This window comes from Beta vulgaris, chromosome 4, assembly GCF_026745355.1.
Source record: "Beta vulgaris subsp. vulgaris cultivar EL10 chromosome 4, EL10.2, whole genome shotgun sequence".
Lineage (NCBI taxonomy): Eukaryota > Viridiplantae > Streptophyta > Magnoliopsida > Caryophyllales > Amaranthaceae > Beta > Beta vulgaris.
In genome coordinates, this window is record NC_079205.1 from 16599423 (window position 1) to 16669215 (window position 69793).

General features: G+C 35.4%; 3 protein-coding genes, 1 long non-coding RNA gene and 1 other non-coding gene across 7 annotated transcripts in view; 3 read left to right on the forward strand and 2 right to left on the reverse strand.

Moving 5' to 3' along the window:
• The window catches only part of LOC104891352 (protection of telomeres protein 1b), a 14761-nt gene extending 2725 nt beyond the window's left edge, over window positions 1-12036 (forward strand). Inside the window, exons 3-10 of one of the 3 annotated variants that reach the window (XM_010677035.3) lie at window positions 1-63; window positions 1040-1104; window positions 4887-4975; window positions 8430-8711; window positions 9125-9201; window positions 9325-9389; window positions 11134-11286; window positions 11447-11595. The exon at window positions 1-63 is cut by the window's left edge and continues 127 nt beyond it. In XM_010677035.3, coding sequence (XP_010675337.2) covers window positions 1-63; window positions 1040-1104; window positions 4887-4975; window positions 8430-8711; window positions 9125-9201; window positions 9325-9389; window positions 11134-11286; window positions 11447-11461 — 809 coding nt within the window. In that variant the 3' untranslated portion in view covers window positions 11462-11595. Of the gene's footprint in view, window positions 64-1039; window positions 1105-4886; window positions 4976-8429; window positions 8712-9124; window positions 9202-9324; window positions 9390-11133; window positions 11287-11430 lie in introns of all 3 variants that reach the window. The other 2 variants (XM_010677034.4, XM_057394205.1) reach the window with 2 other exon arrangements.
• Window positions 12037-19211: 7175 nt separating this feature from the next.
• LOC104891351 (uncharacterized) lies at window positions 19212-20516 on the forward strand. The gene is made up of 2 exons (XR_789788.3): window positions 19212-19351; window positions 20072-20516. It is a non-coding gene; the product is annotated as an uncharacterized LOC104891351 (long non-coding RNA).
• A 714-nt stretch (window positions 20517-21230) lies between these two features.
• On the reverse strand, window positions 21231-25389 carry LOC104891384 (pathogen-related protein). The gene is made up of 4 exons (XM_010677069.3): window positions 24978-25389; window positions 23574-23706; window positions 22733-23034; window positions 21231-21801 (listed from the first exon to the last, which is right to left on the reverse strand). Exons 1-4 carry the CDS (start codon window positions 25140-25142, stop codon window positions 21634-21636), a joined length of 768 nt encoding a protein of 255 aa, XP_010675371.2. The 5' UTR covers window positions 25143-25389; the 3' UTR covers window positions 21231-21633.
• A 6918-nt stretch (window positions 25390-32307) lies between these two features.
• On the reverse strand, window positions 32308-56436 carry LOC104891350 (anaphase-promoting complex subunit 6). Its single transcript, XM_010677033.4, has 16 exons — window positions 56021-56436; window positions 53709-53843; window positions 50623-50696; window positions 48934-48973; window positions 48554-48599; window positions 48097-48176; window positions 47625-47806; window positions 47403-47528; window positions 46399-46473; window positions 45094-45219; window positions 44083-44152; window positions 40637-40719; window positions 37705-37818; window positions 33383-33482; window positions 32895-32930; window positions 32308-32694 (listed from the first exon to the last, which is right to left on the reverse strand). Exons 1-16 carry the CDS (start codon window positions 56264-56266, stop codon window positions 32587-32589), a joined length of 1641 nt encoding a protein of 546 aa, XP_010675335.1. The 5' UTR covers window positions 56267-56436; the 3' UTR covers window positions 32308-32586.
• A 49-nt stretch (window positions 56437-56485) lies between these two features.
• TRNAE-CUC (transfer RNA glutamic acid (anticodon CUC)) lies at window positions 56486-56558 on the forward strand. The gene has a single exon. It is a non-coding gene; the product is annotated as a tRNA-Glu (tRNA).
• Window positions 56559-69793: the final 13235 nt, after the last annotated feature.

Below are 69793 nucleotides of genomic sequence, written 5' to 3' on the forward strand. Positions count from 1 at the left end.
ACCAAGACATGAAGTTTGTATTTGGTTTACGAAAGTGGGTAGATGGTTTCCAGCTTGATACTGGTAATGTTATATACCAATAATATTAGTTCCAGTGTTGAAAGACTGCACTTTTTGGCTGTATGCTGCACTTTTTGGATATTCTCTTAGGTGTTTTGCTTCACTTTCAGGTTTTTTCTTTGTGGTCTTTGAATTTCATAACTCGAAGACAAAATGATTCCTTTAATAGTCAATGACTATTATCAGGTCACCTTATTCTAAGACCTTATTGCTTATTTTCAACTATATAAGTTCAATTAGTTTTAAATGAGTTACTTTAAAATCAAAAAAATTAGTTCTGTTCTAATAAGAAAAAAATAAGTTTAGATCTCATCATAAACTATGAGTTCATGTCAGAAGAGTTGCAGGCCTCTGTTTTAAAGTCCGTTTTAAATATTATTATTGTTTTTGCTGCTGTTCTTGACTTATTTCTAATAATTTGCGATGATAAGTTAGTAGACTAGTAAAAATATGAAGTAAAGATAGGCTAGAATGAGAAATTTTTAATGATTGTTTGCTTAAGAGAGTGATTGTTAGAAATTTACTTTGATCGAGAAAATGGCAGCATCGATCTTATTTTTTTCTATATTTTGTAAGGTCTTTAAGGTTCTATAGAAAGGCTTCCATGATGATGTTTAAGAAGGATTTCTTTTCCCTTTTCGGAGCTTATTTGTCCTCTTTTAGTCATGTATTATTTGTGTCAATTTTTCTACTCCCTTTCTTTTCTTCCCGTGACAATGAAGTTTCCTTGCTACTTGATGTTTTTTTAAAAGCAAACTTACCTGTCACTAATGTAGCCCATTTTTGAAGTCTATTTAAGAAGGGAAAAGAACTTGAAAATAGATGTGACACACGGATATGCATAGAAGATGTTAATTGAATCTCATAGAAGAACTTTTTTGTATGATCCACTTCTTTTATTAGGTTTATTACCTAACAATTAGTTGTGTTGATGGATTTTGTATAATACTGGTTTCGCTTGCACTGGTTTCGCTTGCAGTAGCAAAGGAATCTGTGTTGTTGAGACAAATCAAGGAAGGACAACATCATGACTTGGTTTGTAAGGTAATTTTGTTGTATTATGGTGATAGTCATAGAATTAAAACTCTCCCGTTCTGTTATAGAACGACAATCCTGTAATGGTTTTTTGATTTGCCGTTTCGCAAAATCTCGTTACGGAATGCCATGAAAAAATCACATACTTCTTGCCGCGTTATCCATTCTGTAACGTGAACTCACCACATTAGAACGCTTTTATCCTTGTTACAATCCATTCTTTTCAAATATTGGCCAAAAATATTTTACAATTTAATTGTATAGTTGATGAATCATGATATTCGGATAGATTTGATAATAAAATGTTCTAATAATGTTTCATAAACTAAAACAATGCAAATAAGGTTAGAACTTATTAATGTGATTTCTTTTTAAAAAATTTCACGTGGTGTCGGCCACGAAATGTTCTATTTGTCTGTTACAAGTCGTTACCGTGACATTGCGATCGTTTCCGCGACCGGTACCACGTTCTTTTTCCCATGTTGCTGTGGAAAACAGGGTGGATCTATGATTAATTTGATGATGATGTAATATCTAAAGTCGGATGATTTATGGAAGTTTTTAGGAGAGAGAGAAAGGAGGAGGCTGATGAGGGATAGCTGGAGTAGCTAAGGGGGACTAGTAGGGCTTTTGTTGTTCGGATTAAAAATATTTAATGCTCTTTAAATGCTTTAATGAATAATCTCATTCCTAAAGAAATTGTCCATGTTTACTTTTCACAAATATGGAGAAGTATTATAAATGAGTGTGCATTACCTCTATATCTTCCGTTATGGAATACTTGCCACACATTTATGTTTACGTTTGGCATAGCACAACTTTGTGGATAAATGTCTTTGATCATCAATTTGGAAAACTTTGTAAAAAATTGATATTTTGTAAATAGGCATTGAATCCCGTAACATTTGTTTATATATATATTATTATTAGCATGTGGTGAAGGTTACTATATGAATAGTGTAATATTCAAAATGATGCAAGTATCTTGAAACTTGAAAGAGAGGAAGTAGTATCTTACTAAACCGAAATTTAAGAAAGTTGATCGGGTAAATTTGGAAGTACAATCCAAAGAGGAAGATAACATAGGATCAATGGGAGTTGAAAGGCAGAACTGTCTTTGCGATGTAAGGAGTTTCTCTTTTTATTCTTTTTTTTTTTTTAATTTATTTTACTGCCATAGGAAACTTTGGGACATAATCATGAGTCTCCACGGATTTGGTAACATCAAAAGGTTTTGCATTGGTTGTAGAGTGTTCTTTTGTTGTTGTGTTTTATCTTTTTTATATGACAATGTTCACAAAAAAGCTAATGTTTGTTTAATATACATTGCCCCTACTTATTATGAATAAAATCAATTAATTTTCTCATGCAAAGTAAAGAAAGAAATATGCTCACTAGCTATACCCCATTTTAGAGCACCCATAACCATGAGCTTTCATCTCTTTTTTAAGTATGTTCTATTCAACTTGTATTAACTTATCTTAATTTACTTAAATTTTTAACGTATTGGATTTACTAGTACTTGTTTTTAACTTATTTGAACTTATCAACTCATTGAAGCACATTCTATTATGTGTTGGAACTTATTGGAACTTAATTGAATTTATCACGATCCATTGAAACTTATTAGAATTTATCTGAACTTATTTTAACCGATCTCATTTTTTTTCCGGTTTTTTCACCAAATACCCCCGACAAATTTAGAAATTCACCATATACCCTCAATGTTCCAAAAATTCACCATATACCCTTGAGTATTCTAAAACGTTCACCAAATGCCCTTTTTCTAACTTTCGTTAACTTACCGTTAGCGTTATTTACAATTTTGCCATCATTAAGCCCTACCCCTAACATGTAAATCCTAACCCACCCAAACCCTAACCCCCTGCCAGCCCAACCCCCACCCCACCCCAGTCTAGCCAGCCTCAAACCACCACCACCGCACTAGACCAAGCTGCCACCACCCTACGCCGCGTCGTAGCGCCCTGCTTCTCTCTCCTCCATTGCTATCCTCTTTGTTCCATCTACTCCGTTGTTTCTCCCTACTCTTTGCTGCACTAGCGCCGCTTCTGCCTCCAATACCGCCTGTGTGCTGTCCCTAGACGCCTCCCGCATCCCCACAACCTACCCCTCCCCCATTGTTGAAGTTCTAGCTTCGAGTTTGGGCTTGGAATTCTATTATTTGAGTATTATTTAAGATCTGAGTTAGATTACCCACCTCCCCTTCGATTATTTTTCATTTCGTGCGTTTGCCAGTGTTTGGTCTGCATTTTTCAGGTCTGCAATTTCGTGCGTTTGGTCTACAATTTCCGGCATCGAAGAGGAGGGGTGGGCGGCTGGGGAAATCTTAGGGGGGGAGGGGGAAATCTTAGGGGGGAGGGGGTTGGGCTGGCAGGGAAGAGGGGTGGGGGCGGTGGAGGGGAGGGAGAGTGGGTGGGGTTGCTCCGGCGGTGGCGTGGGGTGGGGTGGAGGGGAGGGGGTGGGGGCTGCCAAGGGGTTAGGGTTAGGGGTGGTGTTTGGGTTAGGGTAAAGTTTAGGATTAGGGTAAGGTTTAGGGTTAGATTAAGGTTAGATTAGAATTTGGGTTTAGGCTTAATGATGGCAAAGTCGTAAATAACGCTAATGGGGAGTTAACGGAAGTTAGAAAAAAGGCATTTGGTGAACGTTTTCGAATATTCGAGGGTATATGGTGAATTTTTAGAACATTGAGGGTATATGGTGAATTTGTAAATTTCTCGAGGGTATTTGGTGAAGAAACTTTTTTTTTTTTTTGTAAAATTAGTCGAAGTAAGTTGAATGAACACAATTTTAGTTTTTTCTCTCGTTAAAAGGTCAAACCCATAATTTGTGGAAACTGGTTTGACTTACGTTGAAGGAAGGGGAACTTAAAAGATTTTCCGTCATATTTTCTTCCTAAACCATTTGATTCCACAAATTTTAAATATCATCCATTTTTACCTAATAAAATGAGCTCAGTATTACCCTATTTTTACATACTAATAATATTGTAATTAACAGTTAGCAAATTTTCATACTAATCAACACTAGTAATCAACATATTTTTTTTCAACACTAATAGTAAACACATTTGAAAATTAATCTAAAGAAGTGAACTCAACATACGCGCATTAATTCCAAAATACTATATCAATTAATACTTACCCTTGTTTTTTAATGGTTGTACAAAAAGGACTTGCATGTTTGCCAATGCACAAGTTTTATATGAAAATACATTTTATGACGAATCTATCATGCTCCTACATGACTAGGGTTTTTTTTTTACTATATTATAGAAGAGGGGCAAATTAAAGAATGTGGATAGTGTCAAAAGTCAATATGGTACACAACTATTAAAAATGGAGAGTGACTATGGTGAGAGATTCACGAGGAAACCTCATGTTTTTGGGGAAAAAAAGAGGAAATTTTAAGGGAAGAGGGAAGATAGTGGAAAGTGAGGTGGAAGAAAGATAAATTGATTTGGTGGAAGGTGAGAAAATTCAAGGGGAATAAGGGTTCCCTATGGTTTACCATGCTCTTATAGTCAATCATCAGTATTTAACTAGGTTTAAACAAACATAATACAAATAGTTATGAGAAGATATTCCTCATTGTAGCGCCGTAGAGAATTGGCGCAAAGGCCCATGAATTATTAAATATTTCTCTGCTTTAATTCCAGTGAACCCTGTAATCAGTAATCAAATTACAAACATAACAAACTTTATGTCAGTTACTATACAAATGAACCTTCAAGAACTGATCTTTCTCTTATTGGGTGGGGGGGGGGGAGATAGATTCTGCATTTGCTTCAAGTTTGTCGAGATGAGTGGATGCTGTTTGTTTGGGATGGAACTGATGCTCCGCCGCTTCAACTTCAATCTGAGTAAGTGTGCTACAGTTCTTGTAAATGCTGCTTTCTTTGAGAGGGTCCTTGCGTTTTCATGTCTAAAACTATTTTCTCATTGTGATCAGACATCAAGGGTATGTAGAGGTTTTGGATTTATTTTGTAAAAACTCTCCATATTGTTTATCTTACTAAGTATTGCATAATCCTTTCCTTGTAGTGGTTACCTGAATGTAATTGACTGTTTAACTACATAATTTACTGTTCATAGAGAAGCAAATGAGCACGATCTAGTTGGATTCAAAGTCAATAGGAGATGATTTTGTTGGCTTAGGTTCTTGTGAGATAGAGTGGATACTGTGCTTCCTTTTGGTGCAGTGAGTGGACTATGGGGATTTTCTCGGGTCCTTTCTATGTTAAGCATTATTTGCACACTATTTCCCTTTAGAAGAGGACACTTTGTTCTCTATTGTTGACGCACCTTATTATTCCTCCTAAATAGGGGGAGCTCTACATGAGAAGGATATTAAGATGATTCAGCCATGCAGGGGTTTCTTATACTCCCTCCATCTTAGAAAGATGTGAACAATTGCTGGGAGTTGGGACACGTAGTTTAATGTGATAAGTTGTAGTGTAGTTATCAAATGTTATTTATTACAAAGTAGATTTGATAGGAGTTGGTGGGGTATTTTTTATTGAAGGAGAGAGAAAGTGGGGTAGTTTTTGTTTATAAAGTTAGAGTGTAGGCCAAAAGGTTGTAAAACTAATATGATAATAGTAGGGCCATGCCAAAAATAGAAGTGTTCAAACTAATTTGAGACAAACATAAAAGAAAAGTGTTTAGACTATTCCGATGAAGGAGGGAGTATATCATAAGGACGAAATGCAGGTGGGAGTTTGGTCACTTATATCAACTACCAAGATAAGCCTGTTAAGGGATCATGTGGTATGGAGGAAAATGTTGGGGACTGTAATGATTATTTATTATTGAAAGGTAAATGAGAGTGAAGGTTTGCTCTTGCACAAGCTTAAGATAGTGGAGGTCTCGAGTACATCTCAGCTACGTTACTCCGACACCCTATTCAACCTCGCGTGTCGCGTGTCGACTCGACACGACGCGCGACACGACGCGCGACACGCCTGGAAATAGGCGTCGATACCCGTATCGGCAAAGTGTCGCCTATCGGACACCCATTTGACAAAACTAAGAAAGAAACACAGAGAAAATGGTGAAAAATACCTACTTTGTTGAAATTAGGGTTTACAAACCCTAGATCTGCTAATTGAGGTCGAATTACACGAAATCTTCTCATAATTTGTTAGGGCTTTTACTCAGGAGATCAAGCCGTGATGGGCAAATCAAAGAAGAACGGCTCGCTGCCATTGTTGCACAGTGAGAAGAGAAAGAAGAACGAAAGGGTGGAAGTGGAAGAAGAGATTGAAAATTGAAAGAAAATACTCACTTTTACTCTACTTTCCAGTACTAAGAGTAATAGGCAAATTTAACACCACGTGGATTGTTGTTGCCTATAGCTGTATACCACCACTCTTTTCTTTTTCTTTTCTTTTTTTACTTTTTTACTGCCTTTACTAACTCACATTAATAGATACTATTCCCTTTTGACTTTTCAACTCTTTTGACTTTTCATCTCTTTTGACTTTTCAACTTCCAATATATTTTATCCTTTTTTCAAATCAAAGACCAAGTAAACACATTATAATACTAGTTCTTTTCTTTATAATTTTCTAAATATATTAGTATTGATTTATTTTAGTATTGATTTTATTTTTATTAAAATAAAGTGTCGGAAATTTTTTCCGACACTTTCAATCATTGACGTGTCTAGAATATTGGTCAAGACACTCTATTGACCGTGTCGGAGTATCGGCCGAATTTTCGGAATAGGGTGTCGGATCCTCCGATCCCTACTTGGATACGACACCCGTATCCGTGTCGGAGTAACATAGCATCTCAGAGTACCATATATGGACTTGGATGTCGTCAATATCTTTGATGAGGACCTGTTTCCCTCTATGTCTAACAAACCTTATTCGGACCCCTCTCTTCAGCTTTGGACTTTTTGAACTCAGACGTTCAACAATCTAAAAAAAACCAATGTCTTTGCGTAATCAGGCAAAGTGATGCTCTGTTGGTAATTGGTTTAGGAGAAGCAAAAGGGAATTGGATCTGGCGTATCCTGAATCAGTCTATCCAGCAGTCTGATACTATCTCCTTGGGAAGAAAAATGATTAAGCAGCAAAACTTTCGAATATGATGGAGGTCCAACTGGTTGATCATTGAGGAGCAGAGTTAGGATCTATTAGTCAAACTTCTTGGAAGAAAATCTTGGAGAGATATATAAGGAATCTGAAGTCAAATATGACTATAACTGTCAGAGTGTTGTAATAGGTTCGTTTAGGGGGAGGGCTAATATGGGTAGTACAGTATAATTAGGTTTTCTTGGGGAGTAAGTAAAGTAAGTAAATAGCTCAATAAATAGAGGATTAGTGTTAGGAGAGGATATGAAGAAAATTATTGAGGGTTCATTTAGTGGTTAGCTTTAGGAGTGCGTCAAGTTACTCTAAAACTTGATGATCTATCTTTATTTTCTGTTATTCCCGTTTATATCAATCAAAAATCATCCTGTTCTTCTTTATACTACTGTCCACATATCCAGTTTATTACAAGTGTCAGGTCCTTAAGAAGGCTTTCTCATTAGGACTTAATGTTTTATTAGGGTTTCATCCTTCCCTTAAATGAGCACAGCTTGTCCTCTCTTTTTTGTGATTTCTAATAAATCTATTTGTACTCTTCTGTTTTTGGCTTCTTTCGTTAATTCTTTTGGTTTTAATTTTGTTTTACAGAGATTATGTCCTTTTTGGCTATTGCAGCTCTTTACGTCTTTCTGTCTTTAAAGGAGACTTCATATTCATTCTACTCTTGACCTTAGGAGGTGATAAAATATTTCAACCTTTGCCTTCTGCCAGTGCCACTTTAAGGCAATAAATCTGCCCAAAAACTGTTTAACCAAGAGCCCAAGGAAGTTTTATAAAAATTATAACAACCTAAAAGAAAATTAACTGCAAACACAAATTTCAGGTCCTTACTTTAGTCTTTGAAGAGTTATACCTGTTCCATAGCGATGAAAACCAGGCACCATTTCTCTGTTTTTTCCTGTCCCCACATCTCCATATGCATGAGCGCTGTTCTTGGAAATCATGAGCAGAATTAACTTGTCATGGATGCATGCTATGTTCCATGTTTACATAGTTATATTGTTGCACTAGTAAACTATATCATATGTTTTCCTCTATTGGAAGTGTAGCACATTCTAGTTATACATCTGAAGTTCATTTGAAGGAAGGATTATTCCTTTTGAACTCTTAATCAATGATTATAGGCATGAGAAGCTGTATAATTTGCATATGTTTTTTTTTTTATATATAATTTTGTTAACTGAAATGAGATAAATGTTGCTTGTAACATGTGCAGGTTAGAGACTGAAATGGAAAGTCCACTTCCACTGCAATTGGAAACTCAGCCTTTGGCCAGGGATATCTTGTGTAGATTTCCTACTATAGGCACAATATTGAGAGTATCTGTTAGCCAAAGAAATGTCAAACTTAATATACCTTCATTGGCTGCTGGTAGATGGGTAAAATTTATCAACCTATTGTTTGAAGTAAATAAAGGATTGTGGCATGGTGTCATTACTTCATCAACTAAAGTTCGTTTCGTTCCAAATGAAGACCTCATTATATTAGAGCGCCAAAGGTTGGTAACTTGGTATTACTCTCTTCTCTCGTGGTTACATAGTTCACTTTTACGGTTTCACCTAAGACAAGATATTCTATCTAAGTTTTCTGGCAGTATATTGTTGTAATTTGTGTATTATTGCATGATTTATTGCTCTGAAGACCCTTTTGGTAGGGGGTTGTAATTTTAGTGTGGTTTTGTAAGAAAAACTCGTGTTAATGTCCATGCTAAAGTGAATTCATCCCTGAACATTTGTTTCTTCACAAAATTGCATTACCATCCATTACCACTACAGATATGGTATTGTGTGGGGAAGGAAAATTTTGAAAAAAATTACGAGTGATTGCATTGCGATTTCTGCCATCTAGTGTTGCCTATCAAACGGTACCGTTGCTGTTTCTTCTAACAGAAGGTTTTATATACTTCATTAGAGATTTTGAGAAGCGGTTAACTTCCAAGTTGGACCGGATGCCATTCTCAAGCTTTCCTTGGCCTTATCGCATTACAGGTTCAAATTGTTCTAATCTATCTGAACGTCATCATATCATGATAACTATTGATAATCGTACACAAGTCTTGATTGAATAATTATTCTTTTTGCTAATAGTCACCTGTAAAATATGTAAATCAGAAGTTGATGATGAAGCTGAGAAGGTACCCCTTGTCACACTAATGGACATTATGACATATTCACAGGTAATCTTTGTCCTCAAACGCTGCCACGCTCCTGTTTATGTAGGTAGGTCATAATTCAAAATATGTTCTCAATTGTCAAACTTATTTGGCATTACAGCTGGTTCTGAATTTCTTATATTTCTTTTTCCCTCTGTGTTGAGATAAAGAGGATGGAGAAGAGTGGAAGGAGAAATAATGATGGAAGTTGGCTGATTTTCCAAGTTTCCCCTCTTTCCATTGGTGCTGAGAAAAAAGATCATACGAAGTGACTCTTTTCTTTTGACCAAGATTGCATAATTACTGAACAAAATTAGCCAAGTGGCTAACTGGATCTCATAATTCTAGCCTGGACAGCTAACTTATAGGCATCCTGAATAGCTTGTCTAGGAAATACGTAAGCTTGCAATAATTAAATTTGTGATCAAGAGTTTTAAAGTCGTTAAAAATACTAAATAGGTTCATAGGTCTGCGTCTTAGCATGTATGCTCTTGTTCTGCTTCAATCGTTGAATGACACTCTTGCTGTGTGTCTGTATCTCTATGTCATTGATCAAGAGTTTGCAATAATTAAATTTGTGATCAAGAGTTTTAAAGTCGTTTAAAATACTAAATAGGTTCTTAGGTCTGCGTCTTAGCATCTATGCTCTTGTTCGGCTTCAATCGTTGAATGACACTCTTGCTGTGTGTCTGTATCTCTATGTCATTGATGCCTCTACTCTTTAATTATTGAAGAAGAATCATTCTTCTAAACATTGCTGAGTCTCACCTTAGGGGAGTATTCATTGGACGGTTGTACCTATGTTAGATTTTTCTCCAATCACTGCCAGAGAAATAATGAAAGGGTGCTTGTTCGACCTTTTTCATGTTCCTTCTATGTTCACCACAGGATTGGTGTCAGCATTACTTGTACCTCTGTGAAATCCATCTCCATCACATAAGTTTTCTACATTGTATTTCTTGATCCTCATGCTGACTTTTCCATTTAACAGCTTCCATGCACTTGTATGACTAGCATTTATGATTCTCGTCATCGCTAAAGGATTTGTTTTTGTTACTCCAAAGACAAAGTCATGTCTGTACCGCGAAGTAGCCCACAGTAAAAAGAAAAAATGCGAGTTATATAAAAATTTAAGTCTTCCTTGGTGAGGTTGGTAATCAAAGATTTAACCATCTTTGGGTTGGATTGAAGTATTGAACTATCTCTGAGAAATTTTTGCTCAAAGGACCAGATCTCCAAAAACAATCTGACCGAAGACAACGTCATGCCTGCACTGTGAAGTAGCCCACAGTCCTCGAGAAAATGCTAGTCTTTTTCGTAGAAATTCAATTCTTCCTTGGTGAGGCTGGTATCCAAGATATAACCATCTTTGGATTGAGATTGAACTATCTCTGTAGAAATTTGTGCTCAAAGGATCAGATAAAATGATCTGACCGTTAACAATCTGTATTCTCTGAATAGCAACTGGTGTTTTCTTGTTTTTTTTTTTTCCACAGAATGAGCAGGAGAATTTATGCTTAACTCCCTTTCTTTAAAATTTATTGTTGTGAAACAATCTTGGCAGATTGCCTGAATCTAGATATTGATCAGGAAATGTTTTGTTCTTTCTTTTTCGCCTCAAAAGCAGCCTATATTTAGTCACTGACTGTACTAAAGTCATTTGTCTTTCAAGTCGAAAAGTACCTGGGTATCTTTTTTGTTGTACCAACAGTTCCTAGAAGATTTTTGACGTCTAGAACTACAATAATCCATTGCTTCATTCATATAGGTTACGGCGAAGTTCAAGTGTATAGTTCGAGTTGTTGCAGCGCTTCCATGGGCAGTTGAGGACTTCCGCTCTCCAAATGGGACCTACCGGATCAGGCTTACCTTGGAGGATCCTACTACAAGAATTCATGCTTATTTGTATGCTGATGATGGGGTAGGGATTCTTTTGTGCCATGGTATATGTATTCATCTTTTTCCTGCAGTCTGCTGAGGCATCATCATAATACATAGATATCAATCTTGTGTTTTAACCCTCTGTTTCTTTAAACTCTACTCTTACTATTTTTTTTAATGACAGGAAGTGTTTTTTGAAGGAAATCCCCCTATAAATGCATTGATTCGGAAGTGGAATACATTGCTTGGAGTTGCTGAAATTGAAAGTGGTGGTGTAATAGAGAATGCTCCAAGAAATCCTCCATGGATCTTGTGCTGTATCAAATCATATTATGTTGACAAAAATGATGTCTGGGGAAGTAGGAAGTATCGGATTTTCGGTACCAAGCTCGTGTGCTGAACAAAGGTGGCCCACTTGGGCGATACTGTTTTTGGTTCCGCCGGTTCTGCCGGTTCTGCTCTGGCTTATCTCAATCGAAGCTTACATTTTCTACAGCATGTCTCTCCATAAGCTTGAAATGTCCGGTACTGATGCTTGTACATAGTGTATGTAAAATAGGTAGGTAGGTAGTTTTTTTTATAGCAAAAATGAGAGGAGGTTTGAATGGGTTTTTCTGAAGTCGAAAACTGCCAAGGGAAGGTTCATTTTGTATCATTGTCGACAGTTCACTGTATATTATCATATCTTGATAGACTAGTTATCTTAATTCAAGTAGGGAAATTTTGTTGATAAATAATACCTAGATGTCTGAAATTATATAAATATTAAGGTTGACTAATTTTTTTGAAATCACTACCCATTAATGAAATCTTGCAAAAAATGTTAGTTTTGCGCTATTAGTGGTGTGTGAAATTACGATTTTACCCTTTTCCCACTGCCACCACAACTGCCTCTACTACATGCAATAGCCATGCTTGTCATCGTGGTCGACACTACCACTCCCACACACCCAAAAATCGACCCACCTACAAAGTCGCAACGAAAAACAACTACAAAACCACCTGTTGACTTCCATCTTTTGTATAATGAGTTTTTGTATGATATAATCACCTTTTGAATAACTAGTTTTTTGTATGATATTATTGATTTTCTGATATAGTCAGTTTTTATTTGATAGTCTATATTTTTATATAGACAATTTTTTGTGTGATATACTTAGTTTGGGTTCAAAATAAATTATTATGAAGTCGGTCCACCTAAGACTTTCTAATGAGGAACTACTCCTTCCGTCCTAAAATTAGTTTGAACACTTTCCTTTTATGTTTGTCCTAAATTAGTTTGAACACTTCTATCTTTGGCATGATTATACGATTACTATATTATTTCTTTTACACTCCATTTGTCAGCAGTCTACCTTTGCCGATAAAAGTTATCTAATTTTCTCTCTCCTCCGATAAAAAAATATCCTACAACTCCTATCATATCTACTTTTCTAATAAAAAAACATTTCAGATCTAGCTTATTACCTTAAACTATGTGTGCCAACAAGTATTCATATCAGTCTGGGATGGAGGGAGTATTGTTGATATTCTAAAATATATAAATGTAGAGATGGTATTGTGTCAGACTCGTCCGACAAACCATTCTCGTCGGACGTCACACACAGAAAACCACGCGCGTCTTAGTTAAAAGCAACAAATATCATAACGATCAAAGAAAAAAACCAAAAACAATAGCTTCATCCGCATCCCTAAACGCCATTCTTCAACGCGAAATCATCATACTCATCCGCTTCCTCCCTGCAAGTAAATCTCATTTCGGCATTCAATTTCTCAATCAAGTTAAACCACGAATGTCAACCGACGAAAATATATTCGAAGATTCGAACTCCTCAATCGAAAGTTCATTAAAAATGAACTAATCAATTAATGATAAAGGTAACACGAATTTCACATTAAATAACAAGTTTCACACAATAAATTATGGATTCAAAAGAAATAAATTCATATTAAAAAATGTTTGATGCAGATAGCAGACAACAATCTGAAAGAATTTACACACCAACTGAAAGAATACAAGAATCAACTGAAAGAATGCAATAATCAACTGAAAACATCAAAAAATCAAAGAAAAACAAAATCAAAAACACCAAATGAAAGGTAGAAATGTCTAAATGAAAGAAAAACAACATCAAATAAAAGGAAAACATATGTGAATGATATAAAACAACAATTAAAACACACCAAAAAAACAAACAAAATATGTAAATGAAACAAAGACAACATCAACCGAAACAAAAACATAATAAAATGAAAGAAATACATATCTAAATGAAACAACAAACAAATAAAATGAAAAATTACATAAACACTACGAAATGATAAAACAACAATACCAATTGAAAAAACACTTAACTAAATAAAATCAATACAGCTACTAAATGACAACAACATCCATCACAATCAAAGCAAAAAAAATCAACAAAGTAAACAAAAAAAAAAAAAAACAAATGAAACAAAAACAACAATAAAAAAGAATAAAAAAAATTAACTGAACAAAATAACTACGAGATATCGAAACATACCTTGGATCATAATCAGCATCTTTCTCTTTCTTCTTCCCAGCGATAGACACAACCAAATGCTTTCGTGAAGGGGAAGATGCGTCAGTCTTCACCTCTTCGACTTCGAGCTGCATTACAGTTACATAAACAACAACGACATCAAAAAAACACAGCACACTAAGAATTTGAAGAAAAAAAAAACAGATCCAGCAAAAATCAAACCAAATTATACCTAGAAACTTCATCTCTGATCCTCTTAACCATATTTGCGAGGCAAGAGTAATCAAATATAAAATTACGAACCAAAAAACAAAGTAAATTTCAATAGCAGAAAAGCATAAAAATTAAGAGCAAAACTAGAAATAAGGAGAAATTAAGAGAGAAGAAGATTGAATAAGAAAGAATCAAGGACGAACTACATAAGAAGTTTTAAAACCGTCAAAATATAAAACCTAACCGTTAAATGATTTTTTAAAAAAGAAACAAATATTTTTTAAAAAAGACCGCGCACGTTAAGTTGGGCTCAGCCCGTCCGACGGAACCTATTGGGTCAGACGTTCTGACCCAATAGTTTCACATAAATGTATTACTTCCTTCGTTTCTTTGAACTTGCAATGGTTTGACTTTTACACTATTCACAAACTCTACTTAGTTTATCTTTGATGAATGATTGCTAAGGAACAACTATTCACGTGGGATTTTGTTAGATTCGTCTCACTATATATTTTTTCGAAAATCTACTCTTTATAATTTTTAATTATCAATTCTTAAAAATTGAATTGAACTGAATTGAACTGAACTGAATTGAAATGAAATGAATAATGATATGTGAGAGTAAAAGTAGTATCCAGAGCTGAACTTAACTGAACTGAATTAAATTGAACTGAACTGAAGATAAGTTGGGGAGAACAGGCCCTAAGTTATGCATTGACAAACATAAAAGTTAAACGGTTGCAAGTAAAAGTAAATATAGGAATTACATTTTAAAACTTGGTTGTTTGGATCCCTTCGAATCACATAAATGGAAGGCGAAATTTGAGAATTCATTTTTTTTTGACATCGGGGAAATGTGTATTAATGAAAAAAGGAAGTAAAACATAATGCTAATACAACCCTACAAACACAAAGAAACTAAGCTGAGCGATACGTGCTCTTACATAACTAGTACAAAAGCCTAAATAACTTAAACAAAGATAAAACTGCTCGATTTGAAGGACTGAGATGATAGGAAATTGTAGAAAAACTCTTCTACTGGTAGATGACGAGCGCCAAAATTCTGACGAACGGAGTGAGAGGAAAAGGCTGATTTCACAAACGGGGCAGCAAAAAGCAACTGCGAGACTAGAAACTCACGATAAGACCAATCCCAGTGATCTTCTGTTACATGGGATAATTCTACATCCAGGTTTCCTAGAAGAATCACGTTCCTTTATGACTCAATACCCTTTTGGAAGGGTATGTCAGGCTTCTCCATTGATGAGAAGCACAATTGAGTTGATGTGCTATAAACCCAATTAACAATATGGGGAGCCGCCTTCATATTTCTTTTTGTCAAGGCAATGATTGATAAAATCATTACCAAGCGAGATTGAGATCTAACTAGAGTTAAATCTCGAAGAACCATCCGATTGTCAAAATCAGACACAATTGACCCCATCTATGAGATCTCTTGCCACGCAAACCCTAACCAATCACTTAAACCAGATCCAACATCAAGATCAAAACGACCTCCAGCAATTAACACAAGTAACAAGCACCTTATTGAAACAAACGCAACACCCATACTAACTCACCCACAAATTAAACAACTAACAAATTTCCAATACACACTAGGGCAAGGAGAGAGCCAGATAACCACCAACAAAAGAGGATGGTAAATTCCACACGAACCGGGGATAGGGAAGGGGATGCCCAAACGTATGCCCACGTTATACTAACCAGGGGAGGGGTTAGGGAAGGGGAAGCCCAAACTGATACTAACTCTAACCTAGGGAGGGGAGGGGATAGGGGAAGCCCAAAACCACGACACTAAAGGGAAGGGGAAGAGGGAGGCCCAACAACACAGAAACAGGGGAGGGGTGTGAGGAACCCGACGCACCACCAGGGGAGGGGAAGGGAGCTGCTGGAAATACTACGACAAGGGTGAAACTACCAAGGACAGGGTGAGACTCGACGACGATGCAACAAAAGAGGGGTGTTTTAACTGGCGAACACCGAACCAGAACCGACTGAGATGAACAGAAAGTAAAGAAACCCACCGACTTAAAAGAACGAAAACCTAAGAAAAACGCCAACAAGAAGAACGAAAAGCAACGACAAAAAACTAGAGGAACTCGCCGAAGAACAGGCCGGCGGCTTGCGCGACGCTGGAACTCCGACGAGTTCCTAGGGTTTTTTTTCGGGTAAGGGGTTTTATGAGAGAAGGCAGAGAAAAGTTATTTAGAGAAAGAAAGTGTCTATTTGAGAATTCATAAAAATAAAGGTAAGTACAATAAAGGTGAATCACAATTTGAGAATTGTCAACTTCGTAATTGATGATAAATTCTTTAGACAATAATATACATCTTGGAGACTGGGGTTATCAACTAATCTCACCTCAAATGAGGTAATTTAGAAAACATAATTTGTATTGAACGGGAGACTAGAGAAGGAGGATGGTGAGAGCTACTCCAAAATATACAAAATAATTTGGCAAAATTTTAAAAAACAACTACCTTCTATAATTTTTCTTTTGAAAAACTAACCCATATGATAAATTTCCTTAAAAATATTACCATTTTATGCTTATAGTTAATATAAATCATTAAATGACTGCCACCTTAAAAATTGCAACTAGTGAGGTACCGAAGAAAGACGAGAAAAATGAGAGGGAAGGACATACTATCATTTTGTAGTGACCTCATTATTGGTGGTTAAACCTCATTAATGGTCAAATAGTAATCTATTAAAAGCAATTTGTTATGTAAGATAATTATTGAAAGAAGAAATTTAAAAGGTAATTTTTTGAAAAAAGTTAGTTATAAAAAGTAATTTTATGAAAAGTTTTCAAATAATTTTCCTCCAAAAAAAATCTACAAAATAACACATCTCTTATTCGATAAATAGTTTAATTCTTCTAGAAACACTCCTACATTTGCATAGTTTTTTCACAATATCCTAGAAAACAACCTTTTTAAAATGTTTGAACATTCTTCACTCAAGCTCCATTATCTGATCCTGATCAGTTTACTTTAACTCACTATTTTGCACTTCCTTTGCAATATATAGATTAACTTTTTGTTAATTTAAACTTATTTTTGATGAAATGATCATATTTCCTTGACTTAACTTATTATGGCATCACTAAAGCTATTGTTGCAAAATTTAACCTTTTTTTTAATAGTTATTTCACATGATAGTTTTAGAATAAGAGAATCTAATCAGTGGAGTCTCTGCGATACACCTATCTCCATACTATCTTGTACTACTAGTATTCTGTAAATTGCAAGAAAATGGAGCTACTAATTATGACATTGTTTATATGTTTCAAGCACATTTAAGACAACTTGCCGAGACCTACACTCATCAAATTGCCCAACAAAAAAAGTTTTATGTTAATGATTAACTAGTGATACAACAAGTTTTAGATAAGATGGTCTTATAATACATAATTAATAAAACTAAGACTAGTACTACGTACTTAATTAGCTCTATAGGAAACTTATCCTCTGTCGTAACCCTAGCCCTACCACCACATCCCTACAACTCGAGAGGGGCTTGATTGTCGCGTGAGCCGCCTCGGGCTCCGCACGACGCCAGTCGATCCCCCCTAACTCCTTTTTTTCATTTTTTTTCCGATACGTTTCCGCCGTCCTTCCATCGTGTTGTACGTTAGTGCTTTCTTCCCCACTCCCGGTCTCGTCGTCCTCCCTCCTTCACCCCCTGCTCATGCGTCATCCCCTGCCCCACCCCTTGTTCGTCCATCGTAGTCGCCTCCTCTCCCTTGTTTTTTGCTTGTTGGAACTCCTTTCCCCCCCCCTGGTCGTGCGTTGGGCTTCCCCTCCCCTATTTTGGTTTGTTGGGCCTCCCCTCCCCTTTTCCTGGTTGTGTGTCGGACTTCCCCTCTCTTCCCCTTCCCATTGGTTGTGCATCGGGCTTCCCCTCCCCTTCCCATGGTTTTCGCTAGTTGGGTTTCCCTCCTTCTCCCCTGTTCGTGTGTTTCTGCTGAATCCCCTTCCCCCTTAGTTGGTTGAGTTTGGTTTTCGGGCATCCCTTTCCCTAAGTTCCTAACCCCCTGTTTGTTGGGCTCCCCTTTCCCCTCCCCTGGTTGTTGGACCCCCAGCCCAGCTATGTTAGCTATAATTATACTGGTTTTTTCTTGGTCTGTGTGGTAAGTCATCAAATAGTTGATGTAAATTGTTTCTTTCGAGTTGCTAAGGTTGTTGTCCATGGTTATTTATGGCAATTAAAAAACATTTTCCAGTTGCATAAGGGATGGTGGTGTAATATTGTAGTAGTAGAATATGTAGTTCTTTTGGAATCTTTGATGAAGGAACAGGTGAATCAAGAGGTTGCGAGGTGTGAGTGTGATCGAGGTGATGAACGGTACCCATGGTTAGGACATGTATTTTCTGGTTTCAAAAAGCCGGAGGTGTGATCGAGACCTCATAATGTTTAACTCTCTTGTTAGCTTGGCAATGATCTTAATGGTCCTTGTCTTGAAAAATTCAAATATGCAAACGACATCCATTTGCATCTGGTGGATTTCAGCACGCCCCGTTTCTCCAACCTGATGGAGAAACTTGACATACTCTTGAGAGAGAGTCATGAGTCACCTAGGAACGCGACTTTTCAACAGATCATGAGCTAAGAATAATCCCACGTGACAGAAGCTCGTCATTGGCTGTTCGTTTTAGAATCGTGAACGACATTCGCTTATCCTACCACTTCCATCAGTCATCAGAGTTTTTGACTCCATCAGCACAATCATCGACCAACGACGCCCTCTTTAAATGCGACCCTCTACCGGTTTTACTTGTTTTTGTCTTTTAGGGCATGTAAGAGCTAATAAAGCTCCTTTTGGTTTTAATTTGTTAATCCTTAATATGCTTCATTGTTTAATTAATGCAATTTTCTCGATGTCAAAAAAAATACTTAATTATAAAATATTAGTAAAAAATTTTATAATAGTAAGAAGACACCTCTTAAAATTGAGAAGGTATTTTTGTTTTGTTGAACAAAAGGTACCTAAATCTTACAATAAATTTTTAAGTCCGAAAACCGAAACAAAAATCATTATCTTAAGTAAAACTTTGTAACAGCGATAGCATTCATGGAACTTAGAAGTGGTAATCGATATTCTCATTGAATTTGATCTGCTATTGTGATCTATTCTATAGGTGGAATAATTTGACTTACTTCTAGTCACTGTTAAATTTGTCTTTAATCATTTTCTTTGTACCAAATCATGAACATCAATTGATATTCCACTTACTCTTGCCTCATATGTGGTACCTCCATTATCCCATATATCAGCACTCTATCTATATATAGGTTAAACTCTTGGATTTTCTCAGACTTGATTAAAGCTCATCATACTGTTAAAGTTCATCCTCGATCTCAGTAAGTTTCTTGCTGATGTAGTTTATTATTGGTATTCACTTGTACTGATCTTGTTATGGTCATTAATACACTTAACAAATAACAATTTTGATCAAATTCTCCACTTCATTTAAAATTTTGCTTATATAAGAGCTTATATTTATCACTTTTGTAGTAATATTTTATTTGCTTCCAATTGATGCTAAGCTCAGTACTATTCGTGGCATGGTATAGAGCCGTCAATCAAGACGTGCAAAGATGCCTACACTATAAGTCTATGACACAATACCCTCATTCAAGATGACCCCAAATTTTTGAAATTTTATTGTTTGTTTTAGTCACATATCCTTAATACTTATATCGTCAAGGGACCCACTCAACCAAAAGCTTGAACTAATAGTTGGAGTCCCATGAATCGTTTTATAATTAATCACGCCCCCTCATGCGAGAGCCCGTTGGGCTTGAAGTGTGGATGCATCACATACATCCCTCATACCTGGCGCTAAATCTTCCATTTAAAAAGGAGGGTTGGATTAGATTTGAGTCCATGACCTTTATGTCACGCTGACTCTGATACTATGTCAAGGGACCAACTCAACCAACAGTTTAAGCTGATGGTTGAAGTCCCAAGAATAGTTTTTTAATCTATCATATATGGTATAATGCATTTCTTCATATTACTATCCGTTTCTTCGCAAGTGAAAATTTTGATTAATTATACTAAATTGATTTTGTTGGCAGAAAAGGAGGAGACAAAATGAAGGCTGAAGGTGTTGCAGTAATCCTTATGATCGCAACCATATGCTTGATTATTGGTGGTGATAACAATTCGAAATCTTTAGCAGTGGATATACAAGAAGATTATGAGCATCGAAACCCCCAAGAGGAGACTCAAAAATCTCCATTTTATTCTAGCACCGATATTAGTTCTCACCACGAGATTCCATTATATAAATATATCCCTCCAAGAAACAAAAAATAACTCAAAAGAAGAAAACCAAAGTTTTATCTATGTATGAAAAATGAAATAAATGGCCTCTAAATATAAAGTTTGAAATATATAATGTACCTGTGATCTTCAGCCTAGTGGCTAGGTACGTAGATGTATTTTTCCTAAAGGGTTGTAAGAAACTAAGGATCAATAAGTTGTATATATGAAGTAAATCACATACTTTGTTTTTATTTAGTTGTTTCATTTTGATTTTTTCCACTTGCAGATACACATCTAGCAACATATATAAATAAATCTGTTTTTATATATTAATAAGTCAAAGTGGATTATGTGAATAGTGTCAAGGTCCAAATAAAATAAAGAAATAAAAACGGATAGAGTGCCAAGTACTTCCTTTATTTTTTTATTTTTTTGGCCCCCTTTCAACTTTTGGAAGTACCATGATAAGAAGAATTTCCTCTATATTTGACTTTAGTTAAGAGTGCTGAAATTACACTATCAACATGCATGACTAATTAATTGAAACAAGGGGAGTGGTTTGTTATCCATATGATGTCAAGCTCCAAAATTTCTCATTCTATTATACATAGAAAGTGGGAATCATCTATAATAATTCTGCGATACAAGTCATTTTTCCTAGAGATCATATATTTTATCCTTTATTTTGTGGATACACGGGATATAGAACCCTCTATTTTCTTTACTTCATATTTTTTTTAAGAGAATAGGAATATTACCATTAATAAATTATCATCGATCATACGACATTTACAACAATAATAACCCTTTATAAAATATAATCTAAAACATCAAGTTGAGATTCTTCATCCAATTTACGAATATAGACATTTCGAAACCGCTTCTTTAATAATGGTAATTCGAACAATAATCGAAATTCGGTGACTCAATTTTTTTTTTGAAGGGTATCTTTTATTTCTAACGTAATAGTAAATTGCAATCGGAATTGACATTCTTGATCTTAAAACAATAAATACAATATTCAAATTAAAACTCCAAGTTCCACAGACTAAAAAGTCTAAAAACACCACCGACGATACTTACAACTCCTACAGACGAGGATAAGATATTAACCTCCACAAGAAAGAAGAAAAAAAAACTCTCATAACAAGAAAAAGAAAACAAGAAAACAAACTAAAAATAAAAGAGAAAAAATAGGCTTACCATGAACAAGAACATTCATGGTATCCCCCGATAGAGGAGGGGAATGGCGAAGCTCGAGAGACAACCTGAAGAAGAGGCCGGGTTTCCTCCACTTAATTGTATCTCTTCTTCAATGAGTCTAATTGTCTAAATCCTCTACTTCAACTTTAGAAATCTAACAAGTAGATGTCTAGCCATTCTTTGCCATTTTAGTTAATGGGCATTTCAGTGTATTCTTAGGATCCACAGATTTAGTACCAGCAGTATCCTGATGACGGGTACCCTTTAAAAGGCCAGCAAACAGCTCTCCAGGATCATAATAGATCTCAACCTCCTCTACTCTCATCGATTCATCCACCTACGTTGAAGTGTGAAAAATGTTATACATGGTCATTATTTCAATATGGAACTCATTAATATTTTTCTTTTTTTATGTTTAGATTTATACTTACATTTATTCTTGAAATTTAATTTGTATAATAAATCAAAGTAAAGTTTAATTGAGGGGAGGTGGTAGTTCAGTAAAATACTACCCGAATTCTAGCCAATTCCTAAAAAAATTTCTCAACTACATCTATAACACTGCACATTATTAACAAATAATATCTATAATTACGTAGTGGATAGTTTTACGAAAAGTTGTTTGTGAAAACACATCTTGAAGGCCTTTTGTGTAGGACTATAATACTGCACCAAAGCAAAACCTTACAGATTAGTAATGACTAATGATATTAGTTAAAGACTGAAAGTACCTTAACGGCCCGTTTGGTAGTTGTTAATAAATTGCGGTAATGGGAATGAATTTTAAGTGTAATTTTATTAGGGAAGCACCCTTAAAATCTCCATGGGGAGGCATTTTTTCTCCATGGGCAAGCAATCTCACCCCTAAACTTGTGTTTTTGTCTCCAAATGGAAGCAATTTTCATTACCACTCATTACCACCCTACAAGGTGGTATTGGATGGGAATGAAAATTCAAGAAGGAAAGTGGACATTTTAGGATAAATTAACATTACCATGAGAATGAACAATGATATTTTTCACAAATTTACACATGAATTCATTCCCATTACCACCATTTATGACCAACTACCAAACGGGCCGTAAGAATACTAACGACAATACCCAACTCGATATCGTCTATTGATAGTAAATAAAGAAACATAGCATATGTAATATCAAAGTTTTCAGACTAGGATCACAAAAATAATAAACAGAAAATCTTCAAAGAACACAAAGTATAGTTGGTCTATATGGTAATCAGATTAGTAATGGTAATAGTGAGGTTACCTTAAGAATACCGAGGCCAAAAAACTGGACCATTTCTCCGGTAGGAGCATGGTCTTTATAAGGGCCTTCAAAGTAACCCCAGTGTCTAAACTTGAAAGCAATAACAGGAGGTCCTGAATACACAGAGATTACTTCCCACGCAAATCCTCGAGGAAACGCTGATTGAAATGCGTCGTGTGACGATTCGAAACTCTCTTCTTCTGCATTGTAATATGGCTGATATTCTTCTGGTAGTGAAGTCTTCAACAAGGCATTGTAGCTCCCAAGCTTTAACACTTCTTCCCCTGTTAATCCTTCTCTTCCTGTTACCAATAAACCAAATATTTGAAAATCGAGAGGCCTTGTGCGATGCGAATATGCATACGTTACATTTAATGATGTTTTTACTTTTTGCAACATTTTAACTTTTACATTGTTTCTATGCCGACATACAAAAGTACTTTCTTCTCTTCCATTTAATTACCAACACTTCCAGTTTTGACACTACAATCACTCGTATAATTCGTTTTTGTGTTTCGTGTGTATGGAAAAATAGTCATAAGAAATCTTGTTGAATTCGTTTCAATGTATACAAAAGATATTAATAGTGTAAATTGTGCATTGACAAGCGTGAAACTTGGAGTGTTGCAATTAAATCGAAGCCGAGGAAGTACTTATTTGCGGTGTTACTGGCATACACAGATCGAGACATTGTTTGAGCCAATAACTAGTTAATTTGTATTATGAATATATATGATCGATGATCAATAATATTAAATAACCAAAGTTTAAAGTGGATGAATATTGTGGAAGGCACAAAATTTTATCATTTTAATTCCCAGAACAGGGAGATAACTATTACCATTGACAAAGAGCTTGAACTTGTCAGGACTAATAGTTTTGAAGTCTCGCAAGTGGGTTTTATGGGAAAGCTCCATTTCCCATGACTTGATTGCATTTTGAACTGCCTCTTCCAGTGATCCTTTTGGCCATTCCTGAAATCACTCTTCACTTTTTAGTCAACTTAAAAACTGCATGTAGTTAATTAAAAATTTCACCGTGCATATAAATATTAAGCCTTTAATTATCATTAGAACATCAATATAATTTCTATTTCTTTCATTAAAAGGTTAGAATTTGTTTCTTGGAAATTAAGGGTTAGTATACTTATTTTATACTCCGTTTTATAATATAGTGGCTAGTGCTTATATTTCATTTTTGATGTCCCCAGATATTGTGCCTACTTAATTATTATCAATTGTTTGGACTAAATTATCATCAATTTATACACAAATTTTCAAAAAGACTCCTTACTTTTCTTTCAAAATATTTACTCTTATTTATTGTTTTACAGTATTTCAAGGAACAATAAAAAAAACAAGTAAGAGATTACTTCCTCCGTCCTAAATACTCGCAATAATAGGTTTACACAAAATTTGAGGAATGTAACGTTGTTTGCCTTCTTGGCCACAAATTATGTTATACTTCCTCCGTTTCACAATAAATGAAACACTTTTCCTGTTTGGCATATTCACAATAAGTGAAATCAAGCTCTAAATGGGAAAAAAATCACTTTTATTACATATATGCCACCAAAAAATAAGAGGGGACCACAACCCTATTTGTTTCATCACTCTACTTTATTGTGGTCCAACTATCTCTCTATATATTCCTTGGTATGTGTGTTTTTTCTCTATGTTTCGCTTATTGTAAGACGGATGAAGTATTTATTGAAAGTAGATAATATCTCTATAATATATTATTATAATAAATAATGAGGGAGGTGGATAATTTATCTCTATTATATAAGGCAAAGTGTGTGTGGGTGGGTGGGGGGGAGTTATAGTGTCCCACCTATAAATTTACTTAACTGCACATTAGTAAATCAAGTACTATCCAAAAAGGGCAAAAACAAAATCAAACTCAAATATAGCATTAAACTTAAATGTCGAAGGCAGTTATAATTGAGCTACCAAAAAAAATAAATATTGACTATAAGATTTAATACATTAATGTTGAAAAAAGTAAAAAAAATCATATCAATCAATTCACAAACACAATCAAATATTACGTCAAAACGGAAAATTTAATCACTTAACAATGTAAAATGATCTTTCTCACACAAAATACTATGTTAATACTACATCCGTTTCCTAAAGATCTTCACTCTTTCCGTTTTCAAAACTCTTAATCGTGTGATATACATGCATTTAGCATCCCACGGCCACAGTAACTATATGTTTAAAAGAGAAAGAGAGTAAAGTACCTTTGTTCTTCCTTCTTCAAAGAGCTTATTAACAGCATCAAATATAGGAGGACCACCATGTCTCCAATGGATGTCCTTATTTTCTGCTTCCTCAGTTAAGATAGACCTATACTTGTCTCCAGCAATTTTAGTTGCAATATCTTTATTCTGTTCTTCATTTTCCATCTTTTATCTGAACAACGCAACTTCAAGTTAAATGCAGTTCTTATAGTTGTCACTTGTCACAAATTATGGACATATTGCTTGAAAATTAGTAGCTCCTACGCGGCTACGCACTAATTCATATCCCTGCCGAAAAATTCCAAATTTTTATCATGTGATTTATTTTTCATCTCCTGATTTTGCTGCTCATTTTCTGTGGATTTCTTGATTTCTTCATAGAATTGATGGAAAGTGTCAGTCACTACAAAATTTTCAGCAAAGCCGAAATTAATTTAATATTTAATACGCTGCCATCTTAAATAGCCGAGTAGCCGACTACTACGTGTTAACTGTACGTTGAGGATTTGCATGAGAAAATCATGCATTATCTGTAAAAATAATTGCAAGCTTTTCGCTTTGGTATTAACATGACATTTCACATAATTTCACTTGGTGTCCTGTAGTTTTATCAAATTTCAGAGACGAATTCTACTTGAAAATTTTCCACCTTAGAAACCGATAGTAAACAAGCATGTATGTTCCAGTGAGCAACTTCTTGTGCAGGTTTATAGAACTTGTGGACCAGAATGTTGCGAGTGTCTTTTAGTGATGGATTCTATGCTGTTACAACTTACAGATTACAATACGTATCTGAAGCCGAATCTATTAGTTGTACAGTGTGTTTGGTTCATTTTTAGTAAAGGAAAGGAATAGAAGAGAAAGGATCGGAAGAGAAAAGAATGGAAGAGAAAGGAAAAAAACCTTAATTTGTCATGTTTGGTATAAATTTTCTCTTTTCTTTCAATTCTCCTACTTTTGGGAGGAAAGGAAAGTGAAATTTTATTAAAGAGTCTTTCCTTCCAATTCCTCCCATTTCCTTTCACTTAAATTTTTTTAATGAACCAAATATTAAAAAGTAATAAATTTCCTTCCACTTCCTTTCTTTTCCTTCCAAATCCTTTCTACCAAACAAGCTGGTACTGTATTGTTCTCGACCTTTTCTCGCGTGTATGTCAAATTATTTTCAATCATTATACTCCCTCCGTCCTTTATTAGTTTACCCCTATTTTAAGGGTGTCCCTTATTAGTTTACCCCTTTCTTTTTTTTGCTATTTTTGGAATGGGACCACAAACTTTTCATCACACATATATTCAACTTTAAGTATAAATAATCTTTTCTCTCTCTTTGTATGCCCCACAATACTATTCCTCCTAAAACTAAGTACAAAAGAAAGGGGTAAACTAATAGAGGACGGAGGGAGTATTTAGGAAAACTTGTTTAGAGTATCTTATAAGATACTCCATTTGTTTCACAATATTTTTAAGATTCAAGGCATGTAGTTTTAGATGATAAGTTGTTATTTGGTTATCAATTGTTATTTTATTGAAACGATGTGATAGGAGTTAGTAGTTAGTAGTTAGTAAAAGTAGTATTATTTTATTTTAAGGAGAAAGAATGTGTTCCATGGTTAGAGTTGGTAGGTAATAAGAGTGATATTATTTTATTTGGAGCAAAGAGAGTGTGAACCAATAGTTAAAAGGTAGAATGATTAAAATAATAATGGGTCATATCCCAAAATAAAAGTGTAAAGAGTATTTTGAGACAGATAAAAAAAGAAAGTGTGAAGAGTATTATGGGACAGAAGGAGTACAATTTTCTAAACTTAATACCTTATTAAAAAAAATATCTTGACAAAAATTCACGAGTAGTACTGAATTTCAAGATATGTTTGAAATATTCAATATTCATGAAAAACTCTTATGAACCGATTGCACACTAATTAGCGTTTACCTAATAGATGTTATGTATGTTGTAATGATTACAACTTCTACTATTTTGTCTTTCTCTCTATTCAAATTTCCTTGCCTTTTCAGTTTTTCTCTCATAATTGCTTTATGTTCTCTCTCTTCAAATTATTACTTTATTTTTCAGTTTTTGTGATATATTTGATTGTCTAATCGGACCTGATATAAAATATTAGGATTATATAGTTAGTTTCGACATAGTCTGTTTGTGTGTGGTATAATGTGTTTCTCTGTAAAATATTATGTTTATTTGTGATAGTGTTTTTTGTGCTATAGTGTATTTTTTTGTGAAATAATGTGTTTCTTTATTATATAGTGTATATGTTTATGATATAATGTGTTTATAGTTGATTGTACAATTGAATTTGTTATACAAAATTACAATAATATTGTCAGTTTTGATATAGTATGTTTGTATGTGGTATAATGTATTTCTATGTGCTATAATGTTTTTTTTTAGTGTATATGTTTGTGTTACAGTATATTCGTTTGTGATATAGTTTATTTCTCTCTTATATAGTGTATATGTTTGTGATATAGTGAGTTTTTTTGTGTATTACAATAGGGTGTATCCCGATTCACGTGTGTAAGCCTGGTGCATACTAATTTTTACCGTAAATTAGGTCCACATAACACAAGTCGAATTGTCAATTTTCAGTATTTTTGTTTCATTATGAGGTCAAGCTTAAATAATTCCCAAAGGGTTGGAATATTTAGGCGGTCATGATAGAGGTTTCTAATTAATTTTGACTTAGTCAAACAAATTTTAGATTTAATAAAAAATGAGAACAAATTCATGAATGTTTAAGAGAATAGAAAAATGGCCAAATTTTATTTGGTTAATCAGCACAAAAACATAGAGTTGAAGCTTAAAGTAAACTTGTATTAGTAACTTTATCTCTCTAAAACCGAGAGTCTTTCTCACTAATTGTGAGTATTTCGTTCTGTCTTCTCGTTTACTGTAGTTCTCACAATTTCATGCAAAATCCCTTCAAGAAATAGTCTGCACGCGTCATTCTTTTGCATTTCTGCAGAAGAACTTTCTAACTAACCCAATCTCGTTGGTTAACTTGCGCAGGAAATCGATTTCTCAAATCTAGGTTTGTTAGTAAGTTTCTAGGTTTTGCAATTGTTTCCCATGCATCCATTACCCAATAAGGATATATCATGCATATTTCTTCTCTTTCTCAATCTGGTTTTCTGCCGGCCAGTGTTTGACTATTTAGTACTCTTCATGTTCTTCCAACTTCTCATTAACTCCTTTTTCTATCTTCATTAACTTCATGTACTCCATTCCGTTTTCATTTACTCCCCTTTTCTTACATGCAAGAAAATAACGAGTGTAGAAATTTTCATATGGGGGATAACAGACATATTCCAATTTATACAGTTGAACGATGGAATATCATCACGAGGATCAATTAATTCCCCCATATGAAAATTTCTACACTCGTTATTTTCTTGCATGTAATTCCCCCAAATTTTGTTGTTGGTGTAGATGATGTAAGTCGCAGGAGTGGACTTGTAGTTTTAGGTTGGACTTTTAATGCTGTAGTAGATAAATGCAGTTGTCAAAACTTTATCCTATGTAATATTGTCGAATCTAGTGGAGAAAGTTGTTATATTTGTTTCTTGTATGGAGCTCCTTTGTCGGAAAATCAGGCTCAAGTTTAGGATCTAGTTCTATATCACATTATGTCTCTTCCAAACTATCTCATACTTGGAGATTTTAATTAAGTTAAACGTTTTGAGAACAAAATTGGTGGCTCAAGTTCAATACGTGGATGGATGTAATTCATGTTGGAGATCTAAGTCTCTTCTTAATGAAGTACCATTCTCTGGACTTAGATTCACTTGGTCAAACAAACAACTTGGTTCAAATCTCATACTAGAAAGATTGAACCGAGCCTACACTTCATCATCTTGGGATTCATTATTTCTAGATCACATTCTCTTACATGAACTTATAGTGTGCTTTGATCATGCAGCTATTGTATATTTTACCTTTAATTTGCAGAATCTTGGTAGAGACCATATCAAATAGAAACCTGTTGTCTTCTTCATCTTGAAATTGTTAGACATTGTAAATGAAGTTTCCTTGTTGTGGTTCACCAATGTTTAGAGTCCAATCTTATTGTAAAAACTATAGTTCATAGGCTTCGAAGTTGGTGTCCTTAACATAAGAAAACCTATGGCATAAATGTGAAAAATTTATGCGATGATCTTGCCTCGCTTGGGCAAGCAGTCTTAAATAGTGTTACTTGTAATAATTATATACATTCCTTTGTTAATTATTTACCTACTTTGCATACGACTTTTTTGTTCTGGAAACAAAGAATGAAGGATAGTTGGACAATGCTTGGAGACAGCCCATCATCTTTTTTATATGCAAAGGTTAAAAAGCAAACGTCCTGGAATGCTCTCACTACTATTAGAAATAAATGAGGAGAATGGGTTGAAGATCTATCAACAATTGTTAAAGTGGTAAAAGATATTATTGGAAAGACATAACTGACCAAGTTCTCAGGGAGTTACATTTTCCAGCACTTTCAGAATTATATAATGCTACAATAATGCTTCTGTTTTTGGCTAATGAAATTAAACAAGCCATGTTTTCTATCTCATCTTCAAAATCGCCTAGTCTAAATGACATTATTGTGGAATTTTTCAAGCATCATTGGCATCGAGTTGGTCCTGATGTGGTCAAAGGTATTCAAAGCTTCTTCACTACTGGTTTCCTTCTAAAAGAATGGAACAACACTATTCTTGTTATGTTTCATAAGGTCGATTATCCAACTGAGGTCCACAACTTAGACCTATAAGTTTATGCACTACAACCTACAACTGTCTTGCCAAGTGCTTGGTGACTAGAATGAAACTACCTGCCAGATTTGGTAACTAACTACCAACATGCTTTTATTCCGGGGAGGAATATGTCAAACAATGTTCTCTTAGCTCATGAACTTTTTCATTTCATCAATTCAAAGAAGTCTAAGATTTCAACTTATGCTGCAATAAAAATTGATTTAAATAAAGCTTATGACGGTCTCATAGGGATTTTGTACTCAAGCTTTTGTGAGCATATGGTTTTCCTCCGTCTTGAATTCAATGGACTCGTCAAAGTATTTCAACTATCTCCCCTTCAAAATCTTGGGAATAGTAACATATTTGACCCTCTCTTTTCTAAATGTGGACTTAGGCAAGGTGATGTCATCTCACCTTACCTATTTATACTATGTATGGACATTTACTCTAGGATGTTAACTATTGCTGAACATCTTAGGCTTATTAAAGGTATTAGAGTCATTCGTAAAAGTCCTTCCATATCACATCTTTTTTTGCTGACGATACTTACTCTTTTTGAAGACTACACCTCAAGCATGTAATGAACTTACAAAGATTTCTAATAGGTTTTGTGTCATTTTAGGGTCTAATATAAATTTATTAAAGTCTTTTATTAAGTTTATCCTAATACTAGTCCTATAGATCAATCTTTGTTTAAGGATATCCTAAATATGAATCACCAATCTTCTTTAGGCGTTCATCTAGGTGTCCTTATTGATATTCAAGGTTCTAAACCAACGCACTTCCATTATTTTATTGATATTATTCCTCAAAAAATACTAAGCAAGAATGCTCTTCACCTATCTCACTCTACAAAACTCATTCTTATAAACACATTCTTAGTTGTTATGATATCTCATATCTTATCTTCCTTCCATATTCCTATTGGTGTAGCTAATAATTTAGATTCTATGATGATCTCGTTTCCTTGGGAAAAACATGGTAGGAAAAGTATTCATTGGGTAAAGAAAGATATTGTTCATTTGCCTAAAGACATGTGAGGCTTAGGTATCAGGTCTATTACTAACCCAACTAATTTACTATCTATGATGTTTACTGCTAATAAACCAATTGCACTCACAACGGGTAAGTTTGTCAAGAAGTCTCATGTCCTTAAATCCCGGGGTTTTCAAAAGCTTCAAAGGTCAGAACAACTTCTATTGGAAGGATATAGTTAGAAAATTCGCACAGGAGCAAAAGTTAAGACCTTTTCTATGCCTTGGATAGCTGGGCAGAATCCCTTTGGCTAGATCAAACATTCCACTTCATCAAATACAAAGCTCAAAGGTGCATGATTATATTAATATTAACCAACATATTTGGAAGGTAGGGAAGGTTCAAGCTTTCTACACCCATAGAGATGCGTAGGACATTCTTTCCATGGAATTACAACTTACCCCTTCTGAGGATTATCCGGTCTTCCAATTCGTCAAGTAAGTTCACTTCAAAATCAGCCTATGTGTTTCTCATCCAACATCAACAAGATCCTTCCCTTCTTCAAGATTCCACTTCAGGAGAAGTTTTCAAGATCTTATGGCACCTACCTATCCTTTCCAAGTGGAAATTTTTTCTCTGGAAATCTACTTTGCGATTGTCTACCTACAAGAGAACGGCTCCACTTAAGAAATATAGATGAATCCCCCTATTATGATGTCTGCAAAACAATTACAAAGACTTCTCAACATATGTTCCTTTTATGTCCAATAGCACAAGGTGTTTGGCAACACCTTCATACTACTATTCAAACTCAAAATGCTAACCACTCATCTTGTTCTAAGTGACTTATCCATTATACTGCTCCTTTACAGCCGGGATGGGTTGCAAAGTGACAGAATGAAAAAACTTTTGTTTACTATTTGGAGCATTTAGATTCATAAAAATGAACGTATCTTTCGAGATGAACAACCAAGTGTTCAAAGAGTTACACAACTAAAGAGTGCGCTTGAAAGCAATGTCTAGATTGGGTTCCCTTCCTTTTTTGATTCACTTCGCTTTCTTCATCCACTAGAAGCGCTTTCACTTACTCCAGCAAGTCTAAAGGAATCCATATGGGCTCTTCAAGGGTTGGATATTATCATCTAATCCAATTTGATGCAGACTATAAAGAAACACAAAAGCAACTGGCTTTGACTGGACTCTTGAGGATAGAGTTCATAACACTACTTCACAACATCAAAAAAGGAGGGGGAGATTATGAAAGTGTTGTCTCTACAATTCACGCTAAAACTCAAGCATTTCTCAAAGCTATTTCATGGGATTCCAACCACAATATGAGACGCACAATATTCTACACTAATAGCACAAACCTTAGGACCTATTTGCATGATGTTACATCAACTCCAATTGATCTCAAACGGTCCCTCTCACAAATTTATGCCTTAGCTAATAGCTTTGATTGGTGATTTTTGCTAAACATGAATCGTCAACAGGTTCAGATAGCTCATGATTTAAATTAAATCTGTGCTCAAACTTCTTCCAAATTCACCACAAGCTTGCCGTAATTTTTCTTTTTTAATTCGATCATGGTAAAAAAAAAAAAACATAGAATTGATGATATTTTATAACTAATTAATCGGACAAGGGTAATATAGTAACTTTCAAATCTAACTCACATGTATAGAATAACCTACTATTATTCTGGGACCACCGAGATAGACGTTTGGCTTTTGGAAAAGGGGTAAATGGACTATTAGACATGGCTTTCAGCACTGATACATTTCTTCATTCTTCATCGAAAGAATATTGATACATTTCGTGTACATATGAATGGCTAGTTTCTAATACAATTACACAATATACAATCCGAAGTAACTCGGTACTAGGATAACAATCCTGGAATAGAGTTTGAATCAGAACAGCTCTCCTCTGCAAGTGACAGAGTTAACATCTCTGTGCAAAATTGATCATCCGGCTTCAGCCATAATGCCTGTTCAGGAAAGAACTTATTATGTGTAAAAGGGCACTAGAAGAGGACCCAAAAAGTAAGGCATGCGGAACGTTTTATATTGAAATGTTTCATATAATATTGTTCGAACCAATGTGAACCAGCCTCTCATACAGAAGGAGCTGACATTAATCTTGCATAATTAATCAGAAAGGTGACAAAAACAAATTAAATACACGTACCTTGTGATAATTTGCAATTGCAGCACTATAATTTCCCTGCAATAGATGTTGAAAAGAACGAGATATTGTCACTTATAACATAGTGTTCGTACTGTCAATAATATGTTGTGGATCAAAACCAGGCAACGGAAGTCGATTACTGAGAGACCAATAATTCTAGCAGCCTTTCTCTTTTCAAACCAGATAAAAACCTATTTTTCTTTTTTTAATTGGAAGTGAAATCCTTTCTTGGAATCCACCAGGAAAAAAAATATTCAAGTTTGCGGTTTCAAGTTCATTCTCATGCTCATTCTTATGGGCCAATGATTCTACATATTCCTACACTACCAAGCGCATAACAAACAACTTTAGAAATATATAAATAAATGATATTTCTGTGTGCAAATTAGAGAAATAATAATTTCAAGGATTTCTCATTCAAAAATGCAAATAAAATTCATATGCACTTTTAGATCCAGCCTATTATTGTAAGTGAGACTTGCTCATACCTGTAAATGATAAGTGTAGGCAAGGCCTGCATAAGTACTCAAACTCTTGGTAGACAAGGTAAGTGCTTTCTCATAGTATTTGATTGCCTCAGGGTATGTCCTGAAACGCAACGATTTATAGAATGAAGCAACATATATCATTAAACAACAAACAAGGCAAACTATTAAAAGGTGTACATATTGACATCAAAGAGCAACAAACACAAATCAAGAAGCAGTGAATTTTTTGACAAATTAAAAGTGGTAAATAGATAGGCGGGGTGCTACTAAAACTGTCCTGAACTCGCTTGATGCCTGATGAAACCAAATGAATCATGAGAGCTCGACCCTTTATTTTATTCTCGTGTTTATACAAAACATGTAGCTAAACCCCAAAACCCGAAAATCTAAACTAAATGAAATGTTTTTGGTGAATGGTGACTCTTTCAGCATAGTGACTGTAATTTTGTTCCCTTCCGTTAACCCTCTCTAAAAAGAAAGAAATAGGAAGGCATTAAGCTTAGCAGACCAGGATACAGAAAACACTATAATCGGGAATGAGCAAAAAAAAACAAGGATAATACTTCGGTATTCAAAAACTATAATTTGCAAAACAGCCAGAATGCAGAGTTTCCAGGATGATTCGACCTGTTCTATTCCAAGAGCCTTACATAATGACCATGAAACTAAATATAACAATCCAATTTGATAAACTGTAACAATTATTGGCATCAGGGTTTGTTAGGATTCTAGATTGGATATGTATTAAGGATAGGATTGTTATTCCTGACATATGATGAAGTAGGACTCTCTACCTTGTTGTTACTAGATCTGATGTGGCATATTCTGTTCATATTTTGTAACAATTTATGCAAGCTCCTAAAGTTATTCATTGGGAGGCCACTTTGCGAGTGGTTCAATATGTGAAGAAAAATCCAAGGAATATTCTTTCATTCTGATAGTGATATCCACCTTGAAGGGTGGTGTGATTCTGATTGGGCCAATTGTCCTATTACCCGGATATCCCTGAGTGGATGATATAATGACCAGGAAGCTTTCTTGAACTTCAAAACTTACCTTGGCCAATGTTTTAAAATGAAGGATTTAGGTGCTTTGAAATATTTCCTAAGTCTTAGAAATTGCGAGGGGGGCGAGGAATTTTATGAGTCAACAAAAAATATGCCTTGGATATCATATTTGAGGCCAGCTTACTAGGTGCCAAACTTGCTGAGTTTCTTGTGGAGTAGCACCATCCGCTCACGTTGGCGGATGATCCTTCGTTTGATGATACATGGAAATATCGCAGATTGATGGGCAGGTTGATTTATCTTGTTGTTACCGGACCTAGCATATTTTATTCATATTTTGTCATAGTTTATGCAGGCTCCTAAAGTTATTCATTGGGAGGCTGCTTTGCGAGTGGTTCGATATTTGACGAAAAATCGAGGACAGGGAATATTATTTCGTTCTAATAGTGATCTCCGCCTTGAAGGATGATGTGATTCTGATTGGGCCAGTTGTCCTATTACCGGAGATCCCTGAGTGGGTGGTTTGTTTTGTAAGGGTATTGAAAACTAAGAAGTAGCCTAACTACATATCTCGCTAGTCTACAAAGGCATAGTATGATTAGTATCATTCTATGGCTGCTATTGTTTGTGAATTAAAGTGGCTAAAGCAATTATTAGGTGATCATGGAGTTTAGCATCTTGCAAGGATGAGATTAAATTGTAATACTCAATCTGCGTTATATATTGCCAGGAATCTAGTCTTTCATGAACGTACTGAACATATTGAGGCTGATTGTCATATGTTCCTACTAAGTTTCAATTGCCAGACATCTTTACTAAAGCACATGGTAGGACTCAATTTGAATAATTGTTTCCAAGTTGAGCGTTCGCAATTTGCATGTCCAACTTGAGGGAAGATGTTAGGACTCTAGATTGAATATGTATTAGGAATAGAATTGTTATTATATATGTAGCATGGGTACTTCTTCTAGGTCACATACTATACCCGTACTCGATACGATATGTATCCTGTATGGGTACGCGTACCCATTCCTAAAATTTCAAAATACTGCCATTTTCTATCCCCGTACTCGAATCCGCACCCGATACCCGTATCTATCTATGTGCAACATAAGTTATTTCTAATCTATGATGAAGTAGGACTTTTGACTTTAGGTTGTACAGATATATTCCATTGATGAATGAGAAGGGCGATTGAAATTCAACTAAATTTAAGAGGGGTTCCAATCGAACTACTAGGTGACTAGATATGCAGCCAAGAACAAACCATACCCCCCCCCCCCTAATAACAAATACTTCCTCCGTTTTCTTTTACTTGCAATGTTTTGACTTTCACATTTGCTAATATACAACTTCGACATTAATATCTCATATTACATACTTCCTCTGTTCCTAAATAAGTGTTACACTTACTTTTTCACGTAGCCCAATGCACTTCTTTGATTATTAATTGCACACAAGTAAAAAATATAAAAAAATACATATTTTGAGAGTATACATTTAGACAAATCTAACAAGATCCCCTTAACTATGAATTTCTTTATATAATAGCAAGAAAATAGAGTCAAAGTTAGTTGATGAATAGAGTCAATATACTAACATAATACTTATTTAGGAATGGAGGAAATATTTGTGAAAATTATAAAAAGTTGAAATTTTGTAAATATATATTTTAATTTACATGCTAAAATCTGTATTGTATATTTTTACAATTTTCAGTCAAAGTAAGTGCATGAATAGTATAAGAATCAAAAAGTTGCAAATAAAAATAAAAATAGAGGAAGTATCTAAGCGAAGAAAAGATTAGGTGGCAGACAAAAAAGAAACTACTGCAACAGAGAAAAACTCGACATGTTTTTTCCCAATCGAAGAATGTACAGAACTGGACTTAACAGTAAATACAGGGACATATAAAGATCCCCATACAGTACAAGTATCATTCTATTTCACATGTCAATAACGAAGTCTCTACACATGCTGCTGACTGCTGACCTTGAAAATGGAATGCCCAAAATAAAGCAAAAAAGTGTCACGGTGCTTTAGAATGTCAAAACAGATCTATTATCATTCAAGCAGGTACGCTTCATGAACACAAAAGAACATTGCAACTCTTCTAATAGGAAATGATTGTGTAAAGGATCAATACTGAACTGTGTCACTGGCAAGCAAAGTTGAATTTAATGCAAAAGATTGACAAAGCCTGTAACCTGATCGGAGTCAATATAGGAATCTTAGAAGTCCAAAGAATTAATTAGGCAGAGGAAAATGAGGTTCAAGCTGTAACTAGAAAATGACCTCAATTCATCAAAGAAAGAGAGGGAAGCCTATGCCTGAAATTATGACCCAAGAACAACCCTTCTGCTTTTGGCTATTTTACACAACTAGCTGAGTGTAAGGCACAACAGCTTGGCTTTGTGAATACTGTATTTAGCACATCTAGATGGTCAATACTAGGGGACTAGGGGTACATTGCCAAAGCCAGAGATTGTATTCAGAAAAAGTGAGGAATAACTAGAATATTATTGCATTGCTTTTCGGCTTTTCCTATGAATTGAATTACATCATGAGAATCCTGGAATGCCACAAAAATGTTAATTAACAATAGGGGAACTGTAACATCCCATAAAATGCAGGGAGTAAAGGTTAGGAAAATTTGACATGAATGATGTCAACTTTCAGCTGTCTTCTCAAAATAATCCAACTTTGGATTATTCCACAATAATCCTAACTTCGAGGGAATCTTCTCAAAATAAACCAAAGTATAACTTTTCTTACCTATACTAATCCGTTTTAGGTCTATAATATATAGAAAATTAATAGTTCAGATTTTTTTTGAGAAGGTACTCTCTAAAGTTAGGATTATTCTAAAATAATCCAAAGTTGAGATTCTTTTTAAAAGACTCGTAAAAGTTGGGATCATTCATGTCAATTTCTCCTAAAGGTTACATGGAAGCCATAAGGGTTTAAAAAAATTAGTCTCCAATTTTGGTGTCTTTCACGGAGTATCTACTTCCTACATTGAATACCCCATTAAACCTTCAAGACAATAGCAATAAACACCTTAGACTATGCAGATGACATGAAATCCAAAAAATAACCTTATACTAGAGACATAAAGACAAGGGTGTAGAACAACACAACAAATGAAGGAGGGCATATAGACAAACAAGTACTTAAAATGAATGAATTAACCGACTTTCACAAAGTTAAAGTGATGTGGAGAGAGACCAAATTTCCGAAAGAATGTTCACAAATAGAAAGAAAAAATCTCAGTTCTCTGCATCACAAATACAATGACTTCAAGAAGAAACATACTTTAGTTTCCTATATGCATGCGCAAGATTGACAACAGTAGGTTCCCACGATTCGTTCATGGATGTTGGGATATTCACCAATGTTTTTTCAAACCACCGAACTGCTTTCTTGTACCTGGGATTATATGGAGACCAATTCAAGGAATATGGTTAATAACCATATAAACATCTAAATCAGAACTGCAGTGCTCTTTAATATGACTTTGTAAACAAAAGTATTCTAGAAATCATATTAAGTGGTAGTACAGAAAGAAGAAAAGATCTAGAATATAAAATCTAAACAACGAATTCTAAAGCAAATTGGTGATGAATTAAGAAATCCAATACAAGATAAGATTGAGCATAATCTGAATAATAGCAAAAGAGAAAAAGAAAGTTCTCCAAATGTTAGGGCAATGTTACCACATGTTAGGGCAATGTTACCCGGTACGAAATTCAATTCGGGGAACGCTAGTGTCACATAATACCCTAATCTCCGCGCAAACTGCGATCCGAAAAAAGCGAATTATAGTCGTGTTCGCCTATTTTTTTCCCATTTTGGGAGAACCGCGAACTCAAAAACCGAATTATGTGACACTAAACGCTACCTGTGGTGAATCGGGTGCGATGGGTACAATAAATTCTTTTTCATATAAAATATTTTATGAAATAATGAAATTGAAGTGATAAATTGAGAATTTCAAAATTGCATACTCCTAACATATTTCATAACCATTGAATAAGTTAATATTTCATAACTTACGTAGCAAAACTACAAAATAAAAAGTCAAAAGATATTGAATTATTAGCTAACTTCATAACCATTGAATAAGTTAATATTTCATAACTTACGTAGCAAAACTACAAACTAAAAAGTCAAAAGATATTGAATTATTAGCTAACTCAATTAAAAATGAAATCAACAGAAACCACAATCAAAAAACTCTTTCATGGCTGATTTTTTGCTTCCTAACATAGTTCGAAAATGCGTTTTCGGTCAGGGTGATGCAGGATTGGGGATGATGCGGTTGTTGTACCGCCAAATATCGGCTCAGACCATGAGATATCCCTAGAACCCACCTAAAACGCGTTTTTTTACACCTTTACAATGAGGGTAGTATTAGTTCGATAGATTTGAAAACCTTTACAATACGATGCGGTCTTGCTTCAACACCATGCTTCCTAATCCTCGCCCTTAAGCCAAGTCTCAAACAACCTTTTCCTTCTCGAAGATGTATTTCCTCCATCTTCCACCCAACTCTAGTCTATCAATCTCATAGTTGAATCCTCGAAGTATGAGCTTTGAGGGTCAATGTCCCACTTTCCTACAGAGGCCCTTCCTTGTAGCTTGATGTAAAGCGGGATATGAGTCATATTGTTGAATGAATGAAGACTAACTTGTGGGCACGAACATGAATTGAGATGGTTTCTCTTAATATAATGAATATACAAACAAGATAAATATTCTCGTGCACTGCTTGGGATTCTCCCTCAATCCTTTCTTCTATGACTCAAACCACCGGGGTAGGGTGGAGAGACATGCTACAAATTTAGAAAAAAAGTGGTTTCAGGAGTACTTCATTGGGGAAGATGAATCTTAAAGAAAAAATATTACGTGAACAAATGTCGCACTTATTCATATACTCATAACATTAAGAAACCGTCTAAATGGTTTCCATAGTGACAAGTTAGTCTTCATTCATTATTTCATTCACACGTACGCCTCATTTCACACTTTACATCAAGTTACAAGGAAGGGCCTTGTTAGATGTGGGACATTGACCCCGAAAGCTCATACTAGAGGATTCAACTGAAATTGATAGAGTTGAGTTGGGTGGAAGATGGAGGAAATTCATCAGCAAGTAGGAAAAGGTTGTTTGGGGGTTAAGTCCTAGGGGCGATGATTAGGAAGCAAAAAATCAGCTCTGGAATTGTTGTTTGAATGCTGTTTTTGTTGATTTTATTTTTAATTTCAGTAAATTGAGTTGCTTAATTAGTTGAGTATCTTTTGACTTTTTAGTTTGTAATTTTGCTATGTAAGTTATGAAATATAAACTTATGCAATTATTCAATGCTTATGAAATATTTTATGCAATTATGAAATTCTTATTTCATCACTTCAATTTCATTTAAATAAATTTAAGATAAGAAAAAAAAGAATCTATTGTAAACATCGTACCCGACTCACCATAGGTAGCATTCTACGTTACAGTTCCCTGAATCGAATCGAATTTCATACCGGGTAACATTGGACTGGACCAAACCAAAACCCATAAACTACAAAAGATTGCACAAACAAAACCTGACTGGCAAAAACTGTTCCTAGACCGGAAAGAACCAGGAAATCCAGTCCACAAAGCGGACCAAACCTATTTGGATCAGCCAAGCAACAAACAATCATTTATGGGTTTGAAGAAGGTAGCTAATATACAACATTCTCGAAATACAAATATGCAGTTATGACTTATGCCCCGTCGAAAACTTACAAATAGATCAATCCGAAAAATAGTCATTGTGAATCCTATAGTTTAGTCCCTCGAAAGTAGTATTCTTAAAATCTACATGAAACAATTAGAAGACAAAAAAAGCATTGGAAGGTCCGCGAAAAGCAACGACTCTTTTGGGTTGAAGCAAGCCTACGTACCGTATACCATAACCCCCACCCCCCTCCCCCAAAACAATAAATAAAATTACACAAAACAACAGGATGCAGCTAACTGAAGAGAGAAAGAACAAGCAGAATCCTTCTTTTAAAGCAGAAGAAAAACACAGCTTTAACTTAAGACAGAATCCATAATTTCAGTATGGAGATGCCGCATTAATTTTTTAAACATACTAACATGCCTCACCTCCATTCAATGAGGTAAAATGTATTGTCATATTAGAGAGATCAAATAGATGCAGAGACAGCTACATAACACCGTTTACTATACATGTGTCACTGTGATACTTACTCTTTCATGTGATATGCCACAACACCTAGTTCATTATACACCAGAGGATCAGAAGAGCAGATTGTTTTAGCCTGCAAGAAGAACTGGAGGAAACTCAAATCAGTTTCACATCTGCAGAAAAACTATCTAACAAAAAAAGGTTGAATAAGAGCACAACATGCAAGAGAGAGGCATAAAAAGAGCATCTAACAGAATATACACATTCATAAGGAAGCATTGAACCTTCCAGAACCAAAATCCAACTTCTTAGAAAAGAATCGGAGACAGAGGACATTCTGTCTGAAGCCCTTCATTTGTGGAATCATACTAGACTCTTAATAAGTTGTAAACTTCAATATCAGAGCTGAATAGGCAACAGCAAGTCAGCAGTTGAAGGGCGCATACCAAGACTGAAACTAAGTACCCAAGACGGAAGCTAAGTTCCTCTCACAACTCATGTAACAAGCTACAAAAAACTAGAAGTGTAGAGCTAATCAGGACCACCTGGCTAGCAGATCAATAATCCAATTTTTTGTAGTTGAATTAGGAAAAAGGGATTTAAACTAATACTCCCTCCGTCCCAAAATATAGTTCTCATTTCATTTTGCACAATCTCCAACACGTACCTTTGACCTACGATATCTTCTATTTCTTATTAGTAAGAAAATATAAAAAGTTGATATTACGAATTTATATATTGAGACGAATCTAACAAGACCCCTCATGAATATGTTTTTTTGTATCCATTAGTAAGAATATTTGGTCAAAGTTTTTAAAATTTGACTCCCAAAATAGAAATGGGAACTATATTTTGGGACGGAAGGAGTAGAAAACAAGTTTTTTTTCGTATCTAATCACTTGGTAGAGCTTCAAGCAATGTTATCGATCATTTTTACACTGAAGATGCAAGAAAAAATTCTTTAGTTTCCACAAAAGCATTCCAAAATTGATTTAAATATATACTATGCACCACTTTGACTTTTACACTAATCACATGCTCTACTTTGGCCATATTTTTCTACATAATGTTGTTAAATTGGTCTCTAACGTATATTTTTAATTATTCCTAATGGACAATTAGATATATTAATGGTCAAAATTGTGTAGCGGCACATGTGAATGTTAAAATGAAGCAAACGGGGGCAACTATTCGAAAATGTAAAAGCTGATTTAAATTTACAACAGATATATACAAAAGTTACATTAAATATATATATATAGGAATTTTTTTCACTATTCGACAACTATTCCATAAAAGCATGTGTCCGAGGGAGTTTCAGATACCGCACAACTATTAGTAGCCTTTGTAGCCAAAGAAGACAAGGTACCTCGAGAATTCTAGGTGGGCGATTTCTAACATTGAGACAACAATCAACAGCAAGCCAAAAAAACATAGCTGTTTTCAATTCTATTAGGGTTACACAAATCACGAGTCATTTTCTCCAGTGAAAATATGGATGAAAAAAACAAAAACCCAATTAAACCAATAGGTGAGGTAGTCACCAAAGTGAACAAAAAAATAAAAAAGAAAATATTTTTGTTAATTGTTATTCAAGTTAAAGACACAAGTACCAAGTAAGAAAAAGTTCTGATTAGAAAAGATCTTTTTTATCACGTAAATGGCTCAAAAATAAAAATAAAATCCTCAATGTACTGCTTTGACCACTAATAAGTAACACTAAAAAGTAAGAGTAGATATTTTGAAATTATACATAAATACAAATCTAGCAAGATTCCACATGATCCTGCTTTTTCTGATGTATAAATTGCAAAATACGTTTTTATCACGAACTATAAACAGATCTTGAAGGAGTGAAGGGAGTATATGAAATATTCTAGTCTTGTGTTTGATCACATGATTGTTTGTGGCAGGACACAAAGACCCCATGAAGCTTAAGGGTTCCCTAGGAGTGACTTCAGCCCCCTATCGACAGGCTGACCCATCCGTGACAACCATTCTGGAAGAGAAAAATTGAGACTTGTGATTTCCGTCAACATGGCCAGGGCCCCAGGAACACTAGGAGAAACATCATCTTCGCATATACAAAACGAATCATATAAGATTAGAAATGCGCCTAAAGACTTTTGAAAAGGTAATTGCCTTGACACTAAGTTGTTAGCTGAACGCGTGTGTCAACTATCAAGACAGTAGTTGTGTTGTCAATTTACTTAAAAAATACATGATACCAATGATAGCCATCTACACAAGTCCATAACATGAGCTTTACTGGCATCACCAGTTCAAGCGGTATTAAGCATCACCAGTTCAGGCGATATTAAGCATCACCATCTAAAACATTGTACAATTGGGACCTGTTCTTTGCAGCTGGGCTGTGCAACTTTTGGGCAAAGGCTTTCAAGGGCTTCAAGTTTCTTTAACACATCACTACAAGGTGATTTTGGAGTACCTAGCAGCAGCTTAGCATTAATTCAAGTTTTAAGATTTCATGAACCCTTCTATTGCTTGGAGATTCAACTATAACTATTTTCTTCTCCAAGGTGAGAACCAAGAACCTATGTTTATGTTTCTATGCTTTAAAAGTACATGCTTTAGTTTGGAAAATGCTAATATTGCTGTGAAGTTCAATATGCCAAGATTGCAAATTTTTCCCTTCTTAATTTTCTTTAATTATTCATTTAAATGCATAATTGATTTCAAAGGGTTTTTTATGGTATTCTTGTTTTATTAGCTGAGTGTTATTGAATCCTATACTAGAGTGTCAAAATTGTATTATTATCATTCCTAATATAATTCTCTATAGGTTAGGACGATATATCTCATTCTTCTTCTTAGCATTTAGATGTTAAATTTCATATATGCGTCAATATAGGGAGATATTTTGTATTTTCAAGTTAAGCACCAAAAGTCAAAATTTGTTTTAATTATTAAATCTATTAATTTATTGATTTGTTTTGTTAATTTAGGTTAAGATAGCAATTTAATCTTGATCTTGTAGACTGTTACCAGAGTCAAAAATTGCAAATAGACCTAACCTACCCTACTACATTAGGAGCTTATAGTTAGGTTTATGTTTAATAGGCTTACGACTTTATCAGTCCTCCACTTGAACTAAAGACTAGGGGTCACGTCAACACACACATCTCTTGGCATAGGTACTGTTCCAGGTAGGACGTATTCTCCAAATGAAAATTCCCTTCTAACCATAAAGCCAATAGAAACTTATGCTAGACGTAAAGCTAATCACACCACAACCTCCTAAATAAGAATATTACATTCCAAATTGCTCATAGATTATTCTCTACTTGCATCACTTATGCTATATATCTTAATCCCAAACTTAGGTAACTAGACTTTCTTCTTCAAATCTCGCTCTTTCCTAAGAATATCAAGGAAAACTTTGTCGGCTGTTTTTTATGCTTTGCCAGAATACAAAACGCAAAACTATTGCCCTCACGTGAACTGCAAAATCAAACACTATTTTTACTGCCTAAACAAGGTGGCTAACCTGCTCCGCAAGTTTAAAACTGTGTGTCCGCATATATTCCATGCCAATGTACAAGGTGGGTAAATGACACCTGGAATAAGAGAATATCAAGAAATCAACCAGTAAAAACACCATATTTATCAAGTTAGTAGAAAGAGGACTTCAAATACTTCAACTATAACTCGTGAGCAGTGAAACTTATAGTTCCAAAGAAAAAATATTGACAAGATGAGTATATATTCCTGAATTACAGCAAGGGAAACAAAAGACAGCTTTTGTTTGAATAAGTTCAAATAAATTATAAGACCTTATACAATAAGCTTCTATAAGTTAAGAGAAGTTCAGATAAAGTCGTATAAGTTTCAACAAGTTAGATAAGGTCAGGACAGACAAGTTCAGGAATAATAAGGTGAAGAGAGCACACTCTTGCTACATGAAACAGAAAAAAGAAAGCACAAGGCCCTATAAGTCACTTTAGTGGCCAGGAAAGCTAAAAACCGTAAAGTATCACGAGCTCTAGACTTGGGAGTTGGGAGTACAGATGATGAAAAACTTCCTCCATTTTTATGTATAACTGCACCATTTGGCAGTTGCATATTACTTGCACCAATTTCTTTCATAGTATGTTTTCACATGCATTTTGATGTGTTCAGACCAAATACCCATTTTACCATTGTTATCCAACCTTTTTTCTCTCTTTTGTTTGTAGGCACATGGTCTTTTTTGATAGTTACACCATTACTTATTTTTGTGTTCAACTCAAATGGTGGAAATTAGATAACACAGAGTAAGTAGTAACAACCATCTTAGGTAATGCATGATGTAACATTGGCAAGTTAAAAGGAAAAATTCAACCATGTCAAAATAAAAATATTGAGTTCAAAATTAGAACAGTAAATATAAGGATATCAATAACAGACACAGTACACCGATGCATTGTAAAAGAGCGCTACACTAGCAGAGGACAAAGAACACATGAGATAATAATTACAAAAATCTGTAAGACTTGTAAATAAAGGCCATGAATAGTACCCAGGAAACAAACGAGCAGCAGTGCGATAAGCCAACATTGCTTGATCTCCTTCTTCTAGTGCAGCATACGCATTCCCTTGACCAATCCAAGCAGATAAAAATGTCCCTTCTAGACTTGTTGCCTTGCTGTAAGGTACGAGATTAGATTTGAGTGACCTCACAGTATACACAATAGTTCTAAAAAAAATCCAGTGCCACCAAGGTAAACATGTCCTATTCCTTTGCCATAAAGTTGCTCCAGAGCAAGAGGTGAGCACTTATGACTTCCCAAATCATACGCAAGAGACCTTGGATCTCAAATTCAGCAGTAACTGCTGGGGGAAAAACCAAATCCACATAAGTCCCTCTTCAACACAATGGCCAAGGACGATTTGTAAATCCCCTAAACATAGGCATGTTAACAAGAAAGAAGTGAAGGAATACATACGCCATCAGTAGCATATTCCACACCTACACAAAGATTCAACCCCGTGTAAAGGTTGATACTCTATCTTTGCCATTAAGGCATTAACATGAACCCCTCCCTGTAAGTAGACAATCTTGCTTTCAAGACACATTCTGGCACATAAACTAACATGCAAGCCAAAAAAGAGAATGTACCAGTTCATGAGTTTCTCAATTGGAACAGAAAGAGGGCATCATTTAGCTAAAATGTCAACCTCAGCATGAGGGACACCCATTTCATTAGTATTTACATTATCAACAATACAAGAGATTTAGCAGGGTGAGTTCTGTAATTAACAAGTTGCAACACAAAATCAATAATTAATTATCTAATCCCCAATAATTCAGTCAGGTATTGACGATGATAGTCATACAGATGATAAACATTAGGCAATATCACGTAAGAAACGCAAAAAACACTCCAACCAGATATCTCCACAAAATAAAGGACGATGTCCTTGGCACATAATAAGAAAGTACCCACAGTTTCAGAGCAACTTATGTGGAGAAAGAACGTGACCTAAGAGAACCAGACAAACCATACCAAGACAGCTAATTGGAAGCAATTGAAGAGACTGTACATCTCAGTAAAAGTATAGAGCAAAACAAAAGCACTTCATTAAGCAATGTCTCAAGAAACTTGAATTTAAGTACAATACACAGGCTATGATGCGGGCATAAATTCATAGGGAGTCTGACTTAAAAGTCAACGTAATTAGAAAATTGCCCAACCACCAATCAAAATTTACTCCTAATGTCTCCAACTCTGCCACATAGTAGCTGTACTTGAAATCGTTATTGTTTTGAAAGAGTACAATATACATGATTTAATTTCAGACAAAATGCCCAAACGAGTGATACCTGAAATACCGGCGTGATTGATCATACTTTCTAATGCAATAATAATAGCATCCAACTGCAAACCATGACAGAGGCCTGGAGGAAAGAGACAGGGATCAAAATATAAAAATTTAAGTAGCGCTTAGCCCAAGAGAATTGGAACAATGCCGAAGAAATGCAAACATTGTCACTCAAAGAGATCAGATTAAGCAGAAATAGTCAGACAATTAAATGAAAGAGAGGAGCAGCACACAATTTAAACTTTAAATAATACTTCCTGTCCAAAGAACAAAAGATAGCATATGAAATCAATGGAGGAAAAGGAACAACTAGAGCTGAACTTCAGTTAATCAGTGACAGCATAAAAGCATCAGCTAGTTTTCAAAGAAGTTGATTACCAAAGCAAACTAGTACACATACTCAAAGAGAATATAAGCATCTATGCAAATGAGGTGATCCATCAGTTATTGGCACAGATGCATAGCAGCATAGGTCATATCTTTTTTCAAGTATGCAGGCTCTACGTGTCCCATAATAGGCATGGCTTTCTCAAATTGTAAGAAGAAACAGCTCTATCAAAGAAAGCAAGGACAGTACATCCATGAGCAGTAAAAGCTTTATAAGATAATGGCTGAACCAAGAGCGTCTCCTGCTGTCCTGCACAACATGCATAGGAAAGGCTCCGATAAACTCACAATAAAATTAAAGATGAAGCAGAAGTTTGAAAACAACCCCTAGCCCCACTGGGCAACCTAGTTGAACAGTATATCAAGTGTATATCTGAGGGCAATACAGAATTCCATGTTTTCAGGCTCTTCCAGCCTCCAGGTCATATTATTAAAAGGAAGTATGATGACCATCACTACATGCACAAAAGGAACATGTAATGTAAAGAAACAAAAACATAGGGAGGCAGATTAAGAGCAAAGGTTTATTCAAGGAAGAACGCAGACAGATTATACTCTATATCTGGAAGTGGAAACAGTACCGCAAATAAACATCAGGAGATTGAAGAATTTTCTCACTTTTGAGGATAATCTTTGACCAAATTGCAAGCCATAATATACAGCTCATTTGACTGGCCAAGTTCCATGGCAGCAGCTAAATGTACCAAAGTGCACTTGAGATGAAAAGGATCTTTCTCAAGCAATCTGAATGAAAAGAGTATAAAATGAATGAATTCAGACAGATCTGAATATAGTTAACTTAAAAGGAGCACAACCGCATATACATTGAGAAAAACTCACAACGAAGTTAGTTCGAAACATTTTTGGTATTCACTACATTGATGGTAGTATTCGGCTTTACAGGCCAACAAATCTGTGTTATTCTTCAAAGTGCCTGTGAAGGATGAATCTGATTGAATACTGTTGGCAATTTGTTTCTCAAGATCATTAAACTTAGCTTCAACTACACTCTCTTTATCTTGCTGAAACACATAACGAAAGATAAAATATAATCAAAGACATAAATATATATCATAAAGTCAGGAAATAAAATAGATCAATAATGACAATCAGCCCAAATTGATCTTGCACAAATGTTATCCATTCAATTTGCAGCCTTTTACATAATCTAATTCTAGAAGCCAGACAAATCCAACATGCATTTTCCTTCCGAAAACGATAAGTTCTTTAGATGTATTTATGAAGATAGGAGGCAATAGACTAGGTCTTGCCATCAACTAAGTCCTCATATTCCAAGGTCTCAGGTACTTACTTTCTTTATGAGACAGCTATAAAACGAAGAAAGCCACCCATCTTCATGGCTAAATTGCAATGATGAAAGTAAAGCGCACTCTGGAAGAGGAAAAGAAACATTTTGAAATAAGTAATGAGAAAAATGCAAATATCTCTTCACTAAAATATTAAGTACGTATATACAAATGCTCCGCGGAGAAGGCAGCTGGTACTTCAGATTTAAAAATTAAACATCTACTGCAAGATAACATTCTAAAAACTAAACATCTACTGCAAGATAGCATTCCTTGAAATAAAATCTATGCTATACTGAATCCCTAAACTTGGGGAAGGCAACTACCTTTGCGGGTAGAAGCTCTGGAAGTGGTTTTTCCAACCAGGGATAATGGCCTACTACATTATATTTTCCTTTATGGCTCCCTCAAGAAAGAGAGAAGAGAAAAATTATTAAGCTACAACAAGAAAATATATCCTACCTTCATCACATGTAAGCATATGATTTTCAATTAGCCGCTCCAAAGCCTAGACAAAATAAAAGAAGATTAGAGTTGTAAGATCTATATTGATCACTGATTTTGTCCATCAAAATCAATTGAAATAATGCAATCCATCCAGCCACGATCTTTAAAAAAAAAAAGACCATTAATAACCAAATGCCATAATAGATAAGCTAAGTAGAGGAAAGCATCAAGCAATTCATCTTTATTTACGCATCAAATGTAGGCCTAAAATTTGGCAAGTATCATGGTTTTCTTAAAAGGCAAGGTTATGAATTTTAACTAGTTAAAAGTTCTAAAATTCAATAAGGAACAAGCAAGAAAAGTTTGTGTGGACAAGGACCATTGCACAAGCATACCTCATAACACAAAGGATCAGCTTTGACTGCAGCTATATACCTGTAAAGACAGAATTACATAAGCAGCTATGGCAATCATAATGAGAAATCTTGTAATATACATGTGCCCTGTAAGTCTGTAACTATACTTTCTTAATTTACTAGCACACAGGTAACTTTTTGCAAAGAAGATAGTGCAGCAAACTTCTGTCTGCTTTTCTCACTTGCTTCTTTGCATTCTCATGTTAACAACAAAAGGAGAAAGGTTGTAGTCTCATTTTCATTATAACCTATGTAGCACAGAAATATTGAAACAGAAAAATGCACAATTTTATACAATTAGGACATCTGGAAACACAAAAACTAAGGCAATAAAATTATTTTTGATTCGAAATGTAAAGTATAGAAGTATTTATTAATCTCTCCATCCTTGTTAAGGGTAACTCTTGTACAACATAATGATCAAATCATTATCATGTGGATCTTGTTATCTTCATTTGATGGTATCTTTTCAAAATACCAACTCTCTATAAATCTAACTAATATGTAATTAAAGATATTAAGGTCAAAAGTTTGCATTTGAATACCATGAGAAAGCAAGTGCAACCTTTCAAAGGAAACGAGGGACTATAAAAAAAATGTTGATAAAGAGAGCCAGTAATTCAATCTGGTTTGTTTAATATAATGATATAAGAAAAGATGATTTTGTGAATCTAAAGATCCTTGATGAGGGAAAATTTGCTGGTCTTGCAAAGGAAACAATTCCCCTTATGTTTCCTTGGGTGTCCAAGTTTCACAAATGGAACATGTGGCCTTCATAAAAGTATAGAATTAATAACTTTATAGGAATACTCTAGCGCTATGAAATTTTAATCTAAGCAGTTTGACTTTCATACTTGCCAATGGATAAGTTTAACCGTTGATACTTTTAATTAGCATAAGTAAAATTCGAATAATGTGGTTGATATTTTGAAAATATATCCATACAAAAAATATAACAAGATCCCACATGACTACGTTTTTCCTTGCGTATAAATCACCAAAATGGTCAAAGATAAGTTTATGAATAGTGCAAAAGTACAGAGTATGTCGATCTAAAGTAACACATCGAGTACTATACACCAACAATAATATACAATTAAGAAGGAAAAAACAAACAAAATCAATCATCTTTTTCAAAGGATCTTATCTTGTTTTCGCCAAGATCGATACAACAATAATTTTCAAAAGAAACAATACTGGCATGGCAGCAATGAAACAATTTGACCAGTTAACTTCAACGCTAACATGTCATCACAGATAGACAAAGTCACATAGATAGTTTTGAACAAAGATGTGACCGTTTAGAGTATCTAGATACAAGTCATTAAGAACTACTCCCTCCGTTTCCTAAAGATCTTCCCTCTTTCCGTTTAAGTGCGTTTCCAAAAGATCTTCCCTCTTTTACTTTATTCCTTATTTGGAAATTTTTCCCCCTTTTTACCCTATCATGTCCCTATCATATGGTCAACCATTACATTATTAATTCAATTTTACTCCCTTTCTCTCTCCTACTTTAACCCCTTTTTATTTGTTTATCTATCTTAACCCCTTTCTCTCTCCTACTTTACCCACCCCACACCCCACACAAATTGATTCTCATTGGTATCTGTAGTAACAGTAACAAGGAAGATATTTAGGAAACAGAGGGAGTATGACCAAGGGCCTCACCACTGTCTTGCTTGAGCACGATTTTCGAGTGCCTCGTACGCTCTACCACGGAGGAAACATATTGCCGCAGATATCTGCACAAACATTTTAAAGCCAGTTCTATTTAGCAGGGAACTAAAGTTAATATACAGATCTTTAAACAAGATACTAATCTTTAACAAAAATGTGGAATTCTACAAATTGAGCAAGTTTAAGAGAGTTCATATTTGCTAAGTCTACTTTTCATCTCACATTAGTTGAGCAAGTTTGAGCTTGTTCATGAACATTATACACTCTAATAAAATGTTTTAGCCAAGAGATATTTAATAAATAGGAATATATCAGTAAACATAACTGCCTTCCTATTGATCTACTTCTATAAAGGTACAAAGAAAATAAACCAATCATAGGCACAAGACCAGGACCTACACCATTATTTAGTAGGAAAAAAATTTGAAGATAGACAAGCATAAAAGAAGAACCCTAAGTAAACGTGAAACTATCAAGAAGATCAGACGGTTACCCAAATTCCTTAAAACAAATTGTGACTAAAATCACGTCCTACGAAGTTCATGACTTCCAACATATGGAATATTAACAATTAAATAATTAGAGTAAAAAAATTTCTCTGACAAATAGTTACATATCGATAGTCCTTGAACCACAATACTATACTAAGATTGCAAAAAGAACTTTAATTTTAGGGTTTTTCTACATGGTACCCTTGTGTTTTACGAAATTCTACGTTGTACCCGACCTTTTTGAACTTCCCTCAGTGTACCCCTAATTTTTTTAACGTCACACAAAATACCCTTAGTAACCCAAACCCCACTAAGCCTTCATGAAGAATGACGAGAATCTGTACCACAAAGAGGGAGGAAAAGCATGGACAGAGGCACAAAGCTTAGGCGGCGAGATATTTAAAGACAATCAGGGGTGCAGGAATAGATGACATCATCTGGTCATCTATTAACACTCAGTAGAAGGAAATAAATTCATGGAGATTTGGTGGGTTGAAGAAGAGAGAGAGAGAAGAGCTTTGGCAAGATCTGGAATTGTGGGTGAGTCATCTCGGTCAAACGGTTTGTTCAAATCACAACAAAAACTGGGACAAAAGAGAAAACAAGCAGAAATTTACAAAGTAATGCTAGGAGGTAATCACATTTGGAGCGAACCACACTCATTGGGGGTACCAACTCCAGGAAGGGGCTACGGCTATACCTAACAAGAATCCTCCACAAAGGAAGTACTGACACACAACAAGAGCTTCTACTTGACTTATTTCGAAACAAGTCAAAGACAATGGTAACCTTTCCTACAGATACCCCTTACCTAGACATTAGGTGTTTATGCATTGCTGTTGTTTGAAACCAATGTCAAACTCAGGTAATACCACAACTTAAAAATGGGCTTATGGGCCCACATAGGCCACGTCAAAAAAGAGTATAACCACATGCAAGCCCACTCGAATTTCATCCTAGAACCAATTAGCAATAAGTTGAGTTACACACTAGACTTATATAATCCATTTCTTTTCTTGAGTAGCCAACTAGACATTAAGGGCTCGTTTGGTGTTGAAGTTGGGAAGTATAACTACCCATGAATTTGCATTGCCCATGAAATTTTACTTCCTAGGAATTACATTTTTTTTGTTTGGTTGAACATGGGAAATTCTATTTCCCATGGGAACTTCCACTTACCTAGGGGGGGCTAGGTAAGTTATTTCCTCCATTTTGTAGGAAATAGAACTTCCTAGGAAGTTTTACTTCCCGTGTTTTTACCAACCAAACAACAATACATTTACTTATATCCTAGGAATTCTAATTTCCCATGCATTTGAAGGTTAACCAAGCAAGCTCTAAGGTTAGCAATTCCTCCCTATTTCTTGTTCTAAGTGACACAACTAGCATATGGTTTTACATGTGAGTCTTTTTGCACTTGCACTCTAAACAAGTCGACCAAAGATCAATGGCCCCTTCCTCTTCGGCTCATCATAAGAGTAATAATGGGTCGGATCATTTCATGCCTCTAATGGGCTTGCACATAATCCACCATCTCATAAATCTAATCACATCTATCCTAAACCATTTAGCATTATATCAAGTAGTCCACTAAACTAATATATTAGTCAACCTCCCTCTTGACCTCTTCTTCCATGTGGGACAACTAGAAGTAAGTTTTTTTCTTAATACCCAATAAAACCCTCATACAGTATTTGAAAGTGAAGGGAGATCCAAATATACACCATACATGCACATTAATGCTTTTGTTGGTGGTCTAGTCCAACAATGAATAATTTACAACTTTTACCATATAAAGGTTGGTTTTCTCCTCCTAGATCAATTACCAACTCAACACAATAGCAACACATCATTTTTCGCTCATTATGTCACCTTTGTTCACTAGTTCTCTAATTTCATGCAACTTAGAGGTAATTTTGTTCCAAACTGCAGACTGTACTCCTATATATTGTAGAATATGTCATAACTCCTTACCTTTGTTCCATTCTAAACACAAGAATAAATCACAAATTCCAAATGGTTCCACACTTTGTTTAGAAGCCTAGGTTTCCAGACCATGTCAAAGCTTTGTCTGATACCTTGGAAAAACTCAACAACATAGAGAAACTGCAGGTTTGGAGGCTCTTAATAAGGCATTGTTTGCTCATGTGTGTATCCTGTGTTTTGCTATTGGAGAGAAGCTAATAAATCAATTTTCGCATTGTTTGCTGGCAACTACTTATTGCAGAAGCTGTTTGGTATTTGTGCCGGAAGGCAAGAAAGTCATATCAGAAGACATAAGAGAACATAGCATATCAGGGCAAGCAAGTTTCTTGCTGGCTATAATTTTGTGTGCTTCGCCAGGAGAGGAATGATGAGGCTTTATTTGGAACTGCGTCTCCAGTGAAGAATTTTTGTGGAAGTTACCATCTGAATGAGCTCAAGCTCTTTGGCATTTATGTCAAGCATAATATTCCATTTGATGGGAAACTTTTTTATTTGTCTCCCTTATTCATTAAATCTAACCCTGAAAATATCCAATACTAAAATAAATGACATGGGACTTGGGAGTAAAAAAACCACTGGCGGCAAAAAGGGAAAACTTACATTGATTTCACGATCTTGCGCATCCTTGTCAAGGTACATAACATTGGCGTATTTTGTGTCGCTAACATTACCATGTTCATCAAGTTTAGCCTCTCCAAGCATTTGTAAACACTGATCCCACTCTTTCAACTCCTCCTGCGTCACAAAGAAAATAGTTTAATAATTAGCAAGTACTTCTACTACATTTATCTACTTCCATCAAGTGAGAAAACTAAAGCAATGGGATCATAAATTTTCCATTGATCCCTTTCAACACAAAAAGAAAATATAAGTTTCCATGAATCATAATATAGTTCTATACGAAAGATCATAGAAGAAGAACCAGCAGACTGAGTGACAGCAAAGAGACTAAGTTAAATTGCTAGTTTTCCACTCTAGTTGAGGAAGTTAAAACATGAATGCAGTTAATATGTACTGTCTTGTGCAAGATAATTAGAAGTTTTCTAGCACAAAATCAAGTGGGACTTTTAGCATCCGAAAATTAATAGATGAGGTGCAATATTATGAACAAGTCTTATTGTATCACATGACTTCTTGTACTAAAAATGAACAAGACACAGTTTATATTAGCAGTATAAAAGCCTGTAAGTCCATGGATGAAAGATAAAAATTACATGCAAAGCACTTTCATACTCAGAAAGAAAACAGAAGTCTCATTAGTCCATCCAGATAGGCAGATGCTTCTAAGTTCTCAAATCCATTGCGTTTAGATTTTTTGTCTAGTAAATATTAATCAGTAAATAGGCCTTCAAAATCCTTTCTTAGCATAATATTGACATACATTACTCAGCCAAATTGGACTAAGCTTATACAACGTGTGCTATAAAGCATAGACAGAACTTCCAGCATCCTCTTTCATGCATGTCACAGACACTCACGAACTTATGTTACTTGAACCAAAGGATGTCATCTTTCACACCCAGACATATTAACATGTCATGCTCTTTGCCAAATTCCGCCCCAGAAAGATTTATAAACTTCCAACATTAAACAACCAACAAGAAGATCACTTCACCAAAATATTCTCTATTATATAAGGGAAGAGGAGGGGGACACCAAAAATGGTAATTCCTTTTATACCCCTAAGTAATAAAATACAAATTCACCTCTTTTGTCATTATATCCTCAATTAACAAAATATTTACATCATTATTGATTTATTGGCTTTTAGAAAAACAAAAGAAAAATATACAATGAACTTTACGAGTAATTTTTTGTATATAGTATTACGCAATTGACCTTTTCTTTGTTTTCGCATGCATTGCGTGCATATAGGACTAGTACTATGCACTTCATATACCAATGGCTATTTGGCAGGATCTTAAAGTAGTCATTTGAGCTATAAAACTACAATGGTTGTTTTCATCTCCCTTACCATAAGAATGTTATATTTGGAAGTATAAAGATAATCCTAATCCTTGGAATATACTTAATATCCCTATTATATCAATGAGCTCAACATCAAAAAGTTCATTCATTTAGCAAATATTCAAACATTGAATATACCAATCATTAGCAATAATATAACAATAGACCATAAATATAAATTTTCAGCAAATACAATTATATAATTTTTCCCCTTTCTTTTGATTAGCTAGCCAATAAGTGCTCCTGGTGGAAGAAAGACCATAGACGACTACTTTTGTTCGAAGTTATTCCATCCACGTTCCATTATGTAATACCTAAGGTATTTTATCCCCATAAACGACCATGTCAACGTCCATTACCACCGTCTTAAGCTCCCGAAAATAGCATTCCCTCATTTCAACACAAGTATCACTCACTAATTTTCTTTAATTACCACTGCAATGCACTTAAGAGTGCATTCTCTTCACTTTAACTTATTAGACCTAATTGGAGTATATCATCCTTGGTTTTACTTCATGTTTACACTAATAGTCTTATAAGATTTCGATGAAAAATTGCTCCTCGAATTCCACTTCAAAACAAAATCCCTAATTAAAGCAAAAAAAAAAAAAAAAAAAAAAAAAAAAAAAAAACTTCACAAACAGTCACTACTCCACCAAATTCTCAATTCAAAACAACAATGCACTAAAAATCACATCTCTAATTCACTCAAAACTCCGCCAACAATCACAGAACAATAAATCTCTATTGAAAAAAGGGAACAATTTGGCGTTCTTGAAATACCTAAAATACTCTCATATGTAATTAACATTCAAATTGTTAATTAAACAAGTCATTGTTTTAGTGATTAAATAAACCTTTAAAAGCTATTAATCCTACCAATAATGTTTTCCGTACATCAACGCATGCATATAAAGAGCGAGGAGAGAGAGGAGAGTACTGACGAGACATTTGGCGGCGAGGTAGCGAAAGCGGAGGTCGCGAAGTACGACATGAGAAGCGTTAAGGAGGTGAAAAGAGCGTCGAAAATGACGGCCGAGGAAAAGAGCTTGAGCTTGCATATAAATATCAGCAGGATCGGAAGTGAAAGCGGCGACTTTATCGGCGAAGAAAATGGCGGAAGAGTAGAGATGTTTGCTTACACAGTCTCTTACTACTCCTCGAAGCTTCTCGATTTCTTCTTCTTTCATTGTTTTCCGACGCTTCGGGGGGTTTTCTTGGAAGTGCAGTTTTACAGTTTCAGAGAGGAGAGAGAGAAAGATAGAGAAGCCGGAAGATGAAATTGAAGGAAATGTTTGATTTCTTTTTGGCTGATTGAAAGAGCGGGAGAGAAAAGGGTTTTTGCTCTGCAAAAGTTTTATATTTTCAGAGAAGATCTATATTAGTACTTGCTCCTTTATTAATATGTTTCCGTTGTAGTCTAGTTGGTCAGGATACTCGGCTCTCACCCGAGAGACCCGGGTTCAAGTCCCGGCAACGGAATTATTGAATTTTTAAGAGCTCAATTTTGAATTTTGTAAAAGAAAAGTTGATTATAAAAATCAAATTATATTCTATCTATTTTTAATATTATTATTATTTTTTTGGCGACAAGTACAAACAGACAACAACCTTAGCTAATTATGTTACCGAGTCTCGCTGCTACACGAGGTCAGGGGTTGCAGCAACTTCAACCCGGCTCACCTGACGAATAAGACAATAGTTAAACTTAGTACATAGAGCTTTTATGTCGTGGACCAGGGTAAAAGAAAAGTGGCTGTTGTTGACTCTAAATTGCTCAAACAAGCTCTGCGCAGTCTGATTGAACCTGAACATGGCTGATACCCTTGCTAAATGCTTCTCGCAATCCTTGGTACATTGCATAGGCTTCCGTTTGAAGAGGCGAGAACGTCATTATCTTTGCATTACCTGCGAAAATTTGATTACCATCTATTGAGGCAGCCCATCCAATACCGGCTCGTGGTATCTGTTGTCGATATCTTTTCCAAGCCCCATCTACTAGTATTTTGCAGATTTCACCTTGACGGAAGCTTTCGGCTACTAATGCTTCAATCGTATTTTGGGCATCGGAATGGGATGGATGGATATGTGGCTCCCTGATATTGGCACCTTCTGTATAATCCTTGAGAAGTGCATCTTTGCTTGAAAGGACTGAAGTAGGGTTTGCTTCTGTGTTCCTGAAGACGATGTTGTTTCTGTGTAGCCATATCGCCCAAAGGGTTGATATGAAATCTCTCGCTCTTTCTGAATTTTTAATATTATTATTGTTATGGATTCGGATTAAAGTTTATGACACGTTTTAAGTAAGTGGGTCAACGTGACATGAATCGTTTATTAGATATGTGTACCTATGTTTTATATAAAAAATATTAAAACTAAGTCATTAATTTAAAGATGCATTACAAAATCACCTAATTTATTTTGTTCGTATGTTCTCTTTCCTTGTTTAATTGCGATTAATCTTGGTACCCAAATGCGAAAAAAAAATTATATATATTTGATTATTATAAAATTTCATATGTTTGTTGTGTGCCAATGCATAGACCATGGACCCGGGTTCAAGTCCCGACAACAGAATTATTGTTTTTTTTATGAGCACAATTTTGAATTTTGTAAAAGAAAAGTTGATTATAAAAATGAAATTATATTCTATCTATTTTTAATATTATTATTTTTATGGATTCAGATCAAAGTTTATGACACATTTTAAGTAAATGGGTCAACATGACATGACTCGTTTATTAGATATGTGTACCTATGTTTTATATAAAAATATTAAAACTAAGTCATTAATTTAAAGATGCATTGCAAAATCACCTAATTTATTTTGTTCGTATGTTCTCTTTGCAAACCAAACGAGAGGTAACCTGATCATCTTTTTCCAGCTTTGGAAATATCTACTTTTGCATGAGATCTAAATTGGACCCTATTGAAAAGGCTTTAGATCCCCTTTTATGTTTTAGATCCCGTTGTATGATAGGATTATTTCCAAAACATTCTTTGATAGAAGAAATCCATTTAGTGGATTCTATCTTCATAAATTCATCCTTATCTCCAAATATGACAATCAATACCTTATGATGATTTGGACATTTTAATGGATATGGGATATATTCTGGGACAAGTTGACGAAACACGGATAGGCGAGTATAATCCATTTTGAGTCCCAAATATTTTAGAGATTGTGTGTGTGTGTATAGGGACTTTTAAATTTACCGGTCCACTAACTTTTCCTAACTGCCCAATTCATGGAGACAATTTCTTGGGAAATGCAAGTATAGATAGACACATATTATTTTTAATTTTAATTTGATTAAATAAAAATTAATTGTTTTAAACAATCAAATAATTAGAAACGCATTTAAGAAAATTACTATTAGAAGTAATTTCATAAACATTCATATTATAATTCATCTATTTGTAGATAAATTATTGATTACATCTTAATTAATTAAATGCGTCTAGAGATAACATTTGAAAATGTTTCCTACATATAATTTCTACCATGGCATGATACTCTTCAGCTTCTAATCTCGTCCCCCGACACTTCTGGTGACTCCAAGTAGTAGCCATCTTCAGGGGGTTGTTGAACCTGGCTTTGAAGATAAGCATGTGGTAGTTGTTATCCCAAGCATACCTCCTGTCAATCAGGGTTAGATACATCCATGAGAAAAAAATTCTCTTGGGTCCATAATTCCAGAGTCGACATCAGCACTTGAAGTGCACTGTCCTCCACTCAGCTTCATCTTGGCCTTCTTCCATCCTTACCACTTTGAGGCAGGACTGGGTGCAGGAGAGAACTAGGCATTTTGTATATGCCCAATTCATAGTTTGAGGCCTTGGGAAATTAAGGGTAGTAGTAACCTCTTTTCCCCATTTTTTGTAGACTGTTAGCAGTTGATCTTGTAATCTTTCTGCTAGCCTAGGCCATATATGGGTAGACAAAAGATCAATGTTGGCACCAACTTCGGTGGCACTTGATTCTGCTAGCGCCAAGTCTTCTATCTGGCTCCATTGTAGGTTCAGCGCCAAAAAATCTTGTCTTTTTTTCTTCCCATTTTATCTTCTCAGCTGCTATGAAGGCTTCTTTGTCTTCATTTATATTATTGAGAGCAAAACGGTGGTTGAAGCAATCATCATCAAACTCGGCTGATATGTTTGCATAAGCCTCGTTATTCATTTTTTGTTTTATGGGATGAAAATGAAATGATGGATTACTTGTTATGGCCAATTTTCTTCTTTAAATAACCGGTCCATTTTCTAAACGGTTATTTTTATAATAACTCCCATGATCAGTAAGTAATTGAATACTTTGATCCTTTTTTTTTTTGAGAAGTTTATAGGCCTTTTTTTATTTTAAAGTTAGGTCCAAATTTTGCTTCCTTGATTTATCATTCATTTTGTTGAACAATCAATTAATACATGTAATTTGGTACGATATTGAAAGTAAACATAGAATTATTTCATTTAAATGAAACCAGTATTCTATGAGAATAATACATTATTTAAGCAAAAAGATATTTTATTAATTTTCAATAGTCATTACATAGTTTCCTAAAGGGATGAACTACTTACCATGATAATTAAAATGTTTTACCCTAATACTTGATTTATCAAGTTCTAAGGTGGGCAAAACTGATGATGATTTGTGGCTCATCATGCTCATCCACTTCAAGATCATCATCTTCTGAATAATCTTCATCTAGAGGCATTGGGAACCCCATCTCCATCATGTGTTCTTGCCATAGAAGACATGTACACTTGTATTGTATAAGCTTTTTGAAGCTCATATTCTCATCCAACTGAACAACCTTGTATTTCCTTATGAAGACCCCAAGACTACTCTAACAGATAGTGGATCTGTGGTACTTGAAGGCTAGTTCAAGAGGGAAATATTGTTTTGCAATACATTCTTACCATGCCTTACAGACTGTTAGGAGTTTGAGTAATACTCCTTTCTCCAGCCTTGGCCAAATGTTTGTTGCCACGAAATCTATGTCATTTTCTATAAGTGTGGGGTCTGAACCTACTTCCTCCATATCCCTTGGTTGGATTTTGGAATCTTTCCCAATGAATTTTGTGATGCTGGATTGTCATTTCTTAATTTCTTCCTCTTTAAATTCTTCCCAATCTTCTTGAATAATGTCTATATTGAACCTGTGCCTCCAGCATTCACCAGGGAAATTTGGTTGAGGGGCAACTTGTTGGTCAGCCATTTTTTAAGAATTCTTTTGGGATTTTTAGAAAGTAAAGATTGTTAGGATTGAAATTCTTCCATAGCAACAGTGTATATTTATAATATATTCTATTAACTGTTATCCCTATTTTTCAGGAATAAGTGAACCATCAACTATTATCATTTGATAACACGTCAGTTTAATTCGCTTTTTAACTTCCCAAATATTAGCCTTTAGTGGGTAAACATGGGTAAGTTGGGCTTGCCCACTAAATCCTAATATGTCCTACCATTTTTCTGGAGTTCAGCCAATTAATGGTGTGTGCAAGTTTAGTAGGCCATCATTACTTTTTGGAAGTAATTTGATGTATATTGTTTTAATGATTAATAGTATTTCGAGAGACACTTTGTGTAAAACTTAACCATTTCTTTTTCCTTTAGCATGCATTATTTGATTTGATGGCCTATTTTGAAACAAGGCATTTTACCTTCTAATTTTGATTGGACATAAGTAAATAAATAATGCAATAGAAAGAAAAATAATAATTTGCCAAAGAGGAAATTTATATTTCATTTTACAAAAATAAAAGATTACAACCTAAAACTGAAAATTTTAGAATTTTCAATTAATTTAGAATTTCTAAATTCTAAACCTTAAGCTTAATCTAAATTTCTAGGGGACCTAGGCTTGTAGGCGTCTAAGTCAGCGTCAGAAACCACTTCCCCTTGGTGTCTCCCTGAGGAGGACCGTACTCATCGCCAGAGAAGATGTCGTAATGATCTTCTTAGTGGAAGCCCCAATGAAGTCTCCTCCTTTGGGCGGTAGGTTCATCTTCTTCCTCTTCCTCGTCATCTTCATCCTCATCATCCTCTCATCATCTCCGTCGAATGTCAGACGGGGAAGAAGAATTTTCGGAGGAAAAAGGATCTCCTTTCTCTTCTTCCTCTTCCTCTTCCTCTTCCTATTCCTCTTCCTCTTCCTCCACTTTTTCCTCCATCTCATTTGGAATTTCAGGGGAGGGATGAAAGGTTAAGGCTGATCAACCTCTTGAGGGTTGATTTTGGTGACTCCTGCTATACAGGATTCTACGGATGGTTGTGGAGCCTTCATTGGTTTGGAGATGAGTGTTTTTGAGAGAGTGTGGGGAGAATAAGAAGTTTTTCTCTTTGAGGAGTGTTTTCAGGAGATGGATGTAATATTAAGATTATTACATTGTCCTCCTTTTTATAAGGGATTTTACCGTCTTCTAAAAATCTTGAAAATCAAAAGTTACGCCCCTTTGTAAATGGGCCTTAACATGCTACACTCCTTCTAACGGGCTTCCAAGTCACTACCCATTAAAATGGGTTTCTTATGATAACTTTAAGACCATTATATTTTAATTCATTAAAACTTGATATTAATATGGCCTAATTAAAAGATGACCCAAAATAAATATGACACGCATTATGCACGTGTTTAATTTTGGTTATCTTCTCCATTTATATCCATTTCAAGGATTTTAGGAAAACTTAAAATCTTTCGGACCAATTTAATTCTTTTCTTTGCAAATTCACAAACATTACCAAACTTCAATTCACTATATCTAATGAAAGCACTCACGTGAAAATGAAATTCGTGAGGCACTGGTCAAAAAGGCTGCTACCATGCAATCCGAGGCAGCTCGTCAATTATGCAACGCCATTAGGGTGAACATTGGAAAATATAAGTCCCAAGTATTCTGTATGTGAATAAGCGCACTGACTCTCCTGATACACCTTTAGAGGAGAAAATTGTCGCCATTGGCCCTGACTTTCCTTTTAGAATGCAAAGTCAGAAACGCCGACTTATTTTAGAGAAGTGCTATCCATTTTTGGATTATATCATTTTAGAAGATACTAAACCCCGAACGCTTCCATTTACTTCAAGGTCTATCTTCCATTTTCATTAGCCTTTGTCCAATAAACCTTTTAAAGGTTGGATTTCAGGAGTGGATGCAAGAGCATGGTTTTTGTGCATGCAACCTTTTCATGATAAATGGACCAAGAACAAGATACTGCCTTTCTTGAGACTAGCTTCTCATGAAACTATTCCCTTTGATGGAGCTATATCCATTGTCCTGCTGGCTTGTTGGGATCCTGTCATTAATTGTTTCTTGTTCAGATGGGGACCAATGATTGTAACATTGGCTAATATTGCCTTTATTACTGGGATTTCTCCAACGGGTAAACATGGGATTGACCCCCTATTTTCCATCATGTGAAGGAGTATAACCAGTTGTACAGTCGGTGTTTGTCAATCTTTCGCCAAATTGCTAGTCCTTCTGCTAGTGCTAGTAAATGTGGCTTTCAACGGTTTGTTGACTTCTTCATCAATAAGGAGCCCAGTGAAGCAGTAACTCCCCAAGAGGAGGTATTGTTCCTCACTTTGCACTCTCCAAATTTATGATGTCCGCGGCTGGAGGAGTGATATTAACATTATGGCTATCTCTAGCTGTGAACATCTCTTGTACTTCAGATGAAGTGGCCTTAGCTCCTGTTCTATTAGGACAACTTTATAGATGTCTCTTTAGGAGTAGAGGATCCTTCAAAGGTTTTGGACTTCCTACCTATGATTCCCCTATATTCTCTACTGATTAGGGATTTGGACCCTTGTGGCTTTTGACTTCCTGGGGCCACGTATATCTTCCTACTTTAATGGTGATCAACCCTGCTTCTACTTTTAAATCATCCAAGGGATTAGAGGAAAAAAACCTTTCTTTTGATTCTCTTTCATTCCTCTCCAAACTCGAAGACTGTAGCTGTTATGGTGAAGTCAGCTTCAATCTTGTATCTCCAGATGAGGTTTGGCATCCAAGTTTGCTCTTCTCGTATTTCTTGGTTTTTACAGGCAACCCTGAAACCTGGAATATCTGCCCAAGTAAACGGGCTAATACTATTGTAAAGGATCCTTGGCGCCTTTATGCAATGCTTGCTTGGCTGCAATCCCTAGAGATTCACTCTAATTCCTTGGGGAGTGGGAACTTTTGGAGTAGTGTCTTTAGGTCAAGGGATTTGATAGCAACTGAGCCTGAGTACTTTGGCTTTGAGGTCTACAACCCACAGCTGGTAGCTAGGCAATTTGGATTACTCCAAATGTTAGCTATACCTTATTTCATGACCCGTAATGATCCTTGGATGTCTAGCGGTCATTTTGAGGAAGGCAAAGCCCTTCGAAGCAACACTCTTAGTCTTACCCTTATGTCCATTACTCCTTGGAAATGGGTCACTAGAACTGTTCGAGGCTTCCAAATATGGTGGGATCATGTATTCCCAAATGATCAACAATGTGTTGATTCTTTGGCGGCACTTTGAGGATCAACTCTTTTTGGGCTGTAAGTGATTTCTTTCCTTATTCATTTATAAACTTTAAGGGGAACGTATATTACTTATTTTTTCTTTATGCCTTTTGTTGCTTTTTAGCAAACGCTAGCAGGAAGAAACTGAAAGTCCCTGATGGAATGAAAGTGGACTCTAGATATGGCAGAATATATTGGACCATTATAGACCAACGAATTACTCCTACTGTGTTCCCTTAGAAGATGAGGATGATGCTACCTATGATCAAGGAATTTCTTATGGAGACGTCCAAACTGTAGAGGACATTCAAACTATGGGACCAATGGAGCAAATTGATCCCTCTAAGAGGGCCGCTAGGAAGAGAGATTATAATTGTCTCTACCTTCAAGAGCACTCCATCCCATGAATTAATGGAGCAATCTGAATTTGTTCAGCAAGCTACCAAAAAGAGAGATCTTAGTTGCCTTTTTGCTCCTAAATCCTTGAGGCATTCCTACAGGAAACGTCCTAAGTTAGAAGCATCTTCTGAGGTCCAACACTATGACATCTCTTCAGATGAGGATGATACGAAGACCATATCTCAAATCTTTCCCAAAATCAAACTTCAGAGAGTTAAAGCAGGCATATCTACCTTCTTCTACTTCCCTTTGTTGTAAGAAGTTTCTTTTTTGGAACATTAACCTGTTTTGTTTCAGATTCTTCTGTTTTGAAGGAGTCTAAGAACCTTAGTGGTCCTTCTTTTGAGAAGCCATCAACTCTCGACTCCACCAATCAACCTTCAGTAGATACTCACTAGTACAAAATTCACGATTTGCGTCGGACATGGGACCACCATTTGCGTTAGACACAGGTCCGGCGACACAGGTCTCGACTTAAATCAAGGAGACATGATATACGTCGGATCAGAATACGACGTAGTTGATGAGCTATTTACGTCGGACTGTTCGCAAGGTGCGACGCAAATGACAGTCAACTGTATCAGATATACAACGATGTGCGACACAAAAAATAGTCATCTGTGTCAGACATGTTGCAACATGCGATGCACATAACATTCGTCTGCGTCAGACATGTTGCAACATGCAACGCACATGACACATGTTAGCTTTTCTTCTACTTCAGATAAATGTTGATTTTCTTTCGTCCATTAGCACATGATAGAAATATGGTCATTGCGTTTTGTTCTTTTTTCACTCCCACTGATGAACAAAATAGAAATTAATGAACTTAATTATTATAGGGTTAATTCCATTCCATTCAGATCAACAAGTAACAGATCTAGTCGTTGAAATGAATCGAAGTACACAATTAAATATAAAATTAGAACCCAAAAAACAAAATCAGATCTAGTACAAAAAAAATCCTAAACATGTCTCTGAAACAAAATTAAAAAATATAACCGAAAGAAACAAAATTAGATCTAATACAAAAAAACCCTAAAATCTAAAGCAATCAACAATACGATCTGGGTAAAATATTAACCGTCAACTTAATTTAGTTGAATTCTGATGTCTTCTTCAATCTTCACCGTCATCTTCAACTTTCTATTCGCCTTTCGCCGACGAGAGTGAGAGAGGATTTCGCGACAAAAGTCATGAATTAATCAAGGAGATAGAAAATTTCATGAATTAGGATTTCTTAACGATTCTGAAATTTCTATCACAATCAAAATTAACATAAAGAGAGAAGAAAAAGAGAATCAAAGTCGAAGATCTAACCAAAATTAATCAGGGAGATCGTAGACAATCAAAAAATTTAAAGATTTTATGGAAAGAGAGAGGAATTGATTTGCTGATAGTGTTAAGAGAGAGAAAATGATGAAACTGATGTCGCCCTTCGCCTTTATTGAGAAAATGATGAAAGTGGTGATGAAAGTGCAGATCTGACTATTGGTGTGCATCCGAAATAGGAGTTTAACGAGAGAAGATTAGAGAGGGGAAGATAGAAGAGGAAGGAGAGAGAGGGAAGGAGAGAGAGTCGGCTGGGTTAGTGGGTTTGAATGAAATTGGTATGGTTTGAGATTTTATTTTGAAAGGGGAAACTAATTTGCGTCGCACGAACATTAAGGTTCGACGTGGATAATATCTTAGATAATGCCCAGCAATTTCACAAGAAACCCATTTGCATCGGACAAGCTTAAGGATCTCAAAACAAATCATGGGATCCAGCCATGTGCGTCGCACTATAGCTGTGTTTGACGCAAATCATGTTCGTCATCTGCATCGCGTTTTCAACCCCGTTCGACGCAAATGACCCTACCACCCATCTGTTGTCATTTTGTGCGTCGCACGTTATCTAATGTGGGAAACAAATAGCCTATTTGCGTCAGTGCTTCTAGCTTGGGATGCACATAGACTGATGCAAGTTTGCATTTTTCTACTAGTGACTCATACGACAGTTGATCCAGGATTAACTCTAGAAGGTGGTTCTGCAGATGAATCCATCATCAATCTTCCCACTTCTTTAACGAACAATGATGCCCCCCCAGTTGGAATCAATGGTTGTCCCTGCTTTGGAAGGACAAGGTGCCCCCTAGTTTGAAGAGACTACACATCCTAGTATGGAGCATGATGAAGAAGTCTTGCTTCATCAGTATAATGAAGATCCTTTGGAGTCAACTCCCTCAGATGTCGAGTTTCCAAATTCTCCTACTAGTTCAACAATTGTCATAGCGAACCCCTCTATTGTTAGAGGTGAGGTTTTAATAGATGTCATCCCTTTAGAGGTTACAATTTTGAGGAGCAATCCTGAGCTTTTGACTACCTCTGTATCCAAAGATTCATCATCAGCTTCATAATCATCTTCTGAGACTGGTTTGCCTTTCTTTCCTCGTGAATTCATTTTACACTTCCTCTACATGAATCCATATCCTCATAAAACCAGACTTCACTCTCTTGTTAACTTAGCTTCTCTACTTTATGATGCAGAGGAAAGCACCCAAGAAGCAAGTGTGATGAAAGAGTCTGATGGAGAGAAAGAGGTTAACGTAAATATGTCCATCATTGTAAGGGATTAACCTGGTTCTAGCAACACTGATTATTCCCCCAACGATGAGTCTTATGAGCCTATAAAACAAGAACACAAGATATGGAACCTCTGCCTGATTCTTTCAGAGAACCTTTATGATCAAACCTCTAGGCAAGCTCTCAAGCAGATTTTAGAATCCCTGATTTCTCAAGCCTTTGAGTATTGAATACTTGCCTTGATTATGTTAAGGACTCTTCTTCTCCAACAATGTAATGCTGAAATAAGGGTTCAATCTCTCAAATTCTCAGCTCAAAAGCTCCAAGAAGAGGAAACTTCTTTGGAAGCTCAAGCCAAGTCCTTTAAGAACTTCAATGCACATATCCAAGATTCTCTGAATTCTTATGATTGGAAGCTGAAGTTTCTTTCCGAGGAAGGATAATCTCTACAAAATCGCATATCTGAGATCAACGGAGAGGAAATCAACATCATTAATGAGAAGTCTGCACTCCAGAGCTCCATTGATGTTGAGATGGGAAAGCTACACCAAGACGCACCAAGCTTGCCAATTTGAGGCAAGAGATGTTCAAAAAAATGATTGTACAACAAAGCTTGATCCTCCAAAAAGAGAAACTCTGTAATGCTTGGTCAGCCATTAAAAACCTTAGTTCAGCTGTTAGACAATGTTGGAATGTTTAAGATGTATAACATTATTCTTAATGTTGTAATCTCAATAATCCCTAGATGTTAGAAGCAATTCTGCATGCTTTTTTTTGTTGAAACATAGGATCATGTTGTTCTCATATAGATGGATGATATTTCTTTAGAAATTTGCCATTCAAGGCTATATCTTTTATTTTGCCATCTATATCTTTTAATAGGTATGCATTTTCAGACATTTTCTTATGAATGATAAAGGGACCTTGCCACTTAGGTGACCACTTCCCTAGTTGGGGATCTTTGTAAGCTACTTATGGTAGAAACATTTTCCAGACTATCATTCTCCTAGAAATCTTTTGACACTACTTTTTTGTTGTAGGCCCTAGAAACCTTTTCTTTTTGGATTCTCATTTTAGCCAAAGCTTCTTCCTTAGCTTCTAGAGCATCCATAACTTCAATATGCATTGCCTCTGAATAGTCATCTCATGATAATCCCATTTGTTGGGCTATCCTAGATAACCTTATGTTCACTTCAGCAGGGGTTACTGGAGTGTGTCCATAAACTAAGTTAAAAGGAGTAACTCATGTTGCTTCCCTTTTAGAGGTCCTGTAGGCCCATAGGGCATATAACAACAGTTCATCCCATTTTCTTGGATTGTTGTCTATCATCTTTAAGACCCCTTTTACTATGATCTTGTTGGTAGCCTTAGCTTGACCATTTGCTTGAGCATAATAAGGTGTCGAATGCAATTTGATAATCCCAAATTAATTAAGATAGTTCAATAAGTCAGGGTTTATGAATATGATGGCTTGATCAAAGGTTATAGTTTCTGGAATCCCAAATCTTGTAAAGATTTTTTCTTCCAAGAAATTTATTACAACATGAGTGTTGATTTTATTGAAAGCCTGAGCCTCCACCCATTTGATGAAGTAATCAGTCACCAGTAGGATGTATGAATGCTTCTTAGAGGATGCATTATTAATTTCTCCTATGGCATCTACTGCCCATCCTCTGAAAGGCCAAGGTTTAAGAATGTACTTCAATTTTGAGGTTGGCGCCCTACTGACGGGTCCAAACTTTTGACATCTTTTACAACCTCAACATTTTTGCATAATCTATACAATCCTTTCTCATAGTAGGCCAATAGAAACCATGTTTGTGCAATAGCCATCTCATTTATAAGCCATTTTGATGAGCACCACACAGCCCTTGGTGAATTTCTGCCATGAGAGTTAGAACCTCTCCAGCATCCACACATTTCAAAAGTAATGCTTCTGGATCCTTTCTGTGCAGTTCACCAAATTGCATGCAAAATTTGGTTGCACCCATTTTGACTCTATTTGGTACTTTTGTCCCAGTTGGGTTCTGGAGATACCAGGTAATTTCATCTCTCCAGTCCTTTTCCTCCCTCAATATTGAAATTCTACAGACTTCTAATATATTCTCTGATATTTCTTTATCAGTTTCTCTAAGAGGATCTAGGACCTTTTCTTGGAGAATGATATCTTCATTTTGTGAAGGTATCTCTTCTCTAGCAGAAGCTATTTGAGATAACTGATCTGCTATTTTATTTTCTTCACTAGGAACGTGTATGAAAGTAATCTTCTTAAATTGTTTAGACAATTCTAGTGCTTTCTTGCTACACTCCTATGATACTGATGATATACATTTAAATTCCCCAGTCATTTGATAAATGATCAGCTAAGAATCTCCGTATATCTTGGCTTTCTTAGCCCCTAGTTCTAATAACAACTTCAACCCAATCAACATAGCTTCATATTCTGCTCTATTGTCGGTGCATGGACCCTTTAGGGTCACTTCATTCCATCCGGAGATAGAATGTATATTCCAGCTTATGCTATTTCTCTAGTATTAGATCCATCAAACAACAATACCCATGGAAGGATGTCCTCATCATTGATTCCAGATTCACAACAAGGATAGGTTGCTAAGAAATCAGCTAAAGCTTGACCTTTTACTACCTTTTGTGGCACGTATATTAGGTCGAATTGTGATAAGTGTAGACTCCACTTTCTTAACCTACCTTTTATGAAAGGTTGGGATATCATATATTTTATGACATCTGTTAGAGATACCACTTCTACTGTGAAGGCCATGAAATAATGTATGAGCTTAATTGATGCATCATATATAAGCACAAACACCATTTTTCTGCCATGGTATACCTTTTCTCTGTATTATGCAGGATTATACTTAGACAGAAAATAGCCTGCTCATGTCCCTTCTCATTTTCTTGAGTAAGGAGACTACCAACGGAATCTTCACAGGCAGATAGGTATAACCTTCATGGTTTTCCATTTTGCCTTGGAGGGATCAATACAGGAGGACTTGCCAAATATTTCTTGATCTGATCAAAGGCCTTTTGATGCTCCTCACTCCATTTGACTTTTGCTTCATGTTTCCATATTAATAATGGTGAAATTTTTTTAGTCTTCCTAACTAGATTGGCCATGAATCTTCTAACATAATTGACTTGTCTAAGGAATCTTTGCAGTTCTTTCTTAATAGAAGGTGGCTTAGCTGCCAGTACTGCCTTTGCCTTGTTTTGGTCAATCTCCATTCTATTTTTAATGGATG

What these genes read in the sequence shown, in the direction of transcription:
- LOC104891384 (XM_010677069.3), bottom strand. Translation starts at nt 25,142, where the DNA reads ATGGAAAATGAAGAACAGAATAAAGATATTGCAACTAAAATTGCTGGA. An exon ending in TTGAAGAAGGAAGAACAAAG is followed by an intron (nt 23,707 to 24,977) that starts GTACTTTACTCT and finishes GAGTGATTTCAG; the next exon opens with GAATGGCCAAAAGGATCACT. An exon ending in TTGGCCTCGGTATTCTTAAG is followed by an intron (nt 21,802 to 22,732) that starts GTAACCTCACTA and finishes ACTTCAACGTAG; the next exon opens with GTGGATGAATCGATGAGAGT.
- LOC104891350 (XM_010677033.4), bottom strand. Translation starts at nt 56,266, where the DNA reads ATGAAAGAAGAAGAAATCGAGAAGCTTCGAGGAGTAGTAAGAGACTGT. An exon ending in CGCAAGATCGTGAAATCAAT is followed by an intron (nt 50,697 to 53,708) that starts GTAAGTTTTCCC and finishes ATGTTTGTGCAG; the next exon opens with ATATCTGCGGCAATATGTTT. An exon ending in CCTACACTTATCATTTACAG is followed by an intron (nt 32,931 to 33,382) that starts GTATGAGCAAGT and finishes CATCTATTGCAG; the next exon opens with GGAAATTATAGTGCTGCAAT.